Source organism: Nannospalax galili, unplaced genomic scaffold (assembly GCF_000622305.1).
Source record: "Nannospalax galili isolate Female #2095 unplaced genomic scaffold, S.galili_v1.0 scaffold307, whole genome shotgun sequence".
NCBI classification, from domain to species: domain Eukaryota; kingdom Metazoa; phylum Chordata; class Mammalia; order Rodentia; family Spalacidae; genus Nannospalax; species Nannospalax galili.
The window spans coordinates 4,957,551-5,024,899 of NW_008359625.1; the positions used below are offsets into that span (position 1 = coordinate 4,957,551).

At 45.6% G+C, this 67,349-nt stretch overlaps 2 protein-coding genes across 5 annotated transcripts in view; one reads left to right on the plus strand and one right to left on the minus strand.

Moving 5' to 3' along the window:
* LOC103726092 (putative RNA-binding protein Luc7-like 2) overlaps positions 1-2,590 on the plus strand; it is a 63,214-nt gene extending 60,624 nt beyond the window's left edge. For all 4 annotated transcript variants that reach the window (XM_008823492.3, XM_008823491.3, XM_008823494.3 and 1 more), the window contains one exon: positions 1,299-2,590. In XM_008823492.3, coding sequence (XP_008821714.1) covers positions 1,299-1,476 — 178 coding nt within the window. In that variant the 3' untranslated portion in view covers positions 1,477-2,590. The remainder of the gene's footprint in view (positions 1-1,298) is intronic.
* A 42,658-nt stretch (positions 2,591-45,248) lies between these two features.
* Klrg2 (killer cell lectin like receptor G2) lies at positions 45,249-58,213 on the minus strand. Its single transcript, XM_008823549.3, has 3 exons — positions 57,347-58,213; positions 46,702-46,803; positions 45,249-46,108 (listed from the first exon to the last, which is right to left on the minus strand). The coding sequence occupies exons 1-3, from the start codon at positions 58,068-58,070 to the stop codon at positions 46,077-46,079; spliced, it is 858 nt and encodes a 285-aa protein (XP_008821771.2). The 5' UTR covers positions 58,071-58,213; the 3' UTR covers positions 45,249-46,076.
* Between the last annotated feature and the right edge of the window lie 9,136 nt (positions 58,214-67,349).

A 67,349-nucleotide genomic window follows, 5' to 3' on the forward strand; every position in this document is an offset into this window, starting at 1 on the left:
CCATCTCCTAATAGCAGTTTAGCTGTGAATTGATCAGTGGATTAATTCATTGATTGGTAGCAATTCTTTGATCCAGTCACCTTTCAGTAGCACCACCAGTTCAAGGCTACAACAGCCCTTTGGGCTTCTTTACATCTGAAACCATAATGCTTTCTTGTAACTATATTTCTAAAACTGGTTATAGTAATATTTTTAATCTGCTTTATATTTTTCTGAAAAGTACTGCTTTTTCAGGCCTTGGGGTGAATTTTAGTAGTAGCATACCTCCTTAGCATACTTAAGGCTCTAGGTTTAAACTCTAGCACTTCCAAAGTATTATTCAGGTCTTGGCAGTACCTCAGATCCTAATTCTAAACCTGGATTGAGATAATTAAACATTCGGTATCACCTGTAAAGAGCTAAATAAAAGTAACATTTTGTTGCTGATTCATTTTAGTATACATTCTATACTGATAGGATTAGATTCCATATTTTAATCCCATATTTATTGTCTTTTAGGGTTTTTGTTCTTTTTTTCCTAGTTGAATCTCTGATGTGTTTTTGTTATGTATCTTTCTTATCGAAGATGATGGGTACAGGATGAGTAGACGGCAGTATTAAGGAACACTTATAATTTCTAGTTACGATTTCTAAGACTTTATTATAGTATGGTTATCTTTCCTGTCTTTATTTGGTTTTAAGGGGTTAACTCAGGAGGAGTAAAGCATATTTTTAAATTAACAGATGGTTATTTAAAGCCATATTACTGAGTAGTTCTCTTACTTAGGTTGGCAAAATGCTGCCCTTAGAACAAATGTGGCTGTAGCCTGTTTCTGTACAGCCAGCAAGCTATGGATGGTTTTACATTTTAAAAAATAGAAAGAAGAGGAAGGATTCTACTACCCCGAGATCACGTGTGATTTATAACACCTCACATAGTGTCTAGCCATTTAGCACAAAAATGATTTTTCCTAATTCATTGATTTCCATCTAATTTGGAATCTGATAATACTTTTCACTTTTAAAAGCTATTATCATTTTTCTCTTAAACACTTTTTATATATTAATTGAAGAATCTTCCTGGTTGTCTCTGGGATACTGAGATTATCTTAAAAGTCCTTATTCTAGTTTCCCTTTTGCGCCTTAGCTGCCTGTTGCCAGCAGTCTGGTGCCCTCAGCTGCAGCGGTGCTCCTTTCTCAGAAAACTCTGTCCTTGGATGTGTACTGTCTTCAACTATCAAAACTTAATATTTACCCTATTCTTTCATTGGATTTTGGGTGTCCCAACATATTTTGCTCCTCAAATTAATATTTTTCAGATCCTCAAAAGAAAGATTCAGAGACCAAGACTTAGCATCACGTGACAGAGACAGGAGTTCAAGAGACAGATCACCTCGTGACCGAGATCGAAAAGATAAGAAGCGGTCCTATGAGAGTGCTAATGGCAAATCAGAAGACAGGAGGAGCTCTGAAGAGCGTGAAGCAGGGGAGATCTAATTAGCTATGTCTGTATCTTCCATCCTTATGCTTCCTATGGAGTCACATACTATTGTTAGTTTACAGCTGTTCAGGGGAACAGTGAGCAGTTCCAGACACTGATCCAGTCAGGCTAGATGTGTAGTATCTAATAACCTGAACTGAGCCTGTTCTCCTTGATGAAGCCTAAAACTACATCCATAGTTTCTGGTGAGCCTGTGATACAGTTTTGAACATACAGTTTTATATAATAAGATGCTGATCTCTATCCTTTAAAGTAGGAGTGATAGTGAATGAATTGTGTTAATGCCTTGTAATTTTTGAACATTTGTAAAATGCTCTCTTCCTTTCTACTCCAAACAGCAGCAGCTTTGGCAGTTTTTTCTTTTAAATTCTTCTTCCTCTGACTTCTGTATGCCCTAATATATATGCCTCCAACTATAAAGGAAAACGGGGACAGGGAAGCAATATGACTTGTGTTCTAAAGTTTTAGTCCCGTTCGTTACTAGATGATGACAGTTCAGAGCATTTATACTGGAACGTGTGCTGGAGAAACTTAAAATATGGGGCTCTTTTGTTTGTTTGGTGCCTATTTAGAGTTGGAAGTTGAACAGCTGTTGCATTACATACTTTTGCTTTTTTATTGAAAATTTGAAATTGGGTTTGTCTTGATTTTTCTGTTCTATTAAATTGCTATGTTCAGAATATTCTAAGGGGGGATGGGGCAGGGACTGTTTCGTAATAAGCACTTGTTTCATTTTGTGTGTGTGTGGAGTATAAGGCTACACCCTTATTGTAAAAAATAATAAAATGAAAGAAACAATCACCATCACTATCTTTCAACTGTAACTTCTCTAGTAAATTGTCACTAGAACTATTTGCTGTGGGTATTTCCTTGTATTCTGTAACATCATTAACAGTGCCCAACTGTACAAGGCACCAAAGGAAGAAAATAGATACTTTCAGATTTCAGATAAACTGTTCCTCCACCTGGGTCCCTTGCTGAAGATACTCCACTACTTCAGAACTGTTTACAGCTTCTGTGAAGAAGGATTGGACCCATAGAAGCCACTAAGAGTTTCTTTTTTGTATTTCTTAGTTAACAAGCCTGAATAAAAACAATATGTAACCAGTATATTGAAACCAACAGTTTCTGCATTAAAGAGCTAATTACTAATGACTTACATAGTAGTTAACACATATCACTTGTAATTCTAGGAAATAGGAACAAAAATGCATTTACTAGTAAAATTAGTGTATATTAGAATCACTTTTTTCCTTTGGGAGAGGAGGTGGTAACAATCTCGTGTAGCCCAGACTGGCTTAGAACTCACTGTGACCTTGAATTCCTGACCCCCTTGGATCCCTACCTCCCTTGTGCTGAGATTATATGTGTGTTCAGTGGTGCCCAGCTAAGATCATTTTCACGAATGATTTTTCTTTGGTCTCCAAAGTTAGATGAATTTGATGATGGTCACATGGCCCTTCATGAATGCTAAAGAGCAGGTGTGGGAAATTAACATGTTCTCATTCTGTATAATTGGATTTTCAAAACAAGGTCTGGCTGGCTTTGAATTGCAAATTTCCTGTCTCAGCCCCCGAGTTCTGGGATTGTAGGCCTGAGCCACTACGCCTGACTTAAGGGGGGTTGGGGGGGGGGAGGGGGTTGGGGGAGATCTCCCTCAACCTGGCCTGGAACTTGATATGTAAACCAGGCTGGCCTCAAACTCACAGAGATCTGCCTGCCTCTGCCTCCTATCTCTGCTGGGACTAAGAGACCTTTCTACAACAGTGGCACAGTTTTATTTGTGGTTGTTGAGAATGCTTTGTATCCAGGTGGCCTAGCACTATTTGCATAAATGTTTGCAAGCACTTTAGGTTCAGTACCCTGGAGTGGCAAGTATGATCGACAGGCTTTTAGCTGGTAGGTGGAAGAAGGGATGTCTGGAAACTTGCTCCATCTTGATATGCCTCGAGCTAAATAGTTTAACTTTTTATTTTTTTATTTTATTTTATTTTTTTTTTTGGTATTTTGGGCTAGGGTCTCCTGTAGCACTGGCTGGCCTTGAAGAAACTGGCCTCAAACTTGAAGCAATCCTTCTGCCTTTGCCTAGAGTACTAGGATTACAGGCATGCACCACCACACTTGGATTTAAAACAGACTTCAAATGTGTTTGGAACAGCATACTTATAAAAGTTAACCTGTGTTATATTGCCAGCTGGTAGCTATAGTTGTAATGGGGCTCCTACCGATAGCCAGTGTGTGCACTACCTCTGATAACTAAAGAAAGGGTGACCAAGTTTAGTGGTATTTGTAAAAGTCATTTGACCCTGTGAGATAAGACTATCAGGGTTTTTACATTCAGTAAAGCCGCCTTTTTGCTGTCATCCAGCATTCTCCGGAGCTCATTTGTCATCGGTAGCAGAAGCTAAGGCAAAAAGCCCCCATTGTTAAAACTTGTTTTTTAACCATTTGCTAAAAGTAGTCAAAATCCAAAGTTTTGTTTCTCAAGTTATTATTTTGCCTCCATGTAATATCTTTAGGTCTGTTAAATAAACCGCTAACTTTCAACATTGGCTAATTGAGCCACAGTCAAGCTTGCATTAGATGAACACTTAAACATTCAATAAGTTTTTCAAAGGATGGGAGTATAGCTGAGTGGTAGAGCACTTTCTCTAGGTTCAATCACCAGTATTGAGGTTTTTATAGTCATCTTTTAAATAAGTGCTGATGGTAATTAGAATAAGAAGTAGTTGTGTTTTGGGGGTTTGTCTTTTTGAGACAGGGTCTCCCTGTAGCCCCAGCTGTCCTGGAACTCGCTATGTAGACCAGGCTGGCCTTGAACTCACAAAGATCTGCCTCCTGAGTGCTGGGATTAAAGGCATGCACCACCACACCCGGCATGGTTATGTTTTTTAATTTGCACGTTCCAAGAAAATATTACACAATTGAAAAAAAATAAACCATCTGAGGTTGACATTCAGCTGTTAGGATTATGTATATTATAAGCCATCAACATGGTCCATCACTGGGTTTAAGTGCCATCTTGTTATCAAGACCATCATGAACCTCCAGATTCTTCCCTCTGCCATAACTTTGCTAAATTGGCTTAACATTTTTTGAAGAGCAAGCTGGGTGTGGAGGCTCACATTTAATACCAGCATTTGGGAGACTGAGACAGGGATTGCCAGAGATGCAACGGCAGCCTAAGCCAATAGCCAGAGTCTAGCTGCATTGTTCGTTGATTTTTTTTTTTTTTTTTTTTTTTTTTAGACAGAGTCTCCCTGTAGCCCCAGCTGTCCTGGAATTCACTATGTAGACCAGGCTAGCCTTGAACTCACAGAGATCCGCCTGCCTCTGCCTCTCAGGTGCTGGGATTAAAGGTGTGTGCCACCACATCTGGCTTACTTAAGCTTTAAAATGGTTTACATCATGATTTTATTTTTATTTTTTTTATTTTTAGAGTGTGTGTACATGTGGAGGCTGGAGGACAACAGCAGGTGTCATCTTTAGGAATGCTGTCTGCCTCCTTTGAGACAAGGGCTCATTGGCCTGGAGCTCGCCTATTAAGCTGGACTGTATGGCCAGTGAACCCAGGGATCTTTCTGCCTCCATTTCCCCTGCTCCAGGATTACAAGCATGAGTTACCATGTCTGGATTTTATATGGGTCCTAATATTTACAAAGCAAAGTGCTTTGCTAACTGGTTCAGGCTCCTCCTCTTCGGTTTCACAGGGTTCACAGGGTTTAGGCTGACCTCAAACTTAGTGGAAAATGACCTTGAACTCCTGTTCCTCCTGCTTCCATGTCTCACAATGCAGGATTGCAGCCATGTTACCAACACATGTGATAATTAAAATTTCTTAGGGTTACTAGTAAGACAATATGAAGTCTTTTTTCAGTATTTGTTAAACATTGTCCATTCTTATTTGAAACAAATAGTCCTTCCCTTGGAAATTACCAAAGGGTAGAGAAGCCTGGGAGAACAGCATTTTGTTGGTAGAGCAGGGGTTTACCAATAAACACAGGTGAGAAAGTCTTAGAGAATGTGGGCCAGCCAGAGAAGTTTCTGAGCTATGGAGCTATGTTTTGAGGATAGAAGAAATAAGCTGGTGCTCAGCAAAGAGAGCACTTGCCTGTGTGATCCCCCAGCTTCAATCTCCCAACATTTCAAAAACAAATTATATGAGACCAGTAAATTCTATGAGGCATTGAAATATAAACAACCCTGTATTTCAAGAGTTTTCATGTCAAAAGTGCCTACTGAGCCAGGCGTGGTGAGTGACCCCATGTTTGTAATCTCATCTAGTTGGGAGGGAGACTGAGGTGGTAGGATTTCAAGTTCAAGTCCAGTCTGGGCAACTTTTAGACCTTAGGCAAGGTTTGCCAGAATATGGTCTCTGCACGGTCTGTATCAAAATCACTGAAGGACTCTGTTTATAAATAAATAATGCCTGTACTGAATCCAAATGTAATTTATGATTCATAGAAAATAAGGTAAATTCAGAATGTATGTCATTTCACAAAACAACTGGCTTAGTTTCTTCAAGAAGTCAAAGTTTTAGATTAAAGGAGACTAAAGAAATTGCCAGTAACAGTTCTTGCACTCTAATTGCATCTTAAGAGATTGTTGACTAGGAATGGTGGTTCATGCCTGTAATTCAGGCATTTAGGAAACAGAGACAGGAGGATTGCCGTGATTTTGAGGCCAATCTGGGCTATAAAGTAAGAGGGAGCGGGGAAGCAGAGGCAGGTGGATCTCTGAGAGTTCAAGGTCAGCTGGTGCTACAGAGAGAGCCTGTCTCAAAAAGACAAAAAAAAAAAAAAGAGTGGAGAACCTGGGGAAATTGGGTCTGGACTAAATATGAACTTGCTAATTTGTGTAATAGTAGATTTATAGTTATATAGAGGAGTATTGTTAGTATTTATATGTGAGTTGATGTCTGGAACTTATTTTCAAATGACTCAGTTTTATGTGCACATAGAAAAAGCAAGCAAGTCCATTGGGGCTAGACAGCTCAGCAGTTAAGAGCACTGGTTGTACTTGCAGAAAGACCCAGATTCAGCTCCTGTGTGGCAGCTAACAACCACCTGTAACTCCAGTTCCAGGGGATCTGACACCCTCATCTTTTCTCTGTGGACACTGAATGACACAGGTACACTTACATACACGCAGACATAACACTCATAAAATAAATTTAAACAAAAGAAATAGCAAATGTGATCTAGGCTGGGGACACAACTCAGTTAATTGTGCTTAATAATAGAATTCTAAGGACCTGAGTTGGATCTTTTAGAACTCATGTAAAAAGCTGCATCAGTCAGGTGTGGTGGTGCATGCCTTTAATCCCAGTACTTGGGGAGTCATAGATCAAGGTCACCCTTGTCTACTTAGTGAGTTCCAGGCCAGCTAGGGGGAGAGACTCTGTCTCTATGTGTCTGTCCTCTCTCTCAAAACAGCCAGGCATGGTGGCATGTGCTTGTAATCTCAAGTGGGTAGATTCCTGGGCCTCTCTCTCTCTCTCTCTCTCTCTCTCTCTCTCTCTCTCTCACACACACACACACACACACACACAGAGAGACATGGGGGGGCTTGTCTCAGTGGATTCCTGAAACTTCCTGGCCAGCCAAGCTAGCCCAGCCCAGTGCACCTGAACCAGAGAGAGACCCCATCTCAAAAAGGTACACTGGCACCTAAAGAACGATGCCTGAGGTTGACCTCTGGCCTCTACACACACATGTGCACCTGCACACACATGAACATATACAATAAATAAAATGCTCTGACCAGACGAAGTGATATATGGGTGTTCTAAGAAAGATTTCTCAAGGGGGGATCTCTCAACAGAATAACACAAAGGAGATAATGCAAATTGCCAGTGAACACAGAAGAAAGTGTTCGGTATCATTAGTCATGAAGTTGTAAATTAGAACTTCAGTGAGGCACCACTGCATGTCCACTAGAATGGACTACAGTGAAAAGACCAGCAGTCCAAGTGCTGATGAAGATGTGGAGCAACTGGAGCTCTTTTGCTGATGGGACTGAAAACAGCACAATAACTTTAGCAAAGACAATTCAGCAGCTTGTCAATGAAGCACAGTCCTTCCCTACAGTTCAGCAACAGGATATGGAAGGGAAACATACACTTTGGTCCATACAAGGTTTATATTTGAATGCTAATAGCAGGTGTGTTCACAGCAGCTCTAAACTACAAAGATTTGAAATACTCAATTAGAAAGCCACATTGTGATACATCCATCCATACCAGGGGAAGAATTGCAGATAGGTTGAACAACGTGAATGACTCTAAAGTGTGCCCAGCTGAAGGAACCAGACCCCAAAGTTAAATTTGTACAATTCATATGAAGTCTTAGAGCAGGCAAAGCTAACCTATAGGCTCTGCAGGGTTAACTGCTAAGGGAAGCTTCCATGCCTTGATTGGCAGTATTTGTATGGACCTACATTTATGAAAAGGTACTCCTGTGTGTTGGGTGTGGTACGGCACACCTGTAATCCCAGCATTTAGGCTAAGGCAGGATTGCAAGCTTGAGTCTGTTGGGTGTGGTACGGCACACCTGTAATCCCAGCATTTAGGCTAAGGCAGGATTGCAAGCTTGAGTCTGAGGCCACATAATGAGATCTTGTCAAAAATGGCTCCTGAAGGAATGCCCTTTTGTTAAGTCATACCTCATAGTTGATTTAAAATACACATAAAAAGCTGGGCATGGTGGCACATGCCTTTAGTCCCGGCACTCAGGAGGCAGAGGCAGGCAGATCTCGAGTTCAAGGTCAGCCTGGTCTATATAGTTCCAGGCCAGCTGGGGCTACAGGGAGACCCTGTAGGGACCTAGCAGAGGTCCAAGAGGAAGTTACTCGGGCATGGCCTGGCTTGTTTTAAAAGTCTGAAGGATACTTCCTCACTGCTGAGGAGTGCATGATCAGCGTGTGACCATCCTTAAGATATACCCTGAGGCGGGGGGATTTCCAGGTGCCTTTATAAGCTCTGTAACACCTGCAATAAATGAGTCCCTGCTTAACTAGGCTCCCCATTGCATCTGATTGTTCCCGGTACTGGGGGTGGCGTGGGCTGGTGAACGGCGTGCCTACTCATCCCCAATCTTCACTGTGTGGGGGTTGCTGGTTCGAACCCCCGGCAACTCACGCCCAGCGTGGCGCTTGAAGGAAGGTGAAGAAAAATAATGGATTGGAGCCAATCGAGAAGTTCAGAGTAAGCGAGACCTGAAAGGTGGGTAACACAATCAATAAGCCTGAGGACCTGGCGCTTAAAGCACTGAGAAGTGTTTAAAAGCAAGGGATTGGATCTGTCAGATCCGGTAGCCCAAAAGGTTTGGGCAGAGGCTGTTCATTTGGCTCCCTGGCTACTTGGGGCTAATGTTTTTACTGGAGATACATGGGAACAAGTGGAATGTCTAGCTTGACAAAGAGAGGTTCAGTTGGGGGTTGATCCGCCACTGGAGTTCTACCCTGTTATTTCAGCCTTAAAGGCATGCTTTCGGCCCGAGAGCCCTAAGCCCTCGGCGCCACCTCCTGACAAGCCTTCAGAAACCCCGGCATGGGAATCATGGGAAGAGTTTGAGGAAGAATGCAGAAATGCAACAGAAGTGAAACCAAAAGCAGCCAAAGTAACAAGCGGCACCTCGGGCATGCCCTAGCCAGCTTCAGGGCTTCCTGAAACCCATGAAAACTGTCCCCATTTCCAGGATCCTGGCCCCACTCAGGAGGCTTCTGTGAAGCCACGGGTGGAAGCGTATCCTATTAATGTAAAACCAGAAGGCACTCACCCTGACCCATGTTTTGACTGTGGCCAGACTGGTCATATTAAATTGTCCTCAGCGAGAGAACCGGCCTAAGCCTGGAGGTGGGGTATCAAAAAGACCCCCATCTATGCCCTGTCCCCAGTATCGCAAAGGGTTCCATTGGCAGAAGAATTTTAAATCCAGATTTGATATTGAAGGAAAGCCTTTAAACTAAGTGGGGGGCAGCCTATTGAAGGAAAGCCTTTAAACTAAGTGGGGGACAGCGTCCAGCCCTGTTGACAAAAGGAGGACTTCCCCATGATCGGTTACATGCCCTCGGGGAGGGATCGGGAGAGGAGAAAAACCTATGGCGAATTGGACAGTCCCTATTATCCCTGGTGTAAGGCCCAAGATGGATCTTGAAATAGGTGGCAGGAGGTTTCGCTGCCTAGTGGACATGGGGGCTGATAGAACCATTCGTAGAAAGGAGGAGGTCCCATCACGATGGCACCTAGTTTCTAGGCCCTGAATCCTAGGTGTGGGAGGATACACCCCATCAGAGGAGACTCGAGAATGGCTCACGTGGCAGGATGCAGATGGAGCTAAAGGGGAGGTGCGACCCCTGGTGGCGGCAGGTTTATTCACCAACCTCATAGGACAAGATATTTTGGGGGATGCACAGGCCTGCACAACCACTGATGACAAGGCCTTTTATGATGACCTTTTGAACCTTGAAGAGTCTGATAGGCTTCGCAAGTCAGCAACTCAGGTTGTCTCACCATATCAGTTACAGGGGGGACCCAAAAAGCATCGGGTTCACCCCCAATTCTAAGGGCCACTGCCCCTCAGGTTCCCGCTATTCGGTGGTCCCCTCAGGCGCCAGTATGGGTGGAGCAGTGGCCATTGCCTGAGACAAAGTTACAGGCCTTAAAGGAAATTGTGCAGGAACAATTATGGTTGGGCCACATCCAGCCTTCTGTAAGTCCATGGAACACACCTGTCTTTGTTACTAAGAAAGCCTCTGGGAAGTGGAGAATGTTGCAAGACTTGCAAAAGGTCAATGCTAGGTTGACCCTAGTGGGTACACCCTTAACGGGACTGCCTTGGATCCCTGCTATTCCCTCTGATTTATTTCTTATAGTTATAGACATTAAGGATTGGTTTTTTTTTCTATCCCTCTACAACTCCAGGATTATGAAAAAATTGCTTTCTCTGTACCTTCCACCAACTTTAAAATACCTGATGAGAGGTATGAATGGACTGTTTTACCCCAAGGTATGGCCAATAGCCCAGCATTCTGCCAAAGCTATGTGAAGACCCTTTTGGGCCCTGCTCACTTGTTGCCACATGTCACTGTGTACATTTATATGGATGATATAATCTTGGGAGCTCCAAGCCCCCAACAATTAGAAGAGTTATACAAGGTTACTCAGAAATGTCTACAGACAGGCAGACTCCATGTATCCGTAGATAAAATACAGACTATTGCTCCCTTTAAAATTCCGGGAACCACACTCTTTGGAAGGAGTAAGCCCTCTGTCAAGCCTACCGTAACCCTGACAGCTACAAAAATTATTAGGAGAAATTAATTGGCTATGAGCCTGGATGCCTATTCCCACTGAGACTTTAAGACCACTGTTTCAGTTGCTAGTAGGGAAACAGCCTTCAGAACTAAGTCACTTGGCTCCTCAACACGTGGACATCTTACATGAGGTCCAGGATGTCCTGGACCAAGCCCAACTTGCCCAGTACACACCTAGTAAAGATCTTAAGTTATGGGTACTCTCTGGTGAGACCCTGATGACATCCATCCTTACGCAGGACAAGAAGCCCCTTCAATGGGTGCATGCCTCTCTCGGAGACGTACCACGGGTTTATACACCCATGGATCAATTGGCTGACCTGATTGAGAAAGGACGTGATGTAGCTCTGAGACATTATGGCATAGACCCTTTTAAAATTGTTATCTCCTATCAGCTTAGGGATTTTGAATGGCTCTGTAGAAATAATAACCGAGTGGCCATAGCCTTGGAAGGGTTCCTGGGAAATATGAAATGTCATTATGGCCCTCATAAATGGGTGACCTCCTTTCGCGCCCTCTGTTGGGACGCTCCCCAGCTCTTTGTCAGGGAGCCCTTAGTAAAAGCCTACAATGTTTTCACTGATGGAGGCAGATTTGGAGCTGCAGTGGTAATATACTTGGGGGCAGATGAGAAACCAAAAAGATATGTCCACACTTGTGATGGCTCAGCCCAATTCAAGGAACTCATGGCCATTGCTTTAGCATTAACAAAGATAAGTGAGCCTGTGAATTTGTTTTCTGACAGTCTGTATGTAGTCAATCTTCTTCCAGGGCTATTAGGTTCTCATATCCGGTTGGATGGGAACCCCATTACTCCCTTGATGGTTTAGACGAGGATGCTCCTTAAAGAGAGAAAAGCCCCTATCTTCTTACAGCATCTTAGGGGGCAGCAAGGATTGCCTAGGCTTTTGTCCCAAGGCAATGCAGAAGCAGACAAGGTGGCTTCCAACCAGGTCCTGTCAGCAGGCCTGAATGAAGCTCAGGGGTTACATAACCTCACTCATGTAAATTGGCAGGGACTCCATAAGAGGTTTCCTCAAGTTCCCATCAAGGTCCTAAAGAAGATTGTACATACCTGGAAGTTCTGTCAACCCTTTCTACAGGTACCGCCTCTGCAACAGCCAGGGGTAAACCCCAGGGGACTTGAGCCCAATTCCTTGTGGTACACGGATGTCACACACTATGCTCCTTTTGGAAAGCTTAAGGATATTTTTGTGTCCATTGACACATTCTCACATGCCTGTTGGGCTACCACTCATACAGGAGAGAAGTCTAAACATGCTCAGTCTCATTTTCTCCAGTGCTTTGCTACGTTGGGACTGCCCCAACGAATTAAAACTGATAATGGACCATGTTTTGTGAGTAAAAATTTACAAGATTTCTTCTCTCTTTGGGGAATTCAACACAATACAGGAATTCCCTACAATCCCCAAGGTCAAGCCATTATAGAACGCAACCATCAAAACCTAAAAATTCAATTACTAAAACAAAAAGGGGGAATAAGTCCCCCACCAACAGTTGGGTATGGCCTTATTCACTATTAATGTTCTTAATTTTCAAAAAAATCAGTTGGAATCCCAGATTTAGAAGCATTGGGAATGACAGGAGCAGAGACCTAAGGTACAGGTAAGGTGGAAGGACCCCATTACAGGGCAGTGGTGAGGCCCAGATCCATTGCTAACCATGTGTCGAGGCTTTGGCTGTCTACCCTACAGGAGATTCAAACCCCATATGGGTGCCTGCGAAAAACCTTAAGTGGGTAGGCCAAGATCCGACTGTCTAGCATGATGGTCCATGGACAATAGGTCATGAGACAAAATTCCTCTATTTATATCCATCTGAGGTGAAGGACCCAGTTCTCCTTGGTCATTGCCAGTCAGCCTCTTTGCCTTTCAGACAACTGGCTGATTGGCTAAAAGGTATATGGTCTCAGAAGTATTTCAACTTGTCCTATGCCATGACTTGCTTTGTTTCTCTTGATAATGCTTATCTTTAAGTGTCTTTACCAGAGAATCCGGTGACAGAGGACCCTTGGAACTGCCACAGCCCACCTCCTCATGATTACGGACTCCCCCAGGACCCCCTCCGGTTGCCCACGTGTGGCTAACCAAGTTAGGCAGAGACTAAGACTGTCATGGGCTGGCATTACCCACGCAGCTGCCCTTAATCATGATGCATTTTTAGCCAAGGACAGGTAAGATGTCCCATGCCAAGCACTCCTAGGACAGGACATGCACATGGCCAGGTGCATGGTCCAATGACGGGCAAGGCTTGGTCAGAGGTGACACAACCTAAGACAGGCAAAAATGCATAAGATTAGAAGAAGGAGATAGCCATCTCTCCTCAGGGAGCTATCTATTAGATGGGTAACCCATGAAATAAAGTCAGTCCGGCCTTAAAATAAAAATAAAAGGGGGAGATGTGGGGACCTAAAGGCCCCGCCTTTCAGAGGTCCGAGAGGAAGTTACTGGGGTGCGGCCTGACTTGTTTTAAAAGTCTGAAGGATACTTCCGCACTGCTAAGGAGTGCATGATCAGCATGTGACCATCCTTAGGATACACACCCTCGGGGAGGGGGGATTTCCAGGTACCTTTATAAGCTCTGTAACACCTGCAATAAATGAGTCCCTGCTTGACTAGGCTCCCCATTGCGTCTGATTGTCCCCGGTACTGGGGGCAGCGTGGGCAGCGAATGGTGTGCTTACTCATCCTTAATCATCACTGCGCGGGGGTTGCGGGCTCGAACCCCCCAGCAAGACTCCATCTCAAAAAGACCAAAAATAATTTTGAAAAAGTACACATAAGAGGCTGGAGAGATGGCTCAGCGGTTAAGAACACTGTTCTTGAAGACCTGGGTTCAAATCCCAACACCCACATGACAGCTAACAACTGTAACTCCAGTTCCAAGGGGATCTGACAGCCTCTTCTGTCCTCCATGGGCATTGCACAACACGGATGCACTTACATGCAAGCATAACACAGACATAATAAAATATTTTTAAAAGGGGGGGAGCTGGAGAGATGGCTCAGCAGTTAAGAGCACTGACTGCTCTTGCAGAGGACCCGGGTTTGATTCCCAGCACCCACATGGTGGCTACAAACTGTCCTTAACTCCAGTTCCAGGGGAATCCGAAGCCCTCTTGTAACCTCCACAGCATTGCACGACACGGGTTTTAAAAGTACACATAAAAGCTTTAAACTTTTATGACATTCATTTATTGTAGGGGGGTGCATATGTGTCACAGGGAATGTGTGTAGGTCAGAGGACAATAGGAGTCAGTTCTATGTGGATCTTGGGATCAAATGCAGGTCTTAAGGTTGGTGGCAAGTGCCTTTACCGGCAGCTATCTTGCCAGCCTAACAAAGGTCTTGTTTTTTGTTTCGTTGTTTTTGCAACAGTGTCTCTCTGTAGTCCCAGCTGGACTGGAACTCACTATGTAGATCAGGCTGGCCTTGAACACACAGAGATCTGCCTGCCTCTGCCTCCCGAGTGCTTGGATTAAAGGCATGTGCCACCACACCCGGCTCCAACACAGGCTTTTTAAAACTTAATATGGTCTCTCTTAAAGTAAAAGTGTGGTTTCTGAGACTTGAAGTATGGTCCAGTGGTACTCTACTTGCCTATCATCAAAGAGTTCTAGGTTGCATCCTCAGCACCACCAAAATAAACAACAGGAAAAAAAAAAATGGTCTGAGGACTAGAGATGGCTCAGTGGTTAAGTGCACTGACTGTTCTTACAGAAGACCAGGATTTGATTCCCAGCACCCACATGGTGACTGACAACCAACCATGACTCCAGCTCCAGGGGATTCAACACCCTCTTCTGGCCTCCACGGCACTGCACACCATGGGTGCACTTACATACATGCAGGCATAACACTCAAAAAATTTTAAAAATAATAATGCTTAGGCATTTATGTAAAAAAACCAGAGGAAAGTAGTTCAGAAGCCCACTGAAAAATACATATACAATATCTATACATGGAGTATATGTATATAACTGAAGTCTATATAACAAGAAACAGTGCCAGACAGAAGAAACCTACCTTCAAGATGTTGGTCGGGATAGTCCAAGAGGCTCCAAAAATAATACAGGCTATTGCCACAGCCTTTGATTTCCTCCCAGAACTTTAAGGTAAGACCCTATTGCTGAAGATAGGACATACATACTTCAGACACAGGACTTGGAGCAGTGGAACTGACCTGGAAGTTTCCTCCCTGAAGACAAGCTCTCACAGTTGTGGAGGATACTCTGCAGGCTGCTAAGGGAGAAAATCAACCAGTTGTCCAACCCCAGCTTTAAGCCTAACAACCACAGTGACTGGCACGACAAACTATATCTGCAGTAGTGGCACTTTTATCTTGGGGGTAATCAAGAACTATCTAACTAGACCTAAATAAAGCTCGCTCAACAGGAGGGAACTCGTGTGGCACTATAAACATAGCCAAATATACATGGTTTGAGAGGTCATAGATCCTAGAGAAAATTTATTTCTATCACATCCGTAGACAATTTCTTACTATATGCCACATATGGGTCCTTACATTTACAGGCAAGTATACTAGTCACCACTCATAAATGAAGCTTCTTTTGCAACAGAGTCTGGTAGAGTCCACAACTGGTTGCACATAGCAAATAAGTGTCTGTTAGATGCCACGTGACACATCTACAATGCAGCCTCAACACCTAAGGCTCATGGAACATAGTGGAGCAAGGTGTAGAGAGAACACTAATGCATCTTTGGACTCTCAACAGTGAAGCTTCCTCATACAACAGAGGGCAATGAATACAGAATACCACAACTGGCTGAAATGTAGAGAATAAGAGACTGCAGAGAGTGTGTCCCTGGTTAGGACTCCTGTATTAAACCTCACCCACCCGTGGCTCAGGGACCATAGCAGAAGAGGGGGAGGAAAGATGGTAAGAGCCAGGGGTGGTGCATGACCATAAGGAAACAGTCTTCCAGGCTCCCGGGAACTTGTTCATATGAACCTACAGCAATGGTGACAGCGTGCACAAGACTATGCAAATTCAATTGGATTAAAAACCAGAATTGAACTGTGGAAGTGGACAGGAGGCTCCATCCTTAGCCAAGGAAGTATTGGCAGCTGATCACTGCTGGGTGAGGGAGAGCTCATCTTCAAGGGAATGTCGCTAGATAAGCTGACCAGGATCCAGTGGATGAACTCACACTTAGAGGCAGCTGGGTACACGACTTGGTAGGCTTTAACATATAAGACAGGTGTGAAATCCTGTGGGCCAGCTATGGGGGGGGGGGTTGCAGACAGAGGAGGTCTAAATATGATTAAAAGGTATGAAATCCACGAAAATTAAAAATTACATTGGAGAAAAATCCATTGGAAAAAAATTTAAAGCACAATGGTCTGGACAACTGGCATCACTAAGAATCACTGAGAAAGGTCAACCCAATGTGGGAGTCCCTGTCTACCCCAACCTATTGAGTCAGGTTCCAGCAATTGGGAAAATGAATTGCATTGCTTAACCTATGACCCTCAAGCTGGATTCCCAGAGCTGGTACCCTGTGGTTTGTCAGGAGGTGCCACATTGGCTTGGGTCAAAGGCTGGTTTCCATACCTCTGGAGTACACCAGGGCATGTAGATTTCAAATTTAGCAGCCAGCAGGGCCCAATGGCAGCTTACTCAGAGGAAGTCAGCTGTGTCCTTTTTCTCTGCCTTTTGTGATGTAAATGGTCTAGAGGAGAGGCCAAAATTTAGGAGAACTTACCCTTAAAAAACTGGCCACAGGCTTTTTAGGGGCTGGAGAGATGGCTCAGCTGTTAAGAACACTGGTTGTTCTTGCAGAAAAACAACCTGGGTTCGAATCCCAGCACCCACATGGCAGCTAACAACTGTTCATAACTCCAGTCCCAGAGGATCCAACAGCCTCTTCTGACCTCCTCGGGCATTGCATGACACAGGTGCACTACCTACATGCAAGCAATACACGCATACACATAAAAATAATAAGTCAGGCGTGGTGGCGCACGCCTTTAGTCCCAGCTCTTGTGAGGCAGAGGCAGGCAAATCTTTATGAGTTTGAGGCCAGCCTGGTCTACATAGTGAGTTCCAGGACAGCTGGGTCTACAGGGAGACCCTGTCTCAAAAAGAACAGAAAAAAAAAAATTTAAAAACAAAAACTGGCCACAGCCTTTTTAAAAGGTACCACAGGGGGCTGGAGAGATGGCGCAGCAGTTAAGAGCACTGACCTTGCAGAGGACCCAGGTTCGAGTCCCAGCACCTACATGGTGGCTACGAACCATCCTTAACTCCAGTTCCAGGGGAATCCGAAGCCCTCTTCTGACCTCTGTGGCATTGCACGACACAGGTGCACTCACATACATACAGGCAATACACTCATACACATAAGATAAAAATATTTTTTTTAAAGGTAACACAGGAACCATTTCTGAATTTAGAATCTTATCAGCCATTTTTTAAAAGCCTAGCTTCTATTTTTATAAAAGTAGTCCACAAATAGGGATACCTGGAAAAATGTAAATATGGATTTTTAAGTTTATAATATTAAAAGTTTTTTTTTTTGTTTTTTTTTTAATGTAGTCCCTGAACTGGCAAGAAGCCTCAGCAGGTAAAAGCACTTGCTGTGCCTGCCCGACCACTGAGCCCGATCCCCACAGCTCAAAGTGGAAGGAGAGACCCAACACTGGAAAGTTGCCTTCTGACCGCAGGTGTGTGTGCTGTAGGACATACACATCCCTCCAATAATAAGTAGTAAAACACTCGTTTAAAGGCCAATCCCCAGGAACTGCATTACTGTTTCTCAGAGCCCGCAGCTTAAACTTTTGAAACTGTCTTGTCTGCAGTCAAGTAGTGTCGAGAATTTAGCTTGACGGGTTTTACAAGCATATGTACTCACCACTCCTATCAAGATACAGACCATTTCCGGCATCCTTACAGACCATTTCCGGCATCCTAGAACGTTCCCTAGTGTCTCTCCCTGGTATATACTCCCCTCAAGATGGCCATTCTGATTTCTGCTTAAAGGCAACCACTTCAGCCTCTCTGCTGTCCTTTCCAGTACTTCGTTTCCTAAGTGATGTTTATGCTACTGTATCTTAATTAAAGCAGAATATCAATTTTCTTAGTACAAATAGTACCAGACATGCTTGCTTGCTGGCGAACACATTCTGTCCTACAAGAGAAGCCACAAAGCACTATCAGATGCATGTTGAAGAGCTTAGAAATACTAAAGGAGGGGGGGTGGGGGTAGCACAGCATAGCACTGGGGCTGACACTCAGTGAAACCCCAGTTCTGCATGACACATGGAGAGTCATAATACCGAAACCAGACTAAGTAGCAGACCCAGTGCTAAGGAACTGTCCAGGTCCCCTCTACCCACCTAACACACCTGCAAGCTGAATTGATTGCATCCAGTTTCTAAGGTAACGTGTTGAGATCTAAAGAAACCAAAAAACTGCTCAGGGAAATCATGATCAGACTGAGATTTAAATTCAGCTCAGTCTAACTATAGGCCTGCAACTCTGTTTTTTTCTGAGTTAATTCAGAGGCAAATTCTATGATAGAGATGCCTGAAAATCATAATGGCAACTTCTTCAACAAAAACTTTATTGAAATGGAGTTTGTATCCAATGATTTGAGTAAGTTTGGTAATTTTATCCTATTGTTTGAAAGTTCTGCCTTCTTACATGCAGGCATAACACTCATACACATAAAATAAAAATAATAAAAATTAAAATGTTCTGCCTTGTCCTCTTGCAAAATGAATTTTCTCAAGCTAGTGTCCTTAGACATTTCTAGACTTAGCTACCTTCCCTGAGATTCGTGTGCGTGTGTGTGTATGTGTGTGTGTGTGTGTGTGTGTGTGTGTGTGTGTGTGTAGTTATTTATGAGCTAGGGAGAAGGCTTGATGGAAAAGTACTTGCTGTGTAAATATAAGGACCTGAGTTTAAATCCCCAGAACTCATACAGCTGGGCACACAGTAGCACCTTTGGTGAGATGGAAGGTGAGAAGGAGAGACCTGGAAAGTTTGTGGGCCAGCTAGCTGGGCATATGCAGCAGTAAACAAGAGATCCTCTCAAACAAGGTGGAAGGTGAGGACTGACACCTGAGGTTGTCCTCCTAACTCCACACATGTACTATGGCACACCTGCACCTACACTCAAGAATACAGCACACACACACTCCATTATATATGCACAAACACATCATTCAAAATTTTAAAAAAAGTTATTTTTTTATATCTGAGTGAATAGAAAATGTTCTACTTGCCCCTTTTTGGGGGGATCTTTTTGAGACAGGGTCTCCCTGTAGCCCCAGCTGGCCTGGAACTCACTATGTAGACCAGGCTGGCCTCGAACTCACAGAGATCCACCTGCCTCTGCCTCCCAAGTGCTGGGATTAAAGGTGTGCGCCACCATGCCTGGCATAATAAAAAATTTATTTTATGTATATGAGAGTATTTCCTGCGTGTATGTGAGTGCATCCATGTCATGCAGTGCCCACAGAGGTTAGAAGAGAGAGTTTGATCCCCTGGAACTGGAGTTAGGGATAGTTGTTAGCCATCACGTGGATGCTGGGATTTGAAACCTGGTCCTCGGGAAGTGCAGCCAGTGTTCTTAACTGCTGAGCCATCTCTCCAGCCCCATGTGGATCTGCATTCTTAAATTCTGCTCAGTCGCCCTGCAAATCCTTTGTCCTCTTTGAGTCTCGGCTATGGAAAAGAGTGGTAATCCAAGCCTGGAAGATTCCTATTGGTGCTGTACCCTTTACCTACTGTCCTGTTGAGGCAACTCCCCCTTCCTCCCATTGTATTCAAAAACCAGTGTAGTGTGGAATTTTCCACTTTGATTGCAATGTGATTTCACTCCTGGCCATGATTCAGTGATCCAGAGGTAGTGCCTGAGCCTGCTTATGCTACTCAGAGTCCGTCCTCGTGACCAGAAACTTCCAGCTTCCATCGGCTATCTCTTGACTTTGCTGCTGTCTAGACTGATGCTGACTGGTTAGGTAGGTTGCCACACCACAGTAGAAGATTCCTAGTAGAGATGCCAGGATAATGCAACTGTTTCTGCTGCTCCTTTTCAAGTCCACGTACAGCAGCCAGAACAGGAAGTAGAAACTCAAATGCAGCAGGAAGGAATTCAGAATGTACCTCAATCTCTGAACCACAGAAGCTTGGGGGAAGGGCACTTCCTGACAGGATCGTTAAACAGAATGTTAGGAAGGTGGTGGCTTCAGAGTCAGTGTCTTACCAGAGAGCAAGGCATGACAGGATGCTTAGGTGGGGCTCCCACAGTGCTGGTGCTCATTCTTAGCTGCTTTTCTCATTGCTGCAACAAAATATCTGACAAAAGCAACTTGAATGTGTTGTGGCTCCAAGTTCAAGGGTGCTGTCCATCATAGCCATGAAGCACGGCAGGAGTGAGGTTGCTGTTCACACTGCATCCAAACTCGGGAAGCAGAGAGAGTGAACACCGGTGCTTGATTCATTTCTCCTTTTTTTTTTTTTTTTTAAAAAAAATATTATTCTTATTTTATGTGTATGAGTGTATTGTCTGCATGTACATGAGTGCGCCCCTGTTGTGCAATGCCACGGAGGTCCGAAGAGGGCTTCAGACTTCCCTGGAACTGGAGTTAAGGATAGTTCATAGCCACTATGTGGGTGCTGGGAATCGAACCTGGGTCCTCTGCAAGAGCAGTCAGTGCTCTTAACTGATGAGCCATCTCTCCAGCCCCCATTTCTCCTTTTTATTCAGCTCAGGGCCCCTGCTTCTGGAGTGGTGCTACTCACATTTAAGGTGGGTCTTTCCATCTCACTTCAATCTAGAAACTTCCTCATAGACATACCCAGAGGTTTTGTCTCTTTAAAAAAATATTCTATTTATTATTTTTATTTTATGCATATGAGTGTATTGCCTGCATGTAGGTAAGTGCATTCATGTCATGTAGTGCTCGAAGAGGTCAGAATAGGGTATTAGATCCCCTGGAATTGTAGTTACTGATGGTTGTCAGTCACCATGTGAGTGCTGGGAATGGAACCCAGGTCCTCTACAAGAGCAGCCAGTGCTCTTAAGTACAGGCCATCTCTCCAGTCCAGTTTTCCAGTTTTGTCTCTTTTTAAAATTGTGTGTGTGTGTGTGTGTGTGTGTGTGTGTGTGTGTACATGGATGCAGGTGTTTGTGGAGGCTAGTAAAGGGCATTGGATCCCCTGGATCCAACGGAGCTATAGACAGTTGTGAATTGCCTGATGGTACCAGAAGCTGAACTCCGGTCCTCAGAAAGAGCGGCAAGCTCTCCCAACCAACGAACCATCTTTCCAGCCCAGAGATTTGTCTCTTAGGTGATTCTAGATCGAGTCCTGTGGCCAATCAGTATTAACCATCACAATCTAAGTTTCTTAAGTGGCATCTTACTACCTGCATGTGTGATGTTTGTATGCTATCCTAGAGAACTGGGATACCCCCAGAAGTCCATAAGCTTAGCTGCTTGGCAGAGGCTGGGAATTGCAACCTGCCAATGGCTGGGGCTTAGCATGGGATGGGGGCTCCTATCATTGGCAGTTCACCTGACAGCTGGAAGCCAGATGCAGGAGTTCAGGAGGATACAGTTACAAGGAGGTGCCGACTTCCAGCCACTCTGTCAGGTACCACGTGGCAGAGGAAGTAAAAGAATAGGCTTGGATGAGCCTGGGAGGAGGGCACTACTCTATACTTGGCACTGCTCTATTCCCAATTGGTCACTAAAATAATCCCTTGAAAGTGAGTCTGATGACTGGGTAGAAGTCAAGTTTGAGGTAGGAGAAGAGGGGAGCAAATGAAGGCTCCTGCAAACTAACTTCCCAGGCAGGGACTGAGGGCCCCTGCCACCTGCTGCACTTCTGTAGGGTTCACTGATGTGGCTTTCAGCAGAACCCTCATGTGTCCTTAGCTGCTTGACTAAGGTGATGGAGGAGTGATGCAAAAAGCAGTGTCACAGCAGGTTCTTCCATCAAGTGACACCCACTCAGCTCCATGCTATTATGGGACTTGTTCTCCAGAAGACCCGATCATCTACCTCTCTGAGTGGAATACACCTGTGGAAACTGTACCTTGAGAGACAGTGAAAGAGGCACAAGGTTTGTTGCTAGTGATCTACGCTCTGCTTTCCAAGGGCTCCTTGTGCACACCCTGAGCTCCTAGAGACCTCTCACCTGGCTTGAAGGATACATTGCTCCCATCTTAGCTTCCCTGGCTGGGGCCCAACATTTGATGTGAGCCTGATCATAGCTGAATGGAAGTAGAAACTGACCCATGGAACTAAGGTGAGTAGTGCGGCAGCCATGGGAAGAAACCTGGTGACAACAAAGTGGGTTTTGAGGAGCCAAATGAAGCAAGACCTTGTAAAGGCAGGGACTGATTCAGAGAGAGAGAAAAAAAAGCTGGCACAGATTGCCACAGGCCTGGGCAGCCCTGGAGCAACCAAACAGCATGAGGGTCCATTGCACTTCCTGGGAGGATGCCCCAAGAAGAGGGGTGGTGAGCAATGCACTCCCACGTAATAGTGAGGCCTTGGGTCTCTTCAGTGTAGGGCCCTTCCAGAGAACCAGCAACCTGGGTAGAAATAAGAACACATTGGTCCCCTTGAAATAAAGTCTGGTGGGCACAGACTGAATGCACTGATGCACAGAACCCTCACACATGCTCTGAACCCTCATGTAGACTGTGTGGGTCAGCCATTCCTGTCAGACCAGCTATCTTCCTTGCCTTGCAAGTTGTACATACTCCACACGCTACAGTGAGTCTCCATCCCCCTCACTTTCAGAGAAAATTTGGGGGATACTACCTTTGAAACAAGTGTTAGTGGGTGAATTATCTTCCCAAGAGAAGGTGATATAGGCTGAGCTCCATGAGCTCCAGTACTTTACCTTGCCCAAGACCCTGTGTATGTGTGCCAAAAAGTAGGAGGGCACAGAAAGAATAGCTGCTATCAGAGGCTGGACAGGGTAGGGACTGTGCATCCCATGGTGGGTGAGCCCAGGGTAGCTGGTGCCAGGCCTGTCAGCACCTGGAGGATGATGGTTGAGTTACCAGGACCTGAATAGGAGGATGTTCTGTTTCAACTGCTAGAAAGATGCACGTTTAGGTTCATAGCATACTGTCGAGAACTTAACAAACTCTTGGCATACTTTAGACCGGGAGACCCTGGATGTGCTTTCTTCTTCTGAGAGGACCGCCTGTGGACCCCTGTGAGACTCTCTAGGAACATCTGTAGCCCCACTCATTGTGGTTTGGGGACTAGGAACCTGGCCGTCTTGGGTGATATATCCACATTTGCTGGGGACATTATGCAGATGACATCTTGCTAATTTTGACAGATTTGTATTTTTATTACAAGGCTACCCAGTGCATCTGTAATGCAAAGGATGGTGTCAAGTCACAGAATGTCCAGGGACTAGGGGCACTGTAAAGTTCCTGAGTTTAGGGGTGGGGATATGGCTCCATGGGTAAAGTGCTTGCTAAAGTATCAAGGCCTGATTTTGGACCTCCAGCACCCCATTGCTAGGGCAGGCAGAGGCAGAGGATCCCAGGAGTTTGCTGTCAAGCAGAAACATGTTCCAGGTTCAGTGAGAGATCCTGCCTCAAAAAGTAAGGTGATAGAATTAGCTGTTAAGACCCTATTATAGACAGTGTGCTGGCACACGCCTTTACTCCCAGCAATGGAAGGCAGAGGCAGACGGATCTCTGAGTTTGAAGCCAGCCTGGTCTACATATTGAGTTCCAGGCCACCTGGGACTACAGGGAGACCCTGTCTCAAGAAATCAAACAAACAAAAAAGACCCTCTTATAGAAGACACCACACACTTCTGTTACAGTACATAGAGGTATTAGTCTAGAACTAAGTGGGAAGCTTCCTCCCTGCTGACTAGCTTCCTTAGTGCCAGAAGGTGCTATTCAGGCCACTGGGGGAGAAAAGATATCAACAATCTTACCCAGAATTGGACTCTGCATGTTACAATACTGACCTACCAGGCAAGATGTGCCCACTGGTGCAACAGTAGCATGACTTATGGGGGTAACCAACTTTCTGATTGGATTTGAGACCAGAACCACAGGAGGGAATCATTCCTGGTACTGTAAACCTTGCCAAAAGCCCATGGCTGTGGAGGTCATGGGCCCTAGAGGGCAACTCACTATTGTTGCTTTGCTAAATGGACACAGAGTCAACGTGCGTTCTAAATATGTACATTTATAATAGTGCTGTTCTCAGCTTTGGCCAGAGAAGCTTCTGTTTGCAGTGAGTGGTGGTTAATGCAGAAACTCCTGACTAGTCAAAATGCTGAGAATAAATGACTATTGAATGCTCAGCTCTAAATGGAACACCTACATCACCCCCTCCAGGGCTCAGGAAACAGTAGCAGAAGAGGAGGAAAGAATGTAAGAGCTGTCTTATAGATATCACATGAATGACATGCCTATGAACTCACAGCAGCAGTGAGTAATCTGCACAAGACCAGGCCCATCAGCAGTCCATAGTGGGTGGGGGAAGAGTTCATGACACCCAGCTCTCCCCGAGGAGCACTAGGCAGTTAATGGTTGCTGGGAGACAGGGAGTCCTAGTCCCTGGTTGTGCAGCCACTAGTAAAGTTACCCTTGCTCCAGTAAATAATGCCCCCCATCTACACTCATATAAGCCATACTAGTTAAATGCAGTGGGGTGCACAGTGTGCACGCACACACACGACGATTGTGAAAGAAAACTGGGCATGGTGGTGCACGCCTTTGATCTCAGGACTCAGGAGGCAGAGGCAGGTGGATCTCTATGACATCAAGGCCAGCTGGAGCTACACAGAGGCCCTGTCTCAAAAGACAAAAAAAAAAAAAAAAAAAAGAATAAATAAAAAAGGTTTTAAAAGGTGGAGAATGATAGAGGAACATACCCAAAGTCAACCTCTGTTCTCTGCACATGTTCCCACACACAAGTGTACCACACACAGATGCATACACCACACACACACACACACACACACACACACACACACACACCACCATCTCTGATTCACAGCTCCTAATGACAAAACCTAAGCTGGGTATGGTTTGAGGCCAGCCTGGGCTACATGACACCTTGTCTTGATAAAAACAACATTCAAAAACAAGAAGAATTTGAAGTTAATCTGCCAAGACCCTAGGGAAGCGTCATTCCCCAATAACACAAGGCCTCCAGCATATTAGGCAAGTGCACGTCCACTGAGTTTCATCCCCAGCCTTTCTGGGCTGCTATTTTGTTTTTTGAAACAGGGTCTCCCTTCCCTGGCTGGCCAGGAACTCATCATGTAGACCAGGTTACCCCATTTGCTTGCCTCTGCCTCCTGAGTGCTAGGATTAACGGTGTGTGCCTCCATGCCTCGCTGGGCCATGTTTTAATAGAAGCTTTATATGCCTTGAATGAGGCCATCACAGCATAAGCCGGCATCTGGCAGGTGCACAAAGCCTGGTGAAGTGATGAGAAGATGGAAGATACCAAATGCTGCCTGCATCTTGGTACTCAGCTCCCCTTGTCCCATGACACCTGGCCAGGAACCCTGCAGCAGGGAATGGGTAAAAAGTACTGGGCTGGATGGGTATCCTTCTCCTGAAGCAGAAGTTCACTCCTTCTGTGCATCCAACTCCACTCTTTGATGAAGGTCCTGGGAAACTGCAGGGCCAGTGGGCAGGCAGAGCCTCAGGGTGGAGCCTACAATCCCCCAACTCTGGAAGATTCCTGGGAACACTGAGATTGTTGCAGGTATATGTGGTAGGGACTGATGTCATAGGACTGCTATGAGAGGGCCCCTGTGCATTCCTAATGAATGTGTCTTTCTATCATTTGCTAGAGCTCCTTTTGAGCTATGAAGTGCCTGGATATCTATAGGGTCTTACTGGCCCAGTCCTACCACACAGCCTGAATGTTGGCCCATCCAAATGCTGAGTGAGCAATCTTATGCCTTTGAGTAGCCAAGAAGGGTAACAACTGGATCTTATGAAAACTTGGGTAACTGAGCAACACATGGAACTAGGTGCCTTAAATACCTGTGTATCTAACCTGAATGGCTGCACTCTGACCCTGAGCAACCCTGGACATGATGTCAGATTTCCCCTAAGTATGTTCCATGGGGTGGGGAGTCAATCACTAAAGCCAGAACTGCCCTACCACATCCAGGCAATGGGATTGGATGCTCACACTGGCAAAGAAGGTGGTTTTGTGTGGCTCACCCTACAGTGGGATGCTCTCCAGGGCTGTAGAGATGTACAGAACAACATGATCATTAAGAGATGTAGGCATACCTCACCAGGCACCTAGGATTCTTTCCAGCTGACCAGTGCACTGGGACATTTGAGGACACACATTTTCAGCTTCATCTCTTAGGCTGGGAGTATATTTGCCCAAGTTGCCACACAGTGGCTCTGCAGTACTACCTTCTGGCTCCCCTGTCTTCGTACTGAACCTACCAGGAGGGTGAGTGCTGTGGTGAGTCTGTATTTCCTTTGTGTATCTGTGAATAGGTATATACATATGGGTGGCCATAAAAGGGTGTCAGATTTTCTGGACTTATATGTGGTTGTGAGATGCCCAGTGTGGGTGCTAGGAACCAAATGGGGCCACTGCAGAGGAGTATGTACTGCAAACCACCAAGTCATCTCTCCAGCCCCTCCGGCAGGTTCTTGATGTCACTCAGAAGGTGGAAGCTTGTCAAGGTTTGTCTCTAGCTTTGACGAGCATGGAACAAGACCTGGAGGCTTCTATATGCATGCAGGTAAAACACTCATACACACACTAAAACAAACAAACAAAACCACTCATACACCAAACAAACAAACAAACAAACAAATAAATAAATGACAAAGAGGACTGGCCTCAGCCCTCAGCCAGATTCCTTAACCCCTCACGGAACTATCATTGGCTGCTCTGACAGAGGACCTAGGTTGAATTCCCAGCACTCACACGGTGGCTAACAAATTGTCTATAACTCCAGTTCCAGGGGATCCAATGCCTTCTTCTGGCCTCTGTGGGCACTGCACGACATGGGTGCACCTACATACATGCAGGCAATACCCTCATACACATAAAATTAAAATAATATTAAAAAAAAAAAACAAGCCAGGCGTGGTGGTGCATGCCTTTAATCCCAGCACTGAGGAAGCAGAGGCAGGCAGATTTGTGTAAGTTCGAGGCCAGCCTGGTCTACATAGTGAGTTCCTGGCCAACTGGGGCTACAGGGAGACCCTGTCTCAAAAGGACCAAAACAAACAAACAAACAAACAAACAAAAAACCAAGAAACAACAAACACTGTTGTCAAATCTTTTGGTCTTCGATTTCTTATTCCTATTTTTTCCCCCTTTAAACTTCATTCTATATACATTTTTATGTAAACTGCTTTAAGTTATTTCTGGAAAACAATGTGTTAAAAATTGCCTCTCTTTGGAATATTTAAAAAAAAGAAAGAAAGAAAGAAAGTAAGAAAGAAAGAAAGAAAGAAAGAAAGATCACTTCCCCATCCCTGGGACGTCACTAGGTAGGCATCCCTTTCTTTTCCTGCAGTCACACTTTGACTCATTGCTCTGCGGTCCAGCACTCCCTTACCTGGAATCACAGCCAGCCCATCTTGGGGTAGGTTTGATGCTCTCCCTTTGGGAGCTCTCCTGCCATCATTTTGGGGTGACTCCAGCCCCAGTTTCTGTGGGACAGTAAAAATTGCAACGGAGCAAATGTAAAACAAAGGTTCTTAACTTTTTAGTTCTATGGACCCTTTTGGTAGTGTAGTGAAGGCATATTTATCTGCTTGTTGTTTATTTCTTACTTTGTGTGTGTGTATTTGTGTGCCTGCATACCAGGATGCACAAATAGAGGTCAGAGGACAATTTGAGGAAGTCAGTCCCCTACTTCCACCATGTGTGTTGCCAACCTGCTCCTACCCAGAAAGCTGATTTGTTTGTCACAATTCATGCAACATTCATACACAATACCCATTCAAGAAGATGCTACACAGCAGGCGGGGTGAAGCAGCATGATTTCTGTTTATCAGTGTAGGACCTCATTCCCTGACTTACTGCCTGTGTTCATTTACTGATAGTCAATGAATTTTTACAGATCATTGTCTACAAGTAAAGGTGACTTTACCTCTTGCTTTCCATATGCTACTCAAAGTTCTCTCCACTTCCTATTAGCTTTTATCCTTGAGACAATGTTAACAAATCATAAACACAATCAGTATCTCTGGGTGGGGTGGGGGGGACATGTATGCATGTATGTGCACATGACCGCTATCACTCTCCACCTTATTGTCTTCGAAAAGGGTCTCTCACTGAACCTGGAGTTTGCTGGTTTCTGACTAGGCTGGCCAGACAGAGCCCTAGAGATCCTCCCATCACCACCCCCAAGGACTAGGATTGTAGGTGCTTGAAAACATGCCAGGCTTTTTGTGTGGGTGCTGGAGAGCCAAACTCATTTCTTCATGCGTGTACAGCAAGCCATCTCAATAGGCCCAGAGTTGATGTCTTTAGAACCTTTCCTTTCTGCATTTGATGATAGTCCATCTCATTGCCTCTGATTCCTATGGTTTCTGATAAATTGACTGTTATTTCAGTCAGCCTGGCCTTGAACTCACATGTATCTATCTGTCTCTGCTTCCCAAGTGCTAGGATTAAAGGCATGCACCACCATGCCCAGCTTAAAAATATTTTTATTTATCATTTTTATTTTATGTGTATGCGTGTATTGCCTGCATGTAGGCAAGTGCACCTGTGTCGTGCAATGCCCAAGAAGAACAGAAGAGGCCGTTGGATCCCCTGGACCCCGAGTCATGGACAGTTGTTAGCTGCCATGTGGGTTCTGGGATTCAAACCCAGGTCTTCTGCAAGAACAGCCAGTGTTCTTAACCGCTGAGCCATCGCTCCAGTCTCCAGAATTGATGTCTTTATTTTCCTAACTAATGAGGACATTCTGTTTTCTAGCAAAGTATGCAGCTTATATTTTAGAGATTTGCCTGTAGCCCCAGCTGTCCTGGAACTCACTATGTAGACCAGGCTGGCCTTGAACTCACAGAGATCCACCTGCTTCTGCCTCCCGGTGCTGGGATTAAAGGTGTGCACCACCATGCCTGGCCTGAGATTTCTCTTTCTTATGAGCAAAACAATACAATAATAGTTATCTTGCTGGATTCAGAAGTCCCACAAATCAAAAAATTTTTTTATTATGAACTACAACCAATTTTAAAAACTGATGTGTTTCATATTGTTTTTAACTCCATAAATATTTGTCTTCAACCAGTGTTGGCTTGAGAAGGCAAGTGGATAGAGTTAAGGTAGATAGCACAATGACAGGCCAGGACTCAGAAAATACTACACACTTTGGCTGAGGAAATATCTTTCTGATATAAAGCAAGTCAATTAATTCCTAGAAGGCATGACACCCTGGGTTCCAATCCTATCCCCAAACAAATAACAAGCAAACAAAAAAAGCAAGTCAAAGTTATCTCCAACTTTAAAACAATGGATGGTGGATAGATAGACCCAAAAATTCTTAAAGAGATAGAGTTTGTTCTTCCACTGGGAACTTCTGCCAGGCCTTGTGACATGGTAAGGTTAATGCATTATGGCACATTGGGAAACTTCTGAGAGATCTAGCTCAGGCTCACTCCTTTAGGAATACTCTCTGGAGCTGCCATGCCATGAGGAGGCCCAAGCAACAGCACTGAGAGGGACATGCATGAGAGCACAAGACCCCCACCTTTGAGTCAGTCCCAAATGGCTAGCTGAGTGAGGCCACTTTGGACTTTGGGCCACCCTAGGATTGCAGCCAGTACCCAGGGTGAAAGAACCTCTGGATCAATGAACCAATTAATCTGGTGTAAGGAATTCAGCCCAGCATCTTATTCAGGCTGTGGCATGGTTATTTCTGTCTACTTTTAGTCAAGTTTACAACAAGAATCAGCGTAGCAGGAGGCCTCCAAAGATGGCACAGACTCAGAGCCCTGGGATTCAGCGAGGATTCACCTTCTTGGTCAGCAAATAGCCCACCAAAAGGAGCCCACACCTCCATACCCTGCGTGCAAGCCCAGTGACTGCTGACAGACTGCGTGGTACAGACCAATCAGAAAACAATATGCTGACTAAAGGGACTTGGGGGCAGAGAAAAGGGAAATATAAAGCCTGCCCCCTCCTGCATTAAAGAGCCTGCAGCACCTTGCCTAGTGCTTGCTTCTACCCAACTCCTGGGGTCTGTGTGTTGACTCTGTGCCTCTTGCCCCACCCCCAATTGGCAGGGGACCCAATCCAGGTCAGGGTCTTCACAGCTGGCCTGAGGAGAACCCGCAACAAATCAGGAGCAAAAATCAGTGTAGAAAAGTATGAAAAACATAGTTTGGATGCATAATTGCTCTTGAGGTTGCAGATGAAGTCGTGTGAACAAAGAGGCCGTAACTGCTAAAGAACCCAGCACTGTTAAAGAGAAACTGATGGAATTCGCACTGGGTCAGTATTACACTCCAACAATAGGAAAGGGTTATATCCAACCCACCGAATGTCCGAGGGTATAAAACTGAAAACCCATCTGACTTTCCTTTCTAAAAGTGAGAGCTAGTGGCCAGGCATGGTGGCACATGCCTTTAATCCCAGCACTTTGGAAGCAGAGGCAGGCAGATCTCTGTGAGTTTGAGACCAGCGGGTCTCCATAGTGAATCCAGGCCAGCTGTGCCTACAGGGAGACCCTATCTCAAAAAGACCAAAAAAAAAAAAAAAAAGGGCAGTTGCTCGTCTTTTTTTTTTTAATCTTTAAAAAATTTTTTTTTTAATTTTCATTTTATGTATATGAGTGTGTTGCATGTAGGTAAGTGCACCCGTGTTGTGCAATGCCCGCAGAGGACAGAAGAGGCTGTTGGGCCCCCTAGAACTGGAGTTATGGACAGTTGTTAGCTGGCATATGGGAGCTGGGATTCGGACCCAAGTCTTCCGCAAGAACAGGCAGTGTTCTTAACCACTGAGCCATCTCTCCAGCCCCTTTTAATCTTTTTTAAAATTTATTTTTGTTTTATGTGTATGTGTATTTTGCCTGCATGTATGTGAATGCACCACATACATCCACGAATGCAATGCCTGCAGAGGTTAGAAGAGAGCATTGGATCCCCTGGAACTGGAGTTACAGTCAGTTGTTAGCTGCCATGTGGGTTCTGGGAACCAAATTCAGCTCCTCTGCAAGAGCAGCCACTGCTCTTAACTACTGAGCCATCTCTCCAGCCCTAGGGTGCTATTTCTCAGGTTCAGCCATGTAGAAACTCAGCAGCTGTGGCAGCCCTGATCCCTGGGAGCCCAGATACTTCTCAAGCTGGTAGCAGAGCTTGACACTGTCTATTATGGCACTGGCTTTGCACACATGCAGAATGCAAGAGTTACAGAGCCATGGAAACTTATACCAAGATTTAAAAAAATTAACTGGCTAACTAATTTTTGTGTGTATATGTATGAATGCAGGCGTGTGTGTGTGTGTGTGTGTGTGTGTGCATGTGCATGCCACAGTGAACATGTGGAGGTCAGAGGACAATTTTCAGGAGTTGGTTCTTACCTTCCACCTTGTTGAGGCAGGTCTCTTTTGTTTCTGCTGCTGTGGGGCTTACTCCTGGCCTCATTCATTCAGGTTTTTATGTGAGTTCTGGGTATCAAACTCAGGTTTATCAGGCGTGTATGCTTAGCGGTTTTATCTGAGGAGCCATCTCCCTAGCCATGCACCAAGATTTTAAAGGAAAGCCTATGAAGCCAAACTACCTGCAGGGAGCCCCTGAGAGGCCAGTGTTTGAAGCCATGAAAGTGAAGGCCAAGCTGTGGTGGAGACTCTGGCATGTTGGAGGTGCTGTGAATTTAGTCATCTGCTGAGGGAAGCTTTAAGAATCTTGTGAAATAAACCCAAGAGAGAAGCCATGTATGTTCCAGGTGGCAGGGCCACAGCAGTGGGACTGCCCAGGCCAGTTGGATCTCACATGCTGCTACTGTGTGCCTTGGATGCAGGACATGTAACTACAGAATTTAAAGTTTGCTCCACTGGATTTCTATAGGAGAGGAAGTGCCAGGCTTAAGCACAGGCTGCACTAAGAGAACACAGCTTCTGCTTTGAGAGTGCAGCCTGCACTTCTGCAAAATAGCCAACCTACAATCTGCCCGGATGAGGGGATCTATCAGGAAGCGACACACTAACTTATGGGACACTGGGGGTAGGGGGAGAGGTATATAAAGCTTGCACTTCCCAGCAATAAATGAGTCTGCAGCACCTCGCCTAGTGCCTGCTCTCACCCGACTCCCGGTCTGTGTGTTGACTCTGTGCCTCTCACCCCCACCTCGGCCAGAACTCTCGTTCCCTGCAGTCCTTCATGGGCTGGACCTGTGAGGAAACCTGCAACAGATTTCAATCTTGCTTTGGCCTAATCTTTCCTAGCTAATCTATTCCTCTCCTTTAGAATGAGAATTTTGAGTTGGGTGTGGTGGTTCATGCCTTCAGTCCCAGCATTTGAGAGGCAGAGGCAAGCAGATCTCTGTGAGTTCAAGGCCAGCCTTGTCTTCATAGTGAGTTCCAGGCCAGCTGGGGCTACAGGGAGACCCTGTCTCAAAAAGACCAAAAAAAAAAAAAAAGGAATTATGTTAGAGCTATCAAAGAGGAATCTGCCCTCTAAATGCTTGTCCTTGATTATTCTTCTTCTTCTTCTTCTTTCTCCTCTTCCTCTTCTTCCTCTTCCTCTTCTTCTTCTTCTTCTTATTTGAGATGGGGGTCTCATGTAGCTCAGGCTGTTCTTGAACCCCCCGTCTCCACCTTCTGAGTTCTGGGATTAAGTATACTGCCTTACTCATAATCATCATCATTATCATCTTATTATTATTATTATTGTCTTTTTGAGACAGGTTCTCACTATTGCCCCAGCTGCCTGGAACTTATTATGTAGACTAGGCTGACCTTAAATTCACAGAGATCCACCTGCCTCTGCCTCCCAAGTGCTGGGATTAAAGGCATATGCCACCACACCTGGCTCTGTCTGGGGGGAATAAAGGGAATGACTGGCTTTTAAAAAATACACTTGTGAGCTCAGTGGTTAAGAGCACTTGCTATTTTTGTAGGGGACCTGGATTCAGTTCCTAGTGCCCACATTTGGTGATTAATGCCTGTTCCAGGTTTAATCTGATACCTTCTTCTAGCCACTGTGGACACTACATGTACATGGTGCACATATATACATACTCAGGCACACAAACATACACATAAAATAAAAATAAATCTTAAAAAAATACCCTTAAGGCAGATATGTAGCACATGCCTTTAATTCCAACTCTTGGAAGGCAAAGGCAAGCAGCTCTCTGTGAGATTGAGGCCAGCCTGGTCCACATAGGGAGTTCCAGTCCAGCTGTGGGTATGGGAAAACTGTCCCAAAAAGCAAACAAACAAACAAAAGTGTGTCTGTGTATGGGTGTTCAAAAACAAGAACAAGTCAGGGTCTGGAGAGATGGCTCAGTGATTAAGAGAACTGGCTGCTCTTGCAGAGGACCCAGGTTTGGTTGTTTGAAATGATGAACAAGATGGACAAACTCTTAGTCAAACTAACCAAAAGAAAGAGACAGAAGACCAAAATTAATAAAATTGGAGATGAAAAGGGAGTTATTACAATGGATACTAATGTAATTCAGAAAATCATTAGGTTTTACCTAAAAATATATATTAAAAGGTTGAAAAATCTAAAAGAAATGAATGGATTTCTAGGTGCATATGATCTGCCAAAATCAAACCAAGATGAGATAAATAGTTTAAGTAGACCTATAAAAAAACAGTAATATTGAAGCAGTAATTTAAAATCTCCCAGCTAATAAAAGTCCAGGCCCTTCACTGGTGAATTTTACCAGATCATCAAAGAAAAACTAACACCGATGCTTCTCAAAGTATTCTATAAAACAGAAAAAGGAATATTTCCAAAACTCTTTTTACAAAGCTAGCATTATTCTGTTACTAAAGCTAGACAAAGAAGCTACAAAAAGAAAAATCACTGACCAGTCTCCTTAATGAACACAGACACAAAAATTCTCAACAAAATACTTGCAAGAGCAAATTCAAGAGCACATCAAAAAGGCCATTCACCATCATCAAGTTGGCTTTATTCCAAAGATGCAGAGAATATATGTAAATCAATAAATGAATAAATTACATAAAATGGTCTCAAGGACAGAAATCACATGGTCACCTTGATAGAAGCAGAAAAGGCTTTTGACAAAATCCAACATCCCTTCATGTTAAAAGTCATGAGGAAACTTGAAATAGAAGAAACAGCACAATAAGCCTACATATGGCAAAACTATAGCTAAAATGACATTAAATGAGGAAAACTCAAAGCATTTCCACTACAGTAGGCAACACCACAAGGCATCTAACTTTCTCTACTTTCATTCACTAGAGTACCGGAAGTCCTAGTAGAGCAGTCAGACAAGAGAAACCAACAGTTACACATAGAAAGGGAAGAAGGGAGAGCGTCTCTATTTGCAGGTGATATTATTGTACACCTGAGACCTAAAGATTCAACCAGAAAACTCTGAGAACTGATAAACACTTTCAGCAAAGTAGCTGGATACAAAATCAACACAAAAATCAAAAGCCTTCCTATATAACAACGGAAAACATACTGAGAAAGAAACAAGGGGAACAATGTCATTCAGATAACCTTAAAAAAACTTGGAGTAACTGGGCATGGTGGCACATGCCTTTAATACCAGCACTTGGGAGGCACGGGCAGGCAGATCTCTGTGAGTTTGAGGCCAGCCTGGTCTACATAGTGAGTTCAGGGCCAGCTGGGGCTAAGGGAGATCCTGTCTCAAAAAGACCAAAAAAAAAAAAGAAAGAAAAGAAAAAACCAAAGCAGAGGCAGGAAGAGCTATGTGAGATTGAGGACAGTCTGGTCTACATAGCAAGTTCCAAGTCAGCTGGGGCTACAAGGAGACCCTGCACCCCCCCGCATCAGTTCTAGGAGCTCTGATGCCCTTTTCTGGCCTCTCCAGGCATTGCACATGCACGGTGCACTTACATACATGCAGACAAAACACACACATATAAAATAAAAATAAAGTAATTAAAATTTTTAAGTACTGAAGAAAGAAACAAATTGAGGAAGACACTAGAACATGGAAAGATAGCCCATGCTCATGGACTGGAAGACTCGGTATGTGAAAATGGTTATCCAACCAAAAGCAATCTGTAGATTCAATGTAATCCCAATAAAAATCCCAGTGGCATTCTTCGTGGAAATAGAAAAAAAAATTCTTAAAATTCATATGGAAGCACAAAAGGCCCGAGACAGCCAAAGAAATCCTGAGCAAAAAGAATACTGCTAGACAGATTACCGTATTAGATTTCAAATTATACTATAGATCCATAGTAATAAAAACAGCATGTGACTTTCACAAAAACAGACACTTAGGTTCAAGAGACTAGAATACCCAGATACAGGCTATACACCCTGATTTTTTTAAAGAAGCCCCAAATTAACAACAAAGAAGACAGCATTTTCAACACATAGTGCTGGGAAAACTAGGTGTCTACATGTAAAAAAATGAAACTAGATCCTTATCTCTCACCCTGAACAAATATCAACTCCAAATGGATCATGGACCTCAACATAAGATGAGACACTCTGAAACTGATAGAGGAAGAGACAGGGAGAGCACTTAAAGATACACCATAGACCATAAGTCCTTTCCAAACAGTACTCTTCACTCAAGAAATAATTGACAAATGGGACCACTCCTGGGTATATTCCCAGAAGATTCCATATCTAATTCAGAGATACTTTCACATCCATGTTCTTCGCTGCTCTAGTCACAACAGCTAGGAAATGGAATCAGCCAAGATTCAACTGATGAATGGGTAATGAAAATGTGGTACGGTCAGCACTCGGGAGGCAGAGGCAGGCAGATCTCTGTGAATTTGAAGCCAGCTTGGTCTACAAAGTGAGCAGGCAGGCCAGGCTACAGAGTGAGACCCTGCCTAAAAAAAAACAAACAAACAAAAAAGAAAATGTGATACATATATACAATAGAATTTCATTCAGCTGTAAAAAAAAATGTAATTTGTGGGAAAACAGATGGAACTGGAAAATATTGTAGTAAATGAGATAGCCCAGGCCAAGAAAGACCAAACCCAGTATAGTATGGTCTTTCTCATATGTGAATCCCAGCTCTGAATTCTTTTTCTAAAAAAATATTTTATTATTTTTTATGTGTATGAGTGTTATGCCTGCATGTAGGTAAATGCATCCATGTTATGCAATGCCCACGGAGGACAGAAGAGGCTGTTGGATCCCCTGGAACTGGAGTTATGGACAGTTGTTAGCTGCCATGTGGGTGCTGGGATTCAAACCCAGGTCTTCTGCAAGAACAACCAGTGTTCTTAACCACTGAGCCATCTCTCCAGCCCTGAATTCTTTATATATGTTTCCCTGTAGCCCCAGCTGGCCTGGTACTCACTGTGTAGACCAGGCTGGTCTCGTACCAGACTGGCCTCGAACTCAGAGGGATCCACCTGCCTCTGCCTCCCAACTGCTGGGACTAAAGGCGTGCAACCACCACACACGGCTTATTTTTATTTTATGTGTATGAATGTTTTACCTAAGCCCCAGCTGTCCTGGAATTCACTATGTAGACCAGGCTGGCCTGGAACTCACAGAGATCTGCCTGCCTCTGCCTACCAAGGGCTGGGACTACAGGCGTGTGCCACCACGCCTGACAGATTTTTATTTTTAAAAATGTTTTATTTATTATTTTTGTTTTATTGTATGAGTGTATTGCCTGCATATATGTGAGTGAATCTGTGTCATGCAATGCTGCGGCAATAAGAAGAGGGCTTTGGACTCCCCTGGAACTGGAGTTAAGGACAGTTTGTAGCTGCCATGTGGGTGCTGGAAATCGAACCTGGGTCCTCTGCAAGAGCAGTCAGTGCTCTTAAACGCTGAGCCATCTCTCCAGTCGCTAGATTTGTATTTTTAACTTAAGAGTGTTAGTAGAGGCCAGAAAGCCAGAAAGCACCCATGAGAGGAGGGAAGGGAAGAGGCTTTAATGAGGAAGTAGGAGAATACATGTGATGTTAAAGCAGAGGGGAGTTGTCCTTTACTCTTCATATGCACACAGTGGCACATATGCCCCCTCCCCCACTAAATAAATAAATAATTTTAAAAAGGAGTTTGAGCAGAGGTACCTGCATGGGTACACAATGTTGCTCCTAGAAGACACAGGTTATTAAACAAAAATCTCAGTGTAGGATTGAGAGATCTCCCTATGAATTATTAGTCAGGAAGGCCCTCTCTCCCTAGCAACACAGGCTATTGACATTGCTTTTGGTTGCCCACCATAACTAGATGATAAGACCCTACTGATGAAGACATCACATAATTTCATTGTAGGACACAGAGAATCACTCTGGAACTCACCAGAAAACATCTTGCTGGCTAGCCTCTAGGAAGTGCTTTGCAGGCCACTGGGGGAGAAAAGACATCAACAGTCTTACCCAGCACTGGACCCTGCACACTACAATACTGATCTGTCAGGCATGATATGCCCACTGTTGCAATGGAGGCATGGCTACTATAGAGTAACTAACTGCTTTCTGATTAGATTTGAGGCCTGCTTCACAGAAAGGAATTTATGCCCGGTACTGTAAACCTGGGTAAAAGCCCATGGCTGGGGAGGTCATGGGCCTTAGGGAGAGACTTACCATTGTTATTTTGTTAAACGGTCATGTTATCAAACTGATTTCTAAACATGTATGTTTTTGTCCATAGATAAGTGCTGCTCTCAACCTTGGGCAGTGAAACTTCTTTTTGCAGTGGTTGATTCAGACTCATAACTTGTCAAAGTTTTAAGACTAAGTGGCTGGCGAGGGTTTATCCATAAATGGGACATTTATATCAACCTCTGCTCTCCTTCCCTGCCAAAGACTCAGGAAACATTATGGAAGAGGGGAAGGAAAGAATGGAAAAGCTGGAGAAAGGGGAGGTGTGCTGTAAACTGGACATGACATGGCTGTTGTACTTTAGAATTCACAGCACTGTGGTTACCTGCACAAGAACATTCCAGTCAAAACTTCAGCAGGAATAGGGGAGGGGCTACTGAGGCCTCACTCTGAGCTGAAAAACTATTGGCAGCTGGGGAAGTGAAAGTCATTGTGGGGGTGTGGGAGAGCACTGGTAGTCTGTCTATGCCCCAATGTATGGCCGCACACTCATGTGAATCCTGGCAGCACTAACTGAATTCAATGGGTCATTAAATATTGTATTTGTCATTTTTATGTGTATGAGTATATTCCCTGCATGTAAGTAGGTGCACCCATGTATGCAATGCCCATGAAGGTCAGAAGAAGGTGTCAGATCCCCTGGAACTGGAGTTACAGATGGTTGTTAGCTACCATGTGGGTGCTGGCAATTGAACCTGGGTCTTCTACAAGAGCAGCCAGTGCTCTTAAGCACTGAGCCATCTCTCTAGCCCCTCAGTGGGTTACTTTATTTTTTGGTCTTTTTGGAGACAGGGTCTCCCTGTAGCCCCAGCAGGCCTTGAACTCACAGAGATCCACCTGCCTCTGCCTCCTGAGTGCTGGGACTAAAGGCGTGTGCCTCCATGCCTAGCTTCAGTTATTTTAAAAAAAGAAAAGAAGCCAGGCGTGGTGGCCCATGCCTTTAATCCCAGCACTTGGGAGGCAGAGGCAGGCGGATTTCTGTGAGTTCAAGGCCAGCCTGGTCTACATAGTGAGTTCCAGGGCATTTATGCTGGCAGACTCTTGAAAACCTTGAGCCCCAAGCTTTGCTTCTTCACAGTATTTATACCCAATGGGTATTAAGAGCAGGTTTTCATTTTAACCTATATGACTACAGACCAAGAGCCAGACACAGAGGGAAGGCCCAGGGGGGATCCAGGTCTATATGACTGGAGACTGCATGGGTGAAATTCCTTAGTGATAAGCATATTTTACAGAAGCAGAAACAGGATGCATCAGCTATTTAGTCAGAGGAGACATTCGTCCTGCCTCAGGCTAGGACTACATTGGTGAGGCAGCTCTTAGAATAGCTTTTCCTTTTCATAAATGGGATTCATTCATGTTGGATTTTTCCATATTATTCCCCCCTTTGATGTCCTTTGAATTCATCTAAGGGACCTCATTTATTTCAATATCTTCTAGACTGAGTCTGTATAGACATTTATCCTCTGTCCCTTGCTCAATTCCAAGGTCTTGATTAGGGCCAACAGTTCTGCCTGATAAGGAAGGGCCCCTGCCTCTACTATGTCAGTCTGTCACCACCACACATCCTGCCAGATACTTTCCATCTAGCAGAAAACTGCTGTCGTCAGTGTCCAATCAGGGGAGGATATGGGCTGGTCAATGAGGTCAAGGTGATTTGAATATATTTCATCCGTGGTCTCAATGGAGTCATGGTCTGGGTTGGGGCGGGGGCTGTTCAGCAGGCAGGAAAATGGCTGGGTTCAGGGTTCTGAGAGTCTCTGAGAGAATTCGAGCATTCTCACAAAGGAGACTCTGGTACTGGCTCATACATGGATGGGTTGGTGAGCCAACAGCACCCTTGATGGTTGCGGCATGTAGGACCTTGTGATTTAGAGATTGTCTTATAGTCAGCTTCTTCAGTCAGGAAAGTCACAACCTCTAGAGCTTGTGGGTAGTGCAGCCATCTTGTTGCCACTGTGTCTAGTTGAGACAGGTGGGCCACAAGTTGCTGCCAGAGCCCCATGTTCTGAGTTAGAACTCCCAGGGCTAGTCTTCTCTTTTCAAGAACAAATGAAACTCTCAGGTTTTTCGAGAGTCCCACTCCCGCAGCCAGTGCTTCCATCAAGGCCTCTCTGAGAAAAAAGGCCTCCTGTTGTGGCCCCAATGGAAGGGTTTCTTTTCCCCTTTTTTGTGGCTTCATAGAGGAGTTCGACTGTAAGTAGTTTGGAATCTAGATGTGACAGAAGCTGGCAGCCCCCAGGAACTCTCAAGTTTGTCTTCCAGTCTTTGGAGTGGGGAGGGCCCAGGTTGCCTTTTTCTGTTCCGGTCCCAAGGCCTGATGTCCTTTTGAGATCTGAAATCCTAGGTATTTTACTTTCTTTTGGCAGATCTGAGCCTGAATTTTTTGGTTGTTGTTGAAAAAGGGGCTCCCTGTAGCCCCTCCTGGCCTGGAACTCGCTATGTAGACTAGGCTGGCCTTGATCTCACAGAGCTCTGCCTGCCTCTGCCTCCCAAGTGCTGGGACTAAAGGTGTGCACCACAACAAATGGCTCTGATCTCAGCCTTTTGAGGGAAGTCGTACAGCCAGCCTGTGGAGCAGGTCCAGGCAGGCCTCTGTTCCCAGCTTGCCATTGTCTGGGATTGTACTTGCCAGGAGTGTCATCCACACACTGCAGAGGTGTGCATTCCCACTTCTGCACCTGGGAAACGGGCAGGGTCATCTGCTGAGGTTTACCCAAATATCGTGGTGAAGTTTTTGATCCTTGGGGCAATCGAGCCCAGGTTAATTGCTCTTTCCAGCAGTGGTGGGGTTCTTCCAATCAAAGGCAATTATTGACTAGCTGCAGGTGCCCCATGGATGCGGCATAAGGCATGCTTCAAGTCCAAAATAGGTGAACCTCTGGGCTTCTGCAGATACAAGGCCCAGGAGGGTATATAGGTTGGGTTTCACCCTGCAGCCAGGCTGGCTTTGAACTCATGGCAATCCTGCCTGTTTCTGAGTGCTAGCATTATAGGGGTGCATCTTGCCTTTTATTCCCTCTAGGCATGAGGGTTCTGGCAAGATGACCAGTGTTGACACTATAGCTGTGGGAACCCTGACACCCAGGTATCCTTGAGGTTTGTGCTCCCCACTTGTATATTCTTCCCGCTCCCCATGCCATACCTGCTGAACTTCCTGGAACCTTGTCCAGAACCCAGAAAATTCTAGATGTTAAGGGCCTAGATTCTGAATCTTGGCTCCATCTTTCAACAGAGGAGTTTCTGACTTGGCGAGGCGTTTTCTACATATTTACTTGAGCTAGCTTTTATAAACAATTCATCTCAAGTTGTTTCTAAAGTGGATAGTTAAACTCATCTCCCCCTGGAAACAGAATTGTTCTACCAAGGTCTAAGTGGGTTGACTGTGTCTGCTGGGTGGCTGGAAGACAGGGGCCCAGTTTTCTGGTGGCAGCTGCAGCATTCAATGGCTGTTTCAGGAAGAATAATGCTGAACTGGCAAATCCTCACTAGCTCCTGACACTTTCTTGGGACCCACCTCTGGGCCCACCATGTCCACACTGTCCATTTTGCGATGCAACCAAGCTGGATGGGTCATTTCTCTCCCCAGAATGTTTTGACTCAAGTTCTAACTTTAGAAGTGCAGTGCTAAGAACTGAACCCAGAGCCTCATGCATGCTAAGCATGTGCTCCACTGAGATGCATCCCGTCCCTCCTCTTGCACGTATTTATGATATTAAGATCTTCTAAGTTTGAGGGGCGAGGGAGATGGTTCAGCTGGCCAAGTAAGTGCTTGCTGTGCAAACATGAGGACAGGACCAGAGTTGAGATCCCCGGAAGTCACTTAAAAGCTAGGTGTGTATGGCAGCCTGCCTGTGATCTTAGCATGCAAGAAGCAGAGACAGAAGCGTGCTCCATCACAGCTATGTTCTTTTTAAAAAAATATTTTTATTATTTTTATTTAATGTGTATGCACGTATTGCCCGCATGCTGGTAAGTGCACCCGTGTCGTGCAATGCCCTCGGAGGACAGAAGAGGCTATCAGATCCCCTGGAACTGGAGTTACAGACAGTTGTTATGGACAGTTGTTAGCTGCCATGTGGGTGCTGGGATTCGAACCAGGGTCTTCTGCAAGAACAACCAGTGTTCTTAATCACTGAGCCATCTCTCTAGCCCCTATGTTCTATTTTTTTAAAAAAATAACAGTCCTGGGGCTGGAGAGATGGCTCAGCGGTTAAGAACACTGGCTGTTCTTGCAGAAGACCCTGGTTCGAATCCCAGCACCCACATGGCAGCTAACAACTGTCCATAACTCCAGTTCCAGGGTATCTGGCATCCTCTTCTGTCTCCTCAGGCACTGCACGACACGGGTACACTTACCTCCAGGCAATACATGCACACACATAAAATAAAAATAATAAGCTAGGTGTAGTGGCACAGGCCTTTAATCCCAGCACTTGGGAGGCAGAGGCAGGTATATCTCTGTGAGTTCAAGGCCAGCCTGGTCTACATAGTGAGTTCTGAGACAGCTGGGGCTACAGGAAGACCCTGTCTCAAAAAGACGAAAAAAAAAAAAGTAACACTCCTGATTAGAGAATAACCCCTGTTCACTGTAAAATCTTGCCACTGGCTATATTTACCTGAACTCAATGAGGAAACACAAGCCAGCTTTTCCTGAGTCTGCCATGGGAGCTAGGAGAGGGTCAGGCTGATGCTGGTTATGACCCAATGTATCATTAGAGATGGGGTAAGGGGTGGCATCTGAGCCAGGCCACCTGAAGCAGATATACTCTCCAACATTCTGTAATCTGGGCAAGTTTCTTGACTTTTCTCTGCTTCTAGATTCTTCGTTGAAGCTGGGTATGGTGGCACAGACCTGTAATCCTAGCACTTGGAGGCTGAAGCAGGACAATCACTCATTCCAGGCCAGCCTGAGCTACACAGCTAGACCTCTCAGAGAACAATACAAAACAAAATTTGTCATCAATGAAATGGAAAAAAGTTGGTGGTCTGTCTGGACCTTACATGTTACTTGTTCTTTTTGAACTCATTAAACAATGAGATGAATAGAATACTATGCATATCAGTCTGAGATATGCAGATTCCAGATGGATGAATTATGTCCTCTACAGTTTATGTGCTGCAGCTTAAGCTTACAACAGCACTGTGCATGGAGTCTCACTTTGAGAGAAGTGATAAATTAGAATGAGGCTCTTCAGGTGGCTCCAGTCCAGTCTGACTACTTGTAAGAGGAGTCCTTATGAGGAAGAAATGGAGAGGCACACAGACCCTGGGGATTTGGGATTACAGAGGGACCATCAAATGAGGACACAGCAAGCCACCTGTAAATCAAAGAATTTGATCAAGGCTTCAGAAAAACCAAAGCTACCGATACCCAGGTCTTCGATTTTCAGCCTCCAGAACTGACAGATCACTGGAGCAGGAGACCTAAGGCCTCCCAGGAGCTGTGAGCTCTGATCTTGTCCGGCCCCACTTTCCCCTTCGGCTCCACCTGGTTGCCAGCAGAAGACCTAGGGCTCTGCAGGCTATCTAGAGTGGAGATTCCATACAGCTATGCCTAAGGACATAAGCATGGTCCCTACATAATACCCTAGGAAGATGACAGGGTATGAATGAACAACTCCAAGAACATATCCAAAAAGGAACGAGAAGCAGCAGACTAGGCACATAGTTCAGTGGTAAAGCACTTGCCTAGCATGTGTGAGGTCCTAAGTTCAATCCCCAGCACAGCAAAAAAGAATGAGAAACATTCAGTCTAATTTATTAACAAAAGAAATGCAAACTGAGTCTCACTCATCTATAAAAATTTAAAGAAAAATTAGAAAAAACAAAACTGAAAGGCAGACTCCCTAAGAGCACAAGTGTGGAGGAGCGAGCAACCTCACACGCCTGAAAGGTAGAAGACCCTCCAGAAGGGCAGTGGGACAGGTCAGTGACTCCTTTCTCCCTGCTGTGGTTTAGATGAGTGCACCCAAAGGCCCACATGTAAAGGCCTTGGTCCCCAGAGTGGTGCTGTGGACCTTCCAGGTACAGGTTATGTAGAACATCCTCAGGTCCCTGGGAGTGTGCCCTTAAAGGAAAGGGACTCTGGTCTCTCTCTCCTTGTCTCTGCTTCCTGGTAGTGAGTAACCCCTCACTGCTACAGGAGTCCCTGCCATGATGTGCCACTATCTGCTGCCCTTACCAGAACTGAGCTGATGCTAAGTGAACATTTTTTCCTTATTAAGTTAGTTGTGGGCTGAGGAGATGGCTCAGGAGGTTAAAGTGCTTGCTGTGCAAACATAAGAACCTGAGTTTGATCCCTAGCACCCATGGGCTAGGCTTGGGGGGAGCGGGAGGTGTAATGTGCCTGTAATCTCAGCACTGGGGAGGTGAAGACAGGTAGGTGTCAGGGGCTTGCTGGCCAGCCAAACTAGTGAGCCCCAGGTCCCAAGGTAAGATCCTGTTTCAAAAAAACAAGATGGACAGCTCCCTCCCCAGGTTGACTTATGGCCTCCACACACAGCATACATGTGGATGTGCATCCATATGTGCACCTGCACATACTTGAACACACATATCCTGCACAAAAAATTTAGCGGCCTATTTCACTACAGTGAGGTGAAGCTAACCCCCTTTCTAGAACAGAGCTATTTCTATTTTTATTTATCATGACAGATCTAGCACAGGGTCTCTCTTCCTCCTCCTATTTGTTTTTTTTTTTTGGTCTTTTTGAGACAGGGTCTCCCTGTAGCCCCAGCTGGTCTAGAACTCACTATATCCAGGCTGACCTTGAACTCAGAGATCCACCTGCCTCTGCCTTCCCAGTGCTGGGATTAAAGGCGTGCGCCACCACACCCAGTCTCCTCTTCTTTTTTTTTTTTTTCCTGTAGCCCTAGCTATCCTGGAACTATGTAGACCAGGCTGGCCTTGAACTCACAGAGATCTGCCTACCTCTGCCTCCTGAGTGCTGGGACTAAAGGTGTGCGCCACCATGCGCAGCATCCTCTTCTTATTTTTAACTAGAATTCCAGAAATGTGTTGCCACACCCTGTTTATGTAGTAAACGATACAGCTATTTTGGAAACATCCAAAAAGTGTATCGTTCATAACTCAGACATGGACACAACCTGGGTGTCATAAGCAAAACACATCCTATGCTGACAATGGAATATCATCCAGTCCTAAAAAAGAGGGGATGTGAATACAGCTCAGTGGTAAAGTGCTTGCCAGATATGAGCAAGACCTTGGGTTTAAAACTCAGCATGAGAGAGAGAGAGACAGCATGAGAGAGAGAGAGAGAGAGAGAGAGAGAGAGAGAGAGAGAGAGAGAGAAAATGCTGACATTTATGATAGAGATGAACCTGAAGATATTTATGGTAAATGAAAAAAAGAAAAAAGAAAAAGAAAGCAAGCCAGCCACACAAAGACAAATCCTGTATGGTTCTATGCACACAAGGTACTTGGATTGGTCAAATTCAGACAGAAGATATGATGATTACCATAGGTTACCAGGGACCGGTGGGAGGGGTGATGGGGGGGTTAATATTTAATGGGGATGAAAAGTTCAGGAGATGGATGCTGGTGAGAGGTGGACAACATTGTGAACATATTTGATGCCATGGAATTATATGGTTAAAACAGCTATGGTGGTAAACTATGTATGTACAAGTATTTTTGTTGTTTTAATTAGGGGGAAAAAACTAAGCCAGCTTATTCATCTGGATCCAGTTTATTGGTTGGTTGTTTCTGGTTTTTTTGGCCACTCTCAAACCCACCAATTGGATACTACACAGCAAATATTAGCTCCTCCCACTCCTCTGGGGACACATATCATATCCTTGTCCTTGTTACTGCCAAGGACCAGTGACAGATGACAGGAGCCGTGCCCTTAAGTGGTGCATGCAATAGGGCTTGCTTCTAGATCTTCTGCCACTTTTCTTATATAGTGTCTCTCAGGAAAGAGTAAGACTTGCATGGCACACACAAACCCACCTTGCAGCCTCGCCAGCCAATCAGCATCTTGAAGCTGAGCTACCTAGCCAATGCAGCCAAGACCAATCATCGACAATCACCCAAAGATTGGCCATCAAGAAATAAATGCTTGTGGTCACAAGGCACTGAGGAATTTTGAGACACTTGTTACTTAGTACTTAAAGCAATACCTGACTTGTACAGTGCTAAACATGCTGTATTTTCTATATGAATTACCAAGAATTTCATATTGCTGGGTCTTTCCCAGCAAGCCTGGATGGGAACATCCCAGCTGTGCCTTGCTCTTAGGATGAAATACTTAGAGACCTGACATCTGGTCCCCATTCATGTCACTTTATTCCTTTTGGCAATGGTGACTGCCAGTGTGAAGGACGAGATCTTAGAGATTCCTTCCAGAGCCAGGATTCTGGGATCTGGCCAGCTAGCTCATGTCACCTGGGTGTGGTTCAGCAGGAGCAGTGTGGCATGGCGGGCTGAGCAGAATGCCCGGCTGCCCTCCAAGTCTTGGGTTTCTTCAGAGAAGTAGCAGCAGCGCTCCTCAGGCCACATCTAGCCATGTGGGCATGGCTGGCACCTGGCTCCTGAAAACACAGAGATCCTGTGAGTCAAGGGGAAAGTCTAAAGCACTCCACATGTGCACAGAAAATCAAAGCCTGGAGCTGGGGAGATGGCTCAGCGGTTAAGAACACTTGCTGTTCTTGCAGAAGACCTGGGTTTGAATCTCAGCACCCATATGGTAGCTAACAACAATCCTTTAACTCCAGTTCCAGGGGATCTGACGCCCTCCTCTGCTCTCTGCAGACACTGCATGACCTGGGTGCACTTACATATACGCAGGCAATACACTCATACACATAAAATAAAATTTTAAAAAATGAAAATCAAAGCCTGGCCATGACCTTGGCTGAGGTGAATCTAGAGGTAGGAAGCTGGTAAGCCTTGGGGTAGGAAGGAGAGTGGGCAGAGTCCCAGGAAGGCACAGCCTACACACTGTACAGTTTCCCTGGATGGGGATTGGTATTTCCATTACCAGTCTGGTCACAAGCTGTGACCAATGGGAGGATGGGGTCAAGTTCTCTTCCCTTTGCTCAACAAGCCTGTGTCTTCATGCTTTATCTCTTTCTGATCTCAAAGGTACTGTGAGTGCACAGAGTGGGAACAGGGGACACCATACCTGTTGTAGAGGCCAGGGCCACAATGGTAACTGTGCACACCGCCAGAAACACAGCCATGACCACCAGGGCCCAGCGCAGGGACTTCATATACATGGGCAGCCCTGGATAGGGAGCAGAAAGGCAGGTTAGAGACCACCCCAACCACATTCAAGCCAGATTCCCTCCCCTTCCTGCCCCCAGCACCACCTCCAGCCCCTAGCATCCACTTGAGATACCTGGGCAAAGTACCTTCATATTTGGGAGAGAAATGCTAGAAGATTTCTGTTTCTCAAATGACTAGATGAAGGCTCCACATTGAAGGCCAGTGATGGGCCACCCACCATGTTGGTGTACCTATGTGTTGGACAGAGGTGCAGCTACTACAGCAAAGGACAGACAAGGTGCCTATAGCCAAGGGGCTGCCTCTTCAGGTTCTCCAGGTCTCAGAGGCCATGAGTGAAGCCCTGTGTAGACTCAGCTCTCCACAGCGAGTGGTTAGTGGCAGTGAGCCTTATTAAGGGCCAAGGGCACCAGACAGATAGAAGGAGGCTGTAGGTAGGAAGTGAATATGAACTAGGAGACAGAACGTACCTGCTCTTTTCCATTATCCTATGCATCTATTCAATCCCATCCTATCCTGTGTTTTGAGACAGGGTATTACTATGTTTTCCAAGCTGGCCTTAAATAGGTGATCCTCTTACCTCTGCTTCCGGAGAAGTTGGGCTTACAAGCTGCTATCAGGAGCTGGTGAGAGGGCTCAGCAAGTAAAGGTGCTTACCCCCATGCCTGATGACCTGAGTTCAATCCCTGGGGCCCATATGGAAGGAAAAGAATCAACTTGCAAATTGTGCTCTAATCTCCACACATGCCATGGCATGTACATGCCACCCAATAGATGAATAAATAGAATTTTAAAATGTTGCCACCCTGCCTGACCTAGGCCACACTTTTTACCAGCTGTGTCACCCTGTTAATGCATTACTCAGGTATCTTAGCTTCTTTTCCTGTTGCTGTGATAAAATCCTCCGATTTTATTGGAGCATTTTACGGGAGCTTAAAAGCAGCTAAAGGGAGAAAGGGCTTATTTTAGCTCACAGTTCCCGTACAGTCAATCACGGCAGGAGAGTCAAAGCAGCAAGAGCTTGAAGCAGCTGGTCACATCAAATCCACTATTAGCAAACAGTGAGGGATGAATGCATGCATGCTAGTGCTCAGTTCTTCTCCATGTTACAGTCCTGGATCTCTAGCCCCAGAAATGGTTCTGCCCACAATGAGATGGTTCCCCACGTCAATTAACATAATCAAGATAATCCCCTACAGGCATGCCTAGAGGTCCATCTCCCGGGTGAGTCTAGATCCTGTCAAGTTGACAGTTAACAGTTAACATTAACCATCACACCAGGGAAGGCTGAGGAGAAAACCTGAAGAATAAAAGGCAACAGGGATGATTTGAAATGCTTCCTCAGAGGCATGGAGAACTAAAAACAGCACTCATGCCCTCTGGAACAATTTGATCTCTCTTTGGACACAGAGGATTGATCCTATATAGCAAGGAGAGAGCCCTCCTTCCTGGCGTCAAGGTCCCTGGGGTTTCCCCACATCTCAGGGAGGCAGCAGCAATGATCACAGGGCAGTAAGAAAGCAAGTACTGTATCTCCCCAAACCGCAAAAAACAAAGGTTATTTGCAACAGTGTTTTGTTATTTGAAAATAATAATTGCATTAGCAAAGCAGCATATGTAATTAGTATGCTACATACTTACATACAAATGCACATGTTATGTGAATGGTGCATGTGTCACAATGAGATGGACAAATCTCCAAGGTTTTTAACAGAACATATTTTTACCACTATTCAACTTCAAAGGTATACAACTTACTGAAATCTCAATTTTTTTCATTTGCACTGAAGAAAACACATGCTTCAAAGATCAGCAGTGTGTCACACTAACATGAAACTATGGCATTCATTTGTAATCTTTTATTTTATTTTGTGCTAGGGAACTAACCCAGGGTCTCAACCATGCTGAAACAAGTATTGTACCACTGAGCTACACCTCCAGCCCTGGAATTTATTTTTTTAAATTTATGTTTATATGTGTATGTGTGTGCCACATGTGCAGGTACCTGCAGAGACCAGAAAAGGGCTCAGATCCCCTGAATCTGGAGTTACAGGCAGTTGTGAGGTGTATAATGTGGGTCCTGGGAGCCAAATTCAGGCCCTCTGCAAGAGTAGCAAGTACTCTTTACAGTCGAGCCATCTATCCAGACCTAATGGAATTTTTTTTTTTAATACACAACTTTTTTTTACAGAGATTTGCTCAAATTTCTATCAGCTAATGAAAGGAAAAGCAACATGTCATATCCCTACTATGGAATATTCAGCAATAAAAAAATAATGAAGTACTACTATTTGCTACAACTTGTACAAACTTTGAAAACATGTTAAGTAAAAGAAGTCAGACAGAGACTGGAAAGAAGACCAGATGCTCTTGCACAGGACCCAGGTTCTGTTCCTAGCACCTACATGGCAGCTCACAATTGCCTATAATTCTAGTTCCAGGGGATTTGACAGCCTCTTCTGGCCTCCTTGGGCACTGCACACATGTGGCACACTTACACACTTACAAGAAACACACTCAGTTTTTTAAAAAAATGTTCAGACAGCTGGGTGTGTGGCAAACACCTGTAATCCCAGCACTCAAGAGGCTGAGGCAGGGAGAGTAAGAATTTGAGGCTGAGCCGAGCATGGTGGTGTATGCCTTTAATCCCAGCACTCAGGAGGCAGAGGCAGGTGGATCTCTGTGAGTTCAAGGCCAGACTGGTCTATATAGTGAGTTCCAAGCTAGCTGGGGTTACAGGGAGACCCTGTCTCAAAAAAAAAAAAAAAAAAAAAAAAGAATTTGAGGCTGAGCCAGGTGTGGCATGGTGGCACCAGACTTTAATTCCAACACTCAGAACGCAGAGGCAGGCAGATCTCTGCAAGTTCAAGGTCAGCCCCAGCTAAATAGTGAGTCTCATGCCTAAAAAAAAGAATGTTGGGTTTCAAAAAGATTTTAAAAAAAAAAAAAGTTACTGTGACGTTATGACTTTGTATAGGCTCTTGTATGTACTGGCAGTGCCCTAAACCCAAGACAGCTGCCCATAACCTTTCTCCATGTGGCCAGGTTTCCTGTGTCTACAGCAGGCAGATAAGTCCCCTAACCACCCCCAGCTGTACTGTGAAAGGGGGTCCAAAGGTGTCTCCCTCAGTGCCAATTACTTAGTGCTATGTTACTTAGCGAGATGCTATGAATATGTACAGGTATCCTGCCAAACTCCAGCCCTCCTCCCCATCTGCCTTCTGTCCTGAACCCCAGTTCGAAAGGGCCCCCAAGGGAAGGCTTGCAGGACCTGTGGCTGGGATGGTCACAGGAACTGCTCTGTTGCTGCCTCTAGGTACCTTGGAAAGATGCCCATTACATACCTTTCTTTGAAATGAGGGCTCCATTATCTGTCTCCCACCCCCACTGGGCACTCTCTTCTCGTCCCTCCCAAGAGCTGAGTTCCTCCCTGCCCCTACCACAGGACAGGACAGGACAGGACAGGGCCATGGGGGCCCTGCATCTAGTCACTCCCCTGTTTTCTGAAAAGCCCCATGTCCTGACTGCTCCTAAGCATTGGACACTTTTCACCAGACTCTTCTAGAGGGAATCAGGTCCATCCAAAGTTTTTCAGGGGTCTAAGGAGTCCTTTTCTTTTCCTTTTTTTTTTTTTTTTGGGGTGTTTTTGAGACAGGGCCTCCCTGTATCCCTAGCTGAATTTGAACTTGCTATGTAGACCAGGCTGACCTTGAACTCCCAGAGATCCACCTGCCTCTGCCTCCCAAGTGTTGGGACTAAAGGCGTGTGCCATCATGCCTGGCCTAAGGAGTCCTTTTGTTCCTCTGACCCCAGAGGACACCTGAGCTCTAAATTTGGGCTTGGTTCAAAATTACCCAACTCTGTTCAGAGAAGCCCTTCAAAAGAACTTGACAAGCATCAGAGCCTTTCAACCTGACTCAACATTACCCCAATATGTGAACGACCTCCTGTTAACTGCTGTTGACCCAGCCACCTGCCTGTAAGACACCTGAGACCTGCTCCAGCTGCTCCAGGTCCTGAGGTACCCCGTCTCCATGAAGAAAGCTCAACTTTGCCAGATGGACATCTCCTGCTTGGGGCACAAACTCTCTTGAGGTAAGAGGAACTTTTCTTTCTTACTGCAGCACGGAGGAAAGTCATCCTTCAGATCTCCCCTCTCCTATATAAAATAATTCCTACGTTTGGGCTGCCTCCATCAATTCGCTCAGATAATGCTAAATTAATCTTAGAGAGTGGTGAAAACTGGCCCAGTCTCCTGCTCCGGACCCTCCTCCTCTGGGTTAGAGGTACTCCTTATAAGATGGGTTTCACTCCCTGTAAGATTATGTTCAGAAGGCCACCTCCCCTACTACCTAGACTAAGGGACCCTATTCTGAAAAATTACTGATCAGTCTCTCTTAAAGTATCTCCAGTCTTTCCAACAAGTCCAGGCTACAGTCTATTCTAATGTCACTATATCTTCCAGGTTCCCTCCTCTACCCCCTGCCACCCTTTCAAAAGGAGACAGAGGCCAACAGCTCCTGGTTCCACTGCTGGTATGACTGGAATCCACAGCTGACTACTTTGTTTCCAGGCCTAACTAGACCCCTCATCCTTCTCCTGCTGGGTCCAATGACTAGGCCTTGCCTAAGTAACTAGTTGTTAAACTTATCAAACAACAGATAGCCTCTGTCAAATTAATATACCTGAGAGGCCAGTACAGCCCCCTGTCACCTGAGGATATTCAGTCAAGGTTTTGAATCTACCCTAAGACCAGGGGGGAATGAAATGGCAAAACTAGCTCCATTTTGCTCTAGCTGACCTTTGCTTTACCCTGTGTTTTTGCCAAGCCATTCCCACTGCAGCCAGGTAGTTTCGGGAAGTACATTGTTTCTACAATACTGGGAAACTTAAAAGTAGCCAGGTAGCATATCTAGGTAGCACATCCTCCCGCCCAGCTATTATACCTGCATCTCTATGGAGTCCATTGTTTCTACAATTCTGAGAAACTTGTTTTTTCCTAATCAAAACTTTTTGTTAACTGAAAACCTCTTTGTTAACTGACCTGCCCTGGTCTGGTGTAACTATGGTGACTGGGATGTAACTATGGTTATTGGCTTTGCCCCTGGCATGATGTAATTATGATTTTAAGCTTTATAAACCCTGCTCTGGGAGCTGGAGAAATGGCTCAGCGGTTAAGAGCACTGACTGCTCTTGCAGAGAACCCGGGTTTGATTCCCAGCACCCACATGGTGGCTATAAACTGTCCTTAACTCCAGTTCCAGGGGAATCCAAAGCCCTCTTCTGACCTCCAAGGCATTGCAGGACAGGGATGCACTCACATACATGCAGGCAATACACACATACACATAAAATAAAAATAATAAATAAAATATTAAAAAACAAAACCAAAAAACCCTGCTCTGGTGCTCCTCAAGGTCAAGAGCTCTTTTGGGCATTACCTCCCTCTCTGACCACTGGCTATTAATAAAGGACTCCTAACTCAACCATCACTATGTGGTGTTCCTCTGTGCATCTTGCTCAGTATTACATACATAGCAAGCACCAAGTCAGTCAGATGTACACAGCAAGACCCACCTTAAAAACAAAAACAAGGCTGGGCGTGGTGGCACACACCTTTAGTCCCAGCACTTGGGAGGCAGAGGCAAGCGGATCTCTGTGAGTTCAAGGCCGGCCTGGTCTACATAGTGAGTTCCAGGACAGTTGGGGCTACAGGGAGACCCTGTCTCAAAAAAACAAACAAACAAACAAACAAAAAAACCACCAAACCAAAAAAACCCCCTGAAAAACAAAACAATTCAAAATAAAGATGAGAGTTGTTATTTTCACAGGACAGGGCATTGAACCTAGGGCCTTCTTCATGCTAGGCAAGTGCTCTACCACTGAGCTATGTCCCTCTCCTAAACTGGGGCTCTTAAATAATAAAAGGAGAACTGGAAAGCTTGGGAAACACTAGGAAAATAAACGGACCTTAGTAACTGTAATTTGTGTGACTGAACCCTGCATTTAGCTCTGACCTTCAGAGAACAAAGCATTAAAGAAACCCAGTAGGTGAGAAATTTCTTCCACACCAGTTAGGGGGACCCACCTAGTTCCAAGCTGCCTGACTTGACAAGGGCCCTGCAAAGCCAGAGAGGAAATCTCCACCCACCATTTTCTTTTGTTTTGTTTTTGGAGATAGTTTCTGCAGCCTGGCTGGCCTGGAGCTCTGGGACCAGGCTGCCTTCAAATTTGCAGCAATTTTCCACTGCAGCCTCTGGCATCCACCACACCTAGACTCTTATTTTTAAAGACAGGGTCTCAGCATATAGCCCAGGCTGGCCAAGAACTCTCAGTCTTCCTGCCTCAGCCTTCTGGATACTGAGATTACAGGTGTAAGTCACCATTACAAAGTAAGTTTTAAAAAACATTTATTATTTATTTTTAATTTTTTGTGTATAAGTGTATTGCCCCCATGTAAATGTACCCATGCTGTGCAATGCCTGAGGAGGTCAGAAGATGGCGTCAGATCCCTGGAACTGGAGTTATGTTCGGCTGGTAGCTACCATGTGGGTGCTGAGAACTGAACCAGGTGCTGAGAACTGAACCAGTTGAGAACTTGCTCTCCATAAGAGCAGCCGGTGCTCTTAATTGCTGAGCCATCTCTCCAGTCCCACAAAGCAATTCTTAATTACACAAATAACATATATACATTCTACACACATTCAGCTTGTAAAAACATAGACCTATAGACAAAGCTAAGCCCCCTTTCACTTGTTTTTTCCTTTCCCTAGTCCTGGACCTTCCCAGCTTTAAATCTAATTCTGCAGTGATTGTGAAAGACAATGCCTCGTCCCAACCCCCAAGAACAGTGTAAGAGGCTGATGCCAGTGCAAGGCAGGTACACCTCCTCCTTCTACCCAGGACCTCTGCTCCTCTCCATTTGATGACATCATTCTTTTTCACCTTCAAAATCCTAACCACCTCCAAATCTCCACCAAAATCCAAACCACCTTCGGAACTTCAATTCTGTCTCACCTTTGTCCCCCAGCCTCAATGTCAACAGCCTCTGAGCCTGTGCTCCTGCCCCTCTCTACAGGCTGATTTATACTTTTGCTTTGTGAATGTCGTGTCCCCATGTCGCGACCACCCTGCCCCCAACAGGACAGGCTTCTACCTGAAGTCCAGGTGGGGCATGTCTTTACATCCTTTTCTATACAAGTGTGCTAACTGCAGGCCAACCACTGAGATCAAACACTTTCTTTTCCCCAGAGGCACTAGGGAACAGGAAGTTCAGACTTGTGTAACTAGACAGACTGTCTTAGAAGCTACTGATGTGCCAGGTATTGGAGATATGGGCAAGTCTGTGCCTCCACCTTCCAAGCCCCTAAGGGGATACTTAGAAGGAGGTAAGCATAACCTGTGTAGAGAATGCTGGGGTAACTAACACAAGTCAGATGAGAATATGAGACAGACACCTCTAAATTGGCCTTTGGGATCAGAGAAGGTAACTGCAAGCCAAGCTCTGAGGGGGAAGGGTCTCCATGTGAAGATTCAGCTCTCCCCCTTTCTCAGCTTTGCAAAATCATCTTCCACCTGGCAGCTGCCTCAACAGTTGGTACAGTGCTAACATGCATGAAGCCCACAAGCTAGCATGTTTGATTCCCAGCACCACATAAACTAGGCGTGGTGGCACATCCCTGTAATCTCAGTACTTGAGAGGTATGGGTGGGAGAAACAGAAGTTCAAGGTCATCCTCAGTTGTCTAGTGAGCTTTATGCTAGCCTGGGATACAAGAGACCTGTCTTATTTCTCAAAAACAAAACTAAACAAAAACATTTGAACACATTGTCCTAGTCTTTGGTCTCCTCACTTATAGCACCTGGGTTCAGGCATGTTGCTGTCTTTCTTACACTGCCACTCTTGAGATAACCTGCTTGATCTCTACTCAGCAGTGGTCCTCATCCAAGCAGGATACTGCAGACCAAGCCTCAGCCCTCACTGGATAGCCCAAAGTTCTTTAACCCCATGCTTCCCAGAACACAAAACCAAAGACCCAAGCAATGGCACCCACCAGGTAGGATGTGCTGTGTGACATGTCCCAGCACTTATCTCATTGAAAACAATGAGATAATTATCCCATTTGTGTTGCACACAATAGATGGGATTAAACTGATAACATCTGTTTATGGTTGTATGAGTGCTATTCTAAATCAGTAGGGATCAGAAAGGGCAAAATTCTTTTCTGATAAGACAGTTCTGCTTTTACTTCCCCATTTCATGATAGATAGCCTGTTTCCAATAAAAGAAAGAGCTGGGCCCTTTGTTTCGGGTCACAGTTTCAAGAGAATTTTTTTTAAAAATCGCATTTATTATTTTTATTTAATATATATAAGTGTATTGCCCGCATGTGCGTAAGTGCACCTGTGTTGTGCACTGGCTAAGGAGGTCATCAGGGGTGATGATTCCCCTGGAACTTAAGCTACTGATGGTTGTTAGCTCCCATGTGGGTGCTGGGAATTGAACCCTGGTCCTCTGCAAGAGCAGCTAATGCTCTCAACCGCTGAGTCATCTTTCTAGCCCCCAGGAGAATTTTTTTTTTAGTCTTTTTGAGACAGGGTCTCCCTGTAGCCCCAGCTGGCCTGGAACTCACTATGTAGACCAGGCTGGCCTTGAACTCACTATGTAGACCAGGCTGGCCTTGAACTCACAGAGATCCACCTGCCTCTGCCTCCCAAGTGCTGGGATTAAAAGCTGCAAGAGAATTCTTAAACAGGTTTTCAGCAGTTTGGGTCTGTGCTTGGCATAACTGAATGCTAATACTTAGGCTGTTTTTATTTACACATCACCTTAATGTGGCATTGCATAGTAAATGTCACATCCCTCCGGTTACTTGGCTCATCCCCTGCCCGTTTTCTCAATATAGTAATACTGTCTTATCATCCAGTCTCAGCATCTCTTTCCTGGAACCTCAATGCACATTTGACACTGCTGGCCACTCTCCTCTGGAAACCCTTTTTCTGTTCTGTTCCAGATTCTCCACTAGCTATACTTTTCTTTCCCTATCTCTATGGCTGTTCTTCCTTCAAATGACATCTCTGCCTGGGGCTCCCAAAGGCACCTTCTCCAACATCTCTTCCCATATCCTTTTGGGAATATTCTTCTTGTGGAATGGCACACAATCCATCATCCCCTGCTACTAACTCTGCCTCTGGGGGCCCCTCTTCTGTCGTCTGCCCCAGCCTTCCTCCACAGGGAGCTGTCAGTCTACTTTCTAGAACAAATCCAACAATGTCACTTCTGCACTGATTCCTTATCAGTCCGTCCTTTTTAGTCACAGCTTCTTTCAAGAATCTGATAAAAAACTAAAGGCTGGTATTGTGGCAGATACAGTAACATCTCTCCAAAGGTGCCTGCATTCTAATCCCTGGAACTGGTGAAGACACTAGATCACATGGCAAAGAGAAATTAAGGTTCAGATGGAGATGAAGTTGCTGATCTGCCAAGCAGATCCTGAGATAGAGACTGGTGTGTGGGGGTGGGGTGGGGTATCTCAATGGGGCCAGTGTAATCATGAGCATTCTTACCTATGGAACAGGGAGGCGAAACACACCACAGCCAGTGAAATGGCATCAGGAGAAGGATCTATCTTAACATGGCTGGTTTGACAACAGAGAGACAGAAAGAGGCCAAAGAAAGAAAGGGACTCTCCCCTGGAGCTCCAGGCAGGCACAGCCCTCCTGACAGTCACTTCAGTTCACTTTAGGCTGCTGGTGAGCGGGTGTCAGACCTCTGATACACACAACTGCAAGATTATAAATGTGTCATCCAAAGCCACTACATGTGTGGAAAGCAAACGAATATCTCACCATGCAGAAAAAGCTCTCACACAAACCTGTAAGAGTGTTTGAGTGTAAGAGTGGAGCTCCAGGGGAGAGTCCCTTTCTTTCCTAGGCCTCTTTCTGTCTCTCTGTTGTTGGTGATTGAAGCAGTTTGCCTGTAGGCGTAGGCTCTAGCTCGTTTTGGCCTTTGTCTCTGCCAGTCTCTAATGAGTTTCTATCACCCCCAACCCAGGACGGCCAAGTTCACCCACCACTTCCGCATTAATTCCTTACCCAGAGGTATTTATAATCTTCATAGGGGCTCTTTCTTAATGCCCAGCTCCCTTAACCGCCACACGAGGAGCCAAACACAAGCTCACCCCAACTGTCTGGCCCGGAGCCAGCTGTGTGTGCTGATGGCTGACCCTTCTCAGTAAAGTGGAGAGAAAGGAGCTTGGGCCTTGGAGGTGCAACCAGGTCAAGTGATCGGGCGACCACAGCCACGTGATTCTGAATCACTTCCCCTCACCCGGAGTTCCTTCCACCTCTCCTCCAAGATGCTGTGCACACTACGTAGGAATGTGAAAGTTCCCCGGGAGAGGGCCAGGATGGTGGTTCGGTTCTTAATAATTCTATGACCGAGGGGCCCGGTGGGCTTGGGGCATCGGGATGGGCTCCTGGGTGACACGGTGGCTGTCCCGTGCTGGGAAGGGGACGCGGCCTCCAGGTGCCGTGGGCACTCACCCATGAGCGTGACAGCTCGCGGCAGTTTCTTGCCGTCCATCCCTGCGCGCTGCAGCAGCACGGCGTCCTCCTGGGTCAGCCCAGGTTCCTGGCAGCGGCAGCGGCATGCGGGGGAGCCCGGGGAGCCCACGCGGCCCTCGGAGGGACCCGCCCTCTCCGTTAGGACAGCAGCGAGCGGCGAGACGCGGCCCCACGTGGCGCCCGGGGACGGGGCGCGCTGCAGCGGCGGGAGAGCGGGCGATGCACGGCGGGAGAAGCCGGGCGACTCCGGCACCGGCACGGTGAGGAAGCGGGTGGACGGCGCCGGAGAGGGTGCCCGGCTGCCGCCCGCCGCGCCCACGGGCTTCACGCGCACGTCCACCTGCAGCTCCATGGGAGCCCAGGGCCCAGGCCCCGGCTCTTCAGGCGCAGCCCAGGGCTGCAGCTCGGCCTCGCTGTCCCGGGGCTGCTCCGACGGCGCGGGGCCGGGCGACGGCGGCTCGCGGCTGCTCGAGCCTAGGCGGCGGAAGGCGCCGTAGCCCAGGCTGAGTGGTGGTCCACGGCGGCCTTGAGGTTGCTGCTTCTCGGGGTCCGCGCCCTCCGCCTCTCGCCCCGCCCTCTCCGGCCTGGGGCTGCCTTCCGGACTCTGGGGCTGCGGCTGCTCCGTCCTCGGGCTTCCCAAAGTCTCCTCTGGGGAACTGGCCTCGGCCTGGCCTCCTCCCGAGGCCTCCGGGGTGCACTCCATCCCGCGCACCGAGCCCAGAGAGATGCAGCGCAAAAAGTACCTGGACCCGGGTCCAGAACAGCCTAGCTCTCCCCGTCCGGCTTGGCGCAGCTGCTTTGCTGGTTGTCAGGCCACGCCCCTCTCTAGAGGACCCCTCTTTGATTGGCTGTGGCTAGGATTCGGTTGACCCCGCCTTCCCCAGGCACAGGTTGCTGGGAGGGGCAGCGAGGCAGGCTTGCTCACAGGGTGGGTCATGGCTCTGGAGAGAAAAAAGCAGAACTGGGAGTCCGGGTCTGGCTGATTCCTCCTTCTCCTTTGTTCCCCGCCCCCCCCCCCCCCAGGCCGTCTGCCGCAGTGTGGGTTCAGTTACAGATTGGGCGGGAAGCGATTGGCTAAGCCCTCGTGGACGCAGGGACGCCAGGAAAATCAGTGCTCTGCGGGAAAGTGGTCACTGGTTGTCTGGACAGTTTGGGAGCAGGGGGCGTGGTTCATGGAAGGACGGCCCATGGCTGAAATCCCGGTTCAGCAGCTCTGGAAGTCTTGACTCCTAGTAATCCGACTCATTTAAAGAATGAAGAATGGGGGCTGGAGAGATAGCTCAGTGGTTAAGAACACTGTTCTTGCAGAAGACTCAGGTTCAAATCCCAGCACCCACATGGCAGCTAACAACTGTCTGAAACGCGAGTTCCAGGGGATCCGACATCCTCTTCTGACCTCCGCGCACATTGCACGACACGGCATTGCAGTGACACATACACATAAAATAAAAATAATAAAATATTAATAAATGCAGGCAATACATTCATACACATAAAATAAAAAAATAAAATTTAAATTTCAGATAAGCAAGGTGTGTTGGTGTATAAGTGTGGTGTGTGTGTGTGTGCGTGAGTGTTGGGGGGTAGGTAGTGTCAAGTGTTGAAGACAGGCTTCTGATGAAGTGGTCTTGAGAGGAGAATTTGGAGAGATAATGAACTTGCTCCTATGAGGGAAAGAAGGATTTAAGAGATTAGACTACTGGAAAGGAAGACAAACCAGAGTCTAGCAGAATGTGCTATATGAAAACACTGTACTTAATCCCTTCAAACTTCCAGATTATATAGTGAACATGGGGACACATACCTATATGCATGAAAATGCATTGTGTGTGTGTGTGTGTGTGTGTGTGTGTGCATGCCTGAGTGGGTGCACATATGGAGATGGGAGGACCTCAGATGTCCAGTGGTTCCTCTCAGAAGCCATCCACCTTGATCTATCTATCATCCAACTATCTATCTATCTATCTATCTATCTATCTATCTATCTATCTTCTATCTATCTATTATCTATCATCAATCAATCATCTATCTATCTATCTATCTATCTATCTATCTATCTATCTATCTATCTATCTATCTATCTAACTCAGGTCTCCAGGCTTGCACAGCAAACACTTTAACTCACTCAGCCATCTTGCCAGCCCCACCTTGTTTTTTTAAGACATTATCTCTCACTGGCCTGGGGCTCCCGTTACAAAGCTAGGCTGGCTGGTCAACAAGCCTCAGGGATCCACCTTTCTCTACCTCTCCAATGCTGGGATTACAAGCCCATACCACTGCACCCGGCTTATTTACATGGGTTCTGGAGATGGAACTCAGGCCCCTAGTGCCATGAAAATGCATTTTTTAATTTTAAAAAATATTTTAGTTCTTTTTATTTTATATGTATGAGTGTATTGCCTGCATGTATGTAAGTGCACCTGTGTCATGCAATGCCCACAGAGGTCAGAAGAGGGCATCAGATCCCCTGAAATTGGAGTTATGGATAGTTGTTAGCCACCATGTGGGTGCTGGGACCCAAACTCTCTGCAAGAGAGTTTGAGCCATTGCTCCAGTCCTGAAAATACATTTAAGAACTCCAAAACTAGCTGGGTGTGGTGGTGCATGCCTTTAATCCCAGCACTCTGGAGGCAGAAGCAGGTGTATCTCTGTGAGATCAAAAAGCCTATCTGTTCTACATAGTGAGTTACAGGCCATATGGGGCTACAGGGAGACCCTGTTTCAAACACAAACAAACAAAAATTGTATAACTGGGGCAGGAGAGAGATGACTCAGCAGTTAAGAGCACTTACTGGAATCAGTTCTCAGTACCTACATGGTAGCTAACAACAGTCTGATCCAACATCCTCTTCTGGATTCCCAAGGACCCACACATGCACATGGTGTTGTACATACAGGCGAAACATTTACACACATAAAATTTTAAAAATTCATCTTAAAAAAAAAAAATCATAGAACTGCTGAGTGTAGTTGTTTGGGCTTTAGTTCCAGAGCTAACACTTGGAAGACAAAGACAGGCACATCTCTGAGTTTGAGGCCAGCCTGGTCTACACAGTAAGAAAATTTCAGGCCAAATACATAGTCAGATTGTCTCAGGAAAAAAAGAGTGTAGAACTGTGATGGGGTGGTGATGAATGCTTGTAATCCCCAGCTGTGGGAGACAGGCTTGAGCCTAGGGTGAAAGTCTTACTGACAGCCGTACATACATGTCTCAAAAAACAAAACAAAACAAAAACCCCACAAATAAACCAATGGGAGTGTAACTCAGTGGTATGCTCTCCCCCAAAGCACCACCAACTGAGGACAAAGTGTTCAAATACGTGAGCCTATGGGAGACAGTTCTCATTCAAACCACCACAGACTCCTCATCCAGTATAGCCAGTGTCTTTATGAAGAGAAGACATTTGCATAGAGACCTATGATCAGAGAAAATGCCAGGAGGGTATGGAGGCAGAAATCAGGGTGATGAAGAGGCAGGTGGTGGAGCTCTGTGAGTTCAAGGTCAACTTGGTCTATAAATTGAGTTCCAGGCCAGCTGGGGCTACAGGGAGACCCTCTCCAAAAGACACCTTGATCTCGATCATCTAACATCTGGAACTAAGGATACACTTGTGTAGTTTAAGCCACTCAGTCTATAGGACTTTACACTGGCAGCCCTTCAGACCTAGTATAAGTTACTTCCCCAGAAAGTTGCCTCCTTGGGACAGTTCTGAGATCTTGGGTGGGTAACACAGTGTGTTTGTGCCAGGTGCCTATGGCACCCACCCTTTCTTGTGGCTGCCTTAGCTAAATGATGAGGTATTCCTTCGAGGGCATCTGGCACTTGATGTGACTGAGAGGCAGAGCTGGGAGTGTCAGAATCACCCATGGAGCAGCTCTAGGGAGAAGATCTATAAATTTCCTAAGCCTCCGGGGTTTGTCTGGTTTCTGCTGGCCTTCTGGGTTCAGTTCTATGGGTTCCATGAGACACTGTGTATCCTTCCCAGGAGTATCCCCCTTCCCCCTTTTGACTTAAGTTAGTGATCTAGTTTCATTTCTGTTGCTATGATAAAATATCCTAACAAAAAGCAATTTAGGGAACAGGTTACAGTCCAGCATTGAGGGGGAGGTCAAGGCAAGCACTCAAAGCAGCTGGTCACATCATATCTAAGCCAAGAGCAAAGAGAAATGACTGCATTCATGCTCGCTTGCTTGCCTAGGCTCAGCTTGACTTCTCTACCCTTATATAGTTCAGGACTCTCTGTCTAGGGAATGGTGCCTCCCATAGGAGGCTGAGTCTGTCCACATTAGTTAGTAATCAAGACAGTACCCCACAGACATGTCACAGGCCAACTTGATCTAAATAATTCATCAATTAAGACTCTCTTCCCAGGTGATTTGAGGTTGTGTCAAGGTGACAGTTAAAAACTAACCATCATAGCATATCATTTATGACTCAGTTACACTTGAAATATAAATACCACAAAAATGTAAACTATAGAAAGCCAAAGCACTTCATGCCTTAGAAATCCTCATTATCAGGGCTGGAGAGATGGCTCAGTGGTTAAGAACACTGGTTGTTCTTGCAGAAGACCCAGGTTCAAATCCAAGCACCCACATGGCAGCTAACAACTGTCTGTAACTCCAGTCCCAGGGGATCCAACAGCCTCTTCTGACCTCTGCGGGCACTGCATGACACGGGTGCACTTCCCTACATGCAGGCAATACAAGCATACACATAAAATGAAAATAATAAATAAAATTTAAAAAAAAAGAGAAATCGCTGGGCATGGTGGTGCACGCACGCCTTTAATCCCAGCACTTGGGAGGCAGAGGCAGAGGCAGGCGGATCTTTGTGAGTTCGAGGTCAGCCTGGTCTATATAGTGAGTTCCAGGACAGCTGGGGCTACAAGGAGACCCTGTCTCAAAAAGACAAAAAAAAAAAAAAAAAAAAATCCTCATTATCAGGACTGGAGAGATGGCTCAGCAGTTAAGAGCACTGGCTGCTCTTGCAGAGGACCCAGGTTTGATTCCCAGCACCCATATGGCAGCTAATAATAATTTGTAACTCCAGTTCCAGGGGAATCTGACACTCTCTTCTGACTTCCAGGGCATTGCACGCACGACATGGATGCATTTGCATACACACAGGCAATACATTCATAACATAAAATAAAAAGGAAGAAATAAAATACTTAAAAAAGAAATCCTCATTGTTACAGGAAATTTTGGGGAGCCACATGTTACTAGGAAAATTGGGATTCCATTTCAGGGTTCTTAGCTGTATTAATAAAAGATTATTGTTGAGACAAGTTCTCACTATGTAAACCAGGCTAGCATCTAATTCACAGAGAGCTGCCTGTCTCTACCTCTCAAATGTTGAAAGTAAAGCCTGCACCACCACATCTGGCAATAAAAGAATTTAAGACCAAACTCAGAAGGAAGCTTGAGGACAATTTTATTAGAGTTTAAAAGAAAAACCACAGGGCAGGCAAGTTGTAAATCCCGGCAGCTGCCTGGAGGAGGATGGAGAAGAAGAGAGAAGGCCATGCTGTTTGAGTTAGGCAAGGAGGTTCAGCAAGCAGCCATATGGCAAAGGCTAAGCGGCTTCAGAGAAAGAATGGAAAAGTCCAAAGGGCCAGGGAAAGCATACTTAGGCTCTGGTCAGCATCAGAAAGAAAGAGACGGAAGAGAAAAGGAAATGACACCTTTCTGAGTCAGGATTCACTCAGAAATGGCATGGGGGGTGGGGGGTGGGGGCAGACTTAACAGAGCCTCTTGCACAGGGGTTGAAAATACTGAATTTCAACTTGCATTTCTTTAATTATGCAATGAGTGTGAAGTTGAATGTCTTTTCATTTCTTAATGGTATTCCTGAGAAGTGTGTTAGCCAGCCTCATGGCCTGACTAAAGGCCCACTGAGATTCCCTAATGCCAGTTCCAGATCACTGACTGGTTCCAGGAAGTGGCTCAGTAGGAACCCTGGTGCCACCACCATGGAGTTCACTGGTCAAAAGATATTGATGGTATCTGGCCTGTCTGATCAGATGGAAGAGCTTAAGAACACAAGTGTGCCACAACTTGATTCCCCGGAGAAGAGTAAACACGCTCACTCTAGCTTATAGTTTATGCCATCCCCTGGGGTATCCTATGCCCTTCTAGGGTCCCTGGGCACACATACCAGGAAAGGTGAGGAGGTTCCTACATAGCTGACTCCCTGACACGGTCCCTCCTCAACCTCCATTCCACCTGCTCAGAAGTTCAGGGGCACCTTCACCAGTGTAACACCCCCACCCCCATCCAGGGTCCTCAGCCTCTCATTGTGGACTCTCTGCACAACAGTGAATACTGTGAGTGACCAATGTGTTCATGTGTTTGTTTGTTATCTAGTACTTGTCTCTGGCTCTCTAGAAATCCTTGCTGTAGCCTCAGATCAAGGTCTGACATGCCCATCCTAATTCTGGAATGATGTCACCCCCAGTGCCTTGCTAAATAAATAATGCTAAATAGGGCAATGGACAGCATGCTTCACGTACTGTGTCTCATTTCGTTTCTTTCCAAGTTTTTAGTTGACAGACTTTTTTTTTTTTTTTTTTGGTCTTTTTGAGACAGGGTCTCCCTGTAGCCCCAGCTGGCCTGGAACTCACTATGTAGACCAGGCTGGCCTTGAACTCAGAGATCCGCCTGCCATGCGCCACCACGCCTGGCTACAACAGACTTTTAAAAAAAATTATTTATTATTTTTATTTTATGTGTATGAGTGTATTGCCTGCGTGTCTGTGAGTGCTCCTGTGTCATGCAATGCCACGGAGGTCAGTCAGAAGAGGGCGTCAGATTCCCCTGGAACTGGAGTTAAGGATGGTTCATAGCCACCATGTGGATGCTGGGAATCAAACCCAGGTGATCTACAAGAGTAGTCAGTGCTTTTAACCGCTGAGCCATCTCTCCAGCCCCAAGTTGACAGACTTTAAGGAGAGTGGAAGAAATACACAATGTTAATCATTATTGTTAATTTAACTAGATTTAGGGTCACCCTGGAAACACACCTGTAAGAGTCTATAAGGGTGTTTCCAGAGAGGTTTAACTGAGCAGGGAAGATCCATCCCGAATGTGGTGGGCACCATTCCATGGGCTAGAGTCCTGGATGGCGTTCATTGCTCTGCTTCCTCCCTGTGGACACACTGTGACCAGCTGCCTCATGCTCCTGCTGTCATGGCCTTACCCTCAAACTATGAGCCAAGATAAACCCTTCTTTCCTAAAACTGCTTTTTGTCAGGTATTTTGTCACGGCAACAAGAAAAGTAACCAGTACACACAGCAAACACACACTTCCACCTTCATCCTGCAGCTAGCATTTTCTAATATTTGCTTTGTTTGTCTATTTCTTCTGTTGTTGGGCCCTTTGATCTTGAGCAGCAGAGCGCACAAAGCTTCCTCCTCAGCCATCAGCACACACTCTTCTAAATACAGTACCATTCCACACTTAAGAGCACAAACTCTATCACATACTGGATATTCTAGAGACCTCGTTGAAATTGCTCCAATGATTTTCAAATCCGGTTCCCATCAAGGGCAACATATCCCATCCAGCTATTGGGTCCATGTACTCTTTTAATATTATTTGAGATTATGTTTAGAGATCCCCCCACCTCCATTTCCTCCCCCTCCAATTCTTCCTCTATCATCCCATTTATCCCATTTGCTTTTTTTTTTTTTTTTTTTTTTTTTTAAAATCTTCCTGTAGCCCCAGCTGGCCTGGAATTCACTATGTAGACCAGGCTGGCCCTGACTCACAGAGCTCTGCCTGCATCTGCCTCCCAAGTGATTAAAGGCATGCGCCACTTCGCCGGGTCCCCATTTACTCTTTTTTTTTTCTTCATTATTTTTATTTTATGTGTACGTGTGTATTGCCTGCATGCGTGTAAGTGCACTGGTGTCATGCAGTTCCCTCGGAAGACAGAAGAAGGTATCAGATCCCCTGGAACTGGAGTTACGGACAGTTGTTAGCTGCCATGTAGGTGCTGGTAATCGAACCCAAGTCTTCTGCAAGAACAGCTTGCACTCTTAAACTACTGAGCCATCTCTCCAGTCTCCCCATTTACTCTTTATAATAACTCTGGAAGGCCTTTGTGATGGTTTGAATGTGTCCTCCAAATTCATGTGCGGGAAACATAACCCCAAGTTCCATGTTCATGGTATTGGTGATGGGATACTTTGGCAGTGATTGGGCCAGGAACCCTCACAATGGCTAAATCCTTTCATGGATTAATGACTTATCCTGGGAGTGGCTATGCTATAAAATCCAGCTATCTCTGGCATGCTTTCCTTTTCTTGCCTTGTGATGCCCTCCCCCACATTATGGTACAGCAAAAGGCTCTCACCAGATGGCCAGCAGAAGCCAGAGCCATGCTGGAGACTTCCCTCTTCTAGTACCCTGAGCCAAACAAATTTCTCTGCAATTCCTGGTCTCAGGAATTTTTGTTACAGCAACAGAGCATGAAGATAATCCCCTAACCCTTTCCATTGACAGGTGGGGACACAGATTCGGAGAGGCTGAGGAACGTGCCCAGGATCCCATCAGTCCCAAGGAGGAAAGCCAACATGCCATCAGACACCTGGCTTTCTGACACGTCTTTTCTCTTTTTTGTCTGCTTTATGCCCGCCGTCTAGTCATCTTGGTTCCCAAGCATGTCATTCCTTGTTGGCTGATCTAGTTTCTGCAGGTCCTGAGCTGGGGTGGAGATACTGATGCTGGTGAGTCATTCTACAAATTAGGTCTCATTTTCAAATTTCTTCAGGCATCCTCCCCGACCCCAAACTGCCACCACCAGTTTATCTCTTGCAACTGTCAGGGTCATTTGTTCTTAATTGGGAGCCACAAAGTAGTCCCCATTTAGTAGAGGCTCCACGTGCAGCTAGGCTGAGCCAAATAGACACAAATGTGGTCCCAGTGGAAGCTTTCCACAGGTGAGGCAGTTGTGGACTTGAGAAAACATTCCTTCTGGAGGCACAGAAGCTCACTGCAGACCTGGAGAAGAGCCACACCTCCCTGAATCATCAGCATGTGGGAACAGGCATCTGTCCTTCTCAGAAGCCCCACCTCTGTTATGGTTGAGATATGAAATGTCCTTCAAGAAGGCTCATGAGTTAAAGGCCTGATTCCTAGATGATATTGTCTCCTGAGTGTGCCTATTTTATTAATGGGTTAGTCCATTGATAAGATCATAGCTGAATGGGCTATTGAAGGTGGGCCTGGCTAGAGGAGTAGGCTGCTGGGGATGGGCCTCCTCCTCTGCCATACCCTTCTGCCGCCATAATACTCTGCCTTGCCTCATGTCTAAAGCCAGGGACCCAGCCAACCTTGGATAAAAATCACAGATCTGTCGGGTGTGGTGGCACACGCCTTTAATCCCAACACTTGGGAGGCAGAGGCAGGGGGGGCTTTTTGGGGTTTGGGGCAGCCCGGGCGTCATAATGGGGTTCAGGGACACTGGGGGGACACAAAAAACCCTGCCCCAAAAAAAAAAAAAAAAAAAAAAAAAAATCACAGGTCTTTCCTTTGTTATGGATAGGGAGATGCCTCCATCCAAATTCCTTCTGATTCCAGCCAGGATAGCAAGCTCAATTCTTGTGCTCCAGAGGGAGAATTCACACTAACACCAGGGTACCTGTAGGGCAAACCAATAGTCAAGGCTTATTTTTAGCAGGGGAGAGAGCAAAAGCAAAAAGCACACTGCCCACAGCAGTGAAGAGTAGATTGAGTGCCTCTCTCTCTAGTGGTCTGGCTTACACTTGTTTTCTGTTTTTTTTTTTTTTTAAAGATTTACTTTATATGTGTGAGTGTTTGCCTGCATGTATGTACCTGCACCACATGCATGCCTGGTGCTCACAAAGGCCAGAAGAGGGTGTTAGATCCCCTAGAACTGGAGTTACTGGTTGTGAGCTGTTTGGTGTGGGTCCTGGGAACTGAATTCCAGTCCTCTGGAAGAGCAGCCAGTACTTT

What these genes read in the sequence shown, in the direction of transcription:
- Klrg2 (XM_008823549.3), bottom strand. Translation starts at nt 58,070, where the DNA reads ATGGAGTGCACCCCGGAGGCCTCGGGAGGAGGCCAGGCCGAGGCCAGT. An exon ending in GCGAGCTGTCACGCTCATGG is followed by an intron (nt 46,804 to 57,346) that starts GTGAGTGCCCAC and finishes CTCCCTATCCAG; the next exon opens with GGCTGCCCATGTATATGAAG. An exon ending in GGCCCTGGCCTCTACAACAG is followed by an intron (nt 46,109 to 46,701) that starts GTATGGTGTCCC and finishes CTGTGTTTTCAG; the next exon opens with GAGCCAGGTGCCAGCCATGC.